At 44.6% G+C, this 72089-nt stretch overlaps 1 protein-coding gene across 1 annotated transcript; it reads right to left on the bottom strand.

Moving 5' to 3' along the window:
- Window positions 1-35662: 35662 nt before the first annotated feature.
- On the bottom strand, window positions 35663-52550 carry RAD21 (RAD21 cohesin complex component). The gene is made up of 14 exons (XM_072151288.1): window positions 52367-52550; window positions 47554-47717; window positions 47338-47467; window positions 46741-46840; window positions 46140-46246; window positions 45612-45815; window positions 45062-45193; window positions 44846-44968; window positions 44240-44463; window positions 43689-43836; window positions 43149-43306; window positions 42900-43037; window positions 41643-41726; window positions 35663-40166 (listed from the first exon to the last, which is right to left on the bottom strand). The coding sequence occupies exons 2-14, from the start codon at window positions 47695-47697 to the stop codon at window positions 39975-39977; spliced, it is 1884 nt and encodes a 627-aa protein (XP_072007389.1). The 5' UTR covers window positions 47698-47717; window positions 52367-52550; the 3' UTR covers window positions 35663-39974.
- Between the last annotated feature and the right edge of the window lie 19539 nt (window positions 52551-72089).

Genomic DNA, 72089 nt, shown 5'->3' with positions numbered 1-72089 from the left:
CGTGCAGAAAGAACTAGACTTTGAAGGAAATCAAAATCCATCATGATAAACCAGGGACACTTACTCATAGATCCAGGCACCGGGACTGTGGTAATCTTTTTACATGTGTTATCCATGGGCTCCTTCCTTCTAAAATCAACTTTTAGAATTATTCTAATGAGTCACAAGGGCTGCGAGGGTGTTACCAGAGCCCCTCCATGCTGTAGCATCACAGGCCGTTACATTGTGTAGGAGATTACAGCAGCAGAGGAAAGATGGAAGATCCGAGAGAGCAGGGAGAGGTTGAGACTCAATCTACCCCTGCTAGTTACAATAATAAAGATCTTTTGTAAATGATTTACAAATCATAAGGGAAATATACACATAAAATACTACATTACAGAGTAATAACGATTGACTGTGGGTCTCTGATGTGATCCATTTACTCCACCCACCCTGATGCTAAAGGGACTGCTCACTGAGCCAATAAGATTTGGAGGCGGGTAACCATGGCAGTCACTGATTGGCTGAAAGAGCATTTCCAGCCATTTCCTGTCTTGCCAGGAACGGTGCAGGAAGAGAAGGGTTGAGGAGACATCTAAGCAGGGATAGATTTAACATTTTGGGGACCCGAAAGCAAAGTTAGGTCTTTGGGCCCCTCTCGGTGTTACTCCTCCCCCTCTCAGAGTAATTTCTTCCCCTTTGCCTAACCAAAAATGAAGTTACCCTGATTTGGCTCCTTCTTCCAACATTGTGACAGCTGTCTGTGACCAACTCTCCCAAGTTTTGGGAGTTGAAGGACCTGCTGCAGTCTGTATTCGGCCTTAGTGTGACCCGGTGATGTAGAACCTGTTGGGTTTTCCAGGCTTCTTGGATAACCCCTTTAAGAGTTTGTCAGATGATTTACAGTATGTCCACTAAACAGAGGTTAAGCTATTGGCCCCAATGCAAAATCATTGGTGTTTGGTGGAGACTCAGGTCATGGCCATATACTCATTAGATAGTCATCTATAAATCTTTATGGTGATCACAGACCTTAGACATGGACATTTACCAGGTTGTGTCCATTATCTAGAAGAAGGTGATGCTAAATACTTAGTTTCTTGACTACAAACATGTCTACCTTGTATAACTAAGAGCCGTGGACATGATCTACGACTCACACACACGAAGAGGTCATTAAGTCAATGGTAAAATCATTGACCTGGATCAATATAAGGTCAGGCAGCAGAAGATCTAGACCAGCACCATTGTTCATCCTATTGGTTTTAGGTTTGGACCTGTAAATCGCCACGTTACGAGCCGGCCTAATAACTCAGGATTTATAGCACATTTGTCAAATTTTACAGTTCCCTACCATTAATATGAAGAGCGGTGATCCTAGGAGGAAATGCCTGAAGGAACATAAATACTGTCCTACATGTGATGTCACATTGACCAACCAAGTCTTGTTGGCCAACTCTAAAAGGACCCGTCATGAGGACTCACCATCATTTACAAACTACGATGTAGGGATCAACATCTAAACTAATAAATAATTCTTTGTTGCATCTGGTGAAGCTCTTTAGATGGCTGGACATTCACTGTATTTTAGCCCCAGGCTGCCATGATCTGTAGGCCCCAGCACAACGTCATTGTGTCATGTTAGAGTCACGTCCCACAGTGATGTTGCATCAAGGCCTACAGATCATTGTGCAACGTTACCCCACCAGGGCCTGACCACAGTGTGGGGGCAGCTGACTTGTGGTGTGGCCGAGCACCAAAAATATGTCTTGGTGGCTTGGTCCACAAGAACAGACCTCATCCACATCCATCAGGTCCAACAGGGAGATGGAAGAACAGGGATAGGATGTACTATATATAAGAGATCCCCCTTGGGCACTCCCGGTATGTGTGAAGATGGTGAAGGGAAGGCCTGTGATGTTAGCAGCAGCCAGGGATAACAATGGACAACGAGAAGCTCGCAGTTTCTATAATGGCAGACAAAGTCCATAACTTCAGCAGGTAACAGGCTGTAAATGGTCATTCCTGCAGGCACACATAAGGCAGTGGATTGGTTGGTGATGATTACATTGTAGAAAAGGAATGTGGTAGTACCTCAGACCTTAGTCCAGTGGTCAGGGAACTGGCGAGTAGGAGCCAGGTTGGCTCTGCTGCTTCTGCAGCAAGCTAGTTGGAGGAATGCATCTCTCTGGAGGAATCTCAAGAGTGAGACTAACCCAGAGCCTTCATTTATAGACTTATGGAACATTGTGAGCCTTCCAACCAATCACAAACCTGAGATTCTGCAGATGCAGCCACATGCTGAGTTTAGTGATGACCCGTCTAGCGAGACATTACAATTGCAGCCTGGGGCTAAAGTAAATTACAGTAGCCACATCCTGAGAGCTTCATTGGGAGGTCACAACTGTAAGTTGTCAAAAGTGTCTATAATTATAATAATACACCTGTTCCAAATTACATTCCTGTCCAACTTATAAGGGATATTTGGAGTTTGAATAAGATGGCGGCTTTATTCCACACCTATCCCATGTTTTTCAACCTCAGGACATCCCCTTCAAGTGACCTGGGACTTCTTGTAGTTATCTATTAATAATAATAAAAAATACCTTTATTTATATAGCGCACACAGATTACGCAGCGCTGCACAGAGTTTGCCAAATCAGTCCATGTCCCCAGTGGGGATCACACTCTAATCAACCTACCAGTATGTTTTAGAGTGTTGGAGGAAACCAGAGGACCCGGAGGAAACCCATGCAAACACGGAGAGAACATACAAACTCTTTGCAGATATTGACCCTGGAACTTGAACCCAGGTCCCCAGCGCTGCAAGGCTGTAATGCTAACCATTAAGCCACCGTGCTGCCCGAAATAAATATTTCTGAATCACCGGCATGGGAGTCTCCTGCCTGTCATGGCATCTCATTAGTGCCCCCAGATGATGCTTCAATGACATTGGTGCCAAAATGGCGGCACCCATGTGCCTGTTCTGTTTAGGCTCTAACGTGGAACCAACCAGTTTTAGGTGATCTTTTCTGGGTGTGATCAGTGGGTGTCTGCTGTATAATAAGGTGTTTAAGAGATAATTTTTAAGGTGATTTCATGATTATTTTTTATTATTTTGTACAGATTATGTACAATTTTTGTGCCATTTTTCTTTCCTTTTAGAGATTTTTTTTTCATGCTTACCTCTATTACTCCGTAACTTCATAAAATCATCTGAATAGATGAAAATCGGCAATAAAATTTAGTTTAAAAAATTAAGAAATTTGTGTGAAATTCTGACATTGTCAAAAGAATGTCAAAAATTGTGAAGGGTTCACAAACTTTTAGGCGTTACTGTATGGTTTCTGAGGCCGTCATGTCATGTGCTCTACGAAATTTGTTTTTTAAGGGATTGAGAAAAGTTTTTGAGACGTGTTGAGTAGTTCAGTCTTCTCAGTTTTTCTATTATATATTGAGTTAATAAAATCTGTTGTGTTGGACGCGGAGTCGTCCTCCCAGACCTGCGGCTGGGGCAATAACCTGAGTGTGACAATAATACGCCGGGTGTGGACCGGCCTCCCTGCGAGACCATGAGCGCTGTTACTTTCCTCCCACTGAGTTCATATTCTCTGCTTTACAATAAATGACATGAAACGCTAATCTCTCTCTACATCGGATTCATCCAACGGAAAATCGCTAACGCCACTTCACGCCTCTCAGACGCGCAGAAGAAATCTTGAGATATTTGGACTGAGGCTAGTCCTGTCAGGAGGCCGGTGATGGAGATAGATGATATTTCAAAGGCAACATATATGGGTTACTGTATATCAGAACCTAAGAGCTTAAAGGGGTTGGCCACCTTACCTCATGTTTTTTGTAAGTGAGTGAGCCGCTGACGAGGTGTGGCGGGGGGCCCCATTACATTGCGAGCAGCGGGCCCCTGTTACTGCTGTGCTGTTCCTATCTCCAGGCACCTCTCTCAGCAGGGAGGGACGGAGAACGGCATTAGTAAATTTAGGTTCCGTTGACCATCCCAGACCTCTCTTCAACGTGGTCTCAGTAGCATCCGCTATGGCTATTGTTACGCCCCTGCCAGTATGTAAAAAAGTGCAGCAACACAATGGATAGGGTCCTGCTCCAAAAGGTACTAGTGAAACACCCCTGCCAGTGCAATGGGTTAATATGTGTTGCGAATTTGTTCCTTTCCATGTGTTTAGGGGGAGGAACTTGGTAAATGCAGCTGTAAGTCGCTGCCTGGGAGGCAAAGTGTTAATCTTATTGTCCAATTAGGTGCTTTGTAATTGCTCTAAGGAAGGAGTAAGCTGGTTGGACAAAGTGCTTGCTACCACACAAGGGAAGGTTATAAAACCCCTTCTGGGTGGGAGCACAAGTCTTTGACCAGGAGGTCCATTTTCTCAAGTGGAAAGTTCCAGAGCAGCCCAGGAAGGAGCAGTGTCTGAGGCAAAATGCCCTGACACCGACCCAGAACAGAGGTCTACCACCAGGACTCTGCTCCTACAATCCCAGCCCAAAATGAAGCTACTTACCAGGCTGAGCGCACACCTTCCTGAGGACCTGAGCTCCAACCAGCTACCTCCCTCCAGCTGAGGTTTGCTGCTGTTAAGGCTGTTGCCTGTTCCAATAAAGAACTGTAAGTTATTCTTCACCATCGTGCCTCTGAGTGATCCCTATTTATCCATTGGGGTTCCCCATGGAGAAACCTACTCTGTCAGCCTCTCTCTCCACTTACTTGCACACATCACCTGCTGGAGACCTGCCAGGCTGTGGACGAGGCCTCCGCTCCTGATACTAATCCCCTTAATCATTGCCGTGCGCAATGCCACACTAGCCAGCCACTCCGATAATCCGGACCCTGGCTTCCTCCGGCCACCAAAAACAGTTCAGGCCCCAGTGGGGGATGTTGCACTAGGTCTCTGTTACTGATCGACAGAAAAGGGGAGGGAGCAGGTAACTCTGTTGCTGCAGCTCCTCCTATTCCTCAGAGCTTAGAAATGTAAACAAAATATTACGGAGAGTCTGCAGACAGCACTAAAGTAGCAGGACTGCTGAAATCACTTGATGAACATTCAGGGATTATTATTAATAGGGCCAATTCTAGCTTTTTGCTGCCTGAGGCGAAAATTGTAAAATGTGTCTCCACAGTAGTATACAGAGCCTCCCCCAGTAATAGTGTCCACAGCCTCCCCCAGTAATAGTGTACACAGCCACCCCAGTAATAGTATACACAGCCTCCCCCACTAATAGTATAAACAGCTTCCCCCAGTAATAGTATACACAGCCTCCTCCAGTAATAGTATACACAGCCTCCTCTAGTAATAGTATACACAACCTCCCCTAGTAATAGTATACACAGCCTCCCCCACTAATAGTACACACAGCCTCCCCCAGTAATAGTATACACAGCCTCCCTCAGTAATAGTATACACAGCCACCCCCAGTAATAGTGTACACAGCCACTCCCAGTAATAGTATACACAGCCTCCCCCAGTAATAGTATACACAGCCTCCCCCTGTAATAGTATACACAGCCTCCCCCAGTAATAGTATACAAAGCCACCCTCAGTAATAGTATACACAGCCTCCCCCAGTAATAGTGTACACAGCCTCCCTCAGTAATAGTATACACAGCCTCCCCCACTAATAGTATACACAGCCTCCCTCAGTAATAGTATACACAGCCTCCCTTAGTAATAGTATACACAGCCTCCTCCACTAATAGTATACACAGCCTCCCCCAGTAATAGTATAAAGAGCCTCCCTCAGTAATAGTATACACAGCCTCCTCCAGTAATAGTGTACACAGCCACCCCCAGTAAATGTATACACAGCCTCCCCCACTAATAGTATAAACAGCTTCCCCCAGTAATAGTATACACAGCCTCCTCCAGTACTAGTATACACAGCCTCCTCTAGTAATAGTATACAAAGCCTCTCCTAGTAATAGTATACACAGCCTCCCCCACTAATAGTATACACAGCCTCTCCCAGTAATAGTATACACAGCCTCCCCCAGTAACAGTATATGCAGCCTCCCCCAGTAATAATATACACAGCCTCCTCTAGTAATAGTATACACAGCCTTCCCCAGTAATATTATAAACAGCCTCCCCTACTAATAGTATACACAGCCTCCCCCCGTAATAGTATACACAGCCTCTCCTAGTAATAGTATACACAGCCTCTCCTAGTAATAGTATACAGAGCCTCCTCTAGTAATAGTATACACAGCCTCCCCAGTAATAGTATACACAGCCTCCCCTAGTAATATTATACACAGCCTCCCCTACTAATAGTATACACAGCCTCCCCCAGTAATAGTATACAGAGCCTCCACTACTAATAGTATACACAGCCTCTCCCAGTAATAGAATACACAGCCTCCTCTAGTAATAGTATACACAACCTCCCCCAGTAATAGTATACACAACCTCCCCCAGTAATAATATACAGAGCCTCCTCTAGTAATAGTATACAGAGCCTCCTCTAGTAATAGTATACAGAGCCTCCTCTAGAAATAGTATACACAGCCTCCCCTACTAATAGTATACACAGCCTCTCCCAGTAATAGTATACACAGCCTCCTCTAGTAATAGTATACACAGCCTCCCCCAGTAATAGTATACGCAGCCTCCCCCAGTAATAGTATACACAGCCTCTACCAGTAATAATATACAGAGCCTCCTCTAGTAATAGTATACACAGCCTCCCCTACAAATAATATACACAGCCTCCCCCAGTAATAGTATACAGAGCCTCCCCTACTAATAGTATACACAGCCTCTCCCAGTAATAGTATACACAGCCTCCTCCAGTAATAGTATACATAACCTCCCCCAGTAATAGTATACACAACCTCCCTCAGTAATAGTATACAGAGCCTCCTCTAGTAATAGTATACAGAGCATCCTCTAGTAACAGTATACACAGCTTACTCTAGTAATAATATACAGAGCCTCCTCTACTAATAGTATATAGAGCCTCCTCTAGTAATAGTATACACAGCCTCCCCTACTAATAGTATACACAGCCTCCTCTAGTAATAGTATACACAACTTCTCCCAGTAACAGTATACAGAGCCTCCTCTAGTAATAGTATACACAGCCTTTCCTAGTAATAGTATACAGAGCCTCCTGTAGTAATAGTATACACAACCTTCCCCAGTAATAGTATACGCAGCCTCCCCCAGTAATAGTATACACAGCCTCCCCCAGTAATAGTATACACAGCCTCCCCCAGTAATAGTATACACAGCCTCTACCAGTAATAGTATACACAGCCTCTCCTAGTAATAATATACAGAGCCTCCTCTAGTAATAGTATACACAGCCTCCCCCAGTAATAGTATACACAGCCTCCCCCAGTAATAATATACAGAGCCTCCTCTAGTAATAGTATACACAGCCTCCCCTAGTAATAGTATACACAGCCTCCCCTACTAATAGTATACACAGCCTCCCCCAGTAATAGTATACACAGCCTCTCCTAGTAATAGTATACACAGCCTCTCCTAGTAATAGTATACACAATCTCCCCCAGTAATAGTTTATACAGCCTCCCCCAGTAATAATATACAGAGCCTCCTCTAGTAATAGTATACACAACCTCTCCCAATAATAGTATACACAATCTCCCCCAGTAATAGTATTCACAGCCTCTCCTAGAAATAGTATACACAGCCTCTCCTAGTAATAGTATACACAACCTCTCCCAGTAATAGTATACACAATCTCCCCCAGTAATAGTTTATACAGCCTCCCCCAGTAATAATATACAGAGCCTCCTCTAGTAATAGTATACACGGCCTCCCCTAGTAATAGTATACAGAGCCTCCTCTACTAATAGTATACACAGCCTACCCTAGTAATAGTACACAGAGCCTCCCCTACTAATAGTACACACAGCCTCCCCCAGTAATAGTATACAGAGCCTCCTCTAGTAATAGTATACACAGCCTCCCCCAGTAATAGTATACACAGCCTCCTCTAGTAATAGTATACACAGCCTCCCCTAGTAATAGTTTACACAGCCTCCCCCAGTAATAGTATACACAGCCTCCCCCAGTAATAGTATACACAGCCTACCCTAGTAATAGTATACACAGCCTACCCTAGTAATAGTATACACAGCCTCCCCCAGTAATAGTATACACAGCCTCCCCCAGTAATAGTATACGCAGCCTCCCCTAGTAATAGTATACACAGCCTCCCCTAGTAATAGTATACACAGCCTCCCCCAGTAATAGTATACACAGCCTCCCCAGTAATAGTATACACAGCCTCCCCCAGTAATAGTATACACAGCCTCCCCTAGTAATAATATACAAAGCCTCCCCCAGTAATAGTATACACAGTCTCCCCCAGTAATGGTATACACAGCCTACCCTAGTAATATTATACACAACCTCCCCCAGTAATGGTATACATAGCCTCCCCTAGTAATATAATACACAACCTCCCCCAGTAATAGTATACACAGCCTCCCCTAGTAATAGTATACACAACCTCCCCCAGTAATAGTATACACAGCCTCCCCTAGTAATAGTATACACAACCTCCCCCAGTAATAGTATACACAGCCTCTCCTAGTAGTAAACAACCATGCACCACATTTACCATGAAAAGTTAGACAGAATTGTTAAAGGTGCACCAAAAAGAAAATAGTGCACTTTGTTGGGGCAGTGCAGGGGGCGCCAGATTCAAAAGGAAATCCTGAATCTGGTGCCCCCTGCACATTGCACAGGACACCGCACTTAGTACACACTGCACTGTTCTCAGTAATTCTCTTCTGCAGCTGCATTACCATCACGGTTTTCCCATTAACATTAATCGGGGACCATCACCAACCGGTGATGCCACAGGGGGATCCTTACATCATGCTCTCCTCGCCATTGCGGGATCCGTGCCCACCTTGACACTCAGGACAGGACTGTTGTTATCCCCATACTGTATTGGGCCCTGGTGGGCTGGTTGCAACTGAACCAAGGGTATAACTCCCATATCAAGAATACTATGGGGCAGATTTACTTGCCCGGTCCATTCGCGATCCAGCGGTGCGTTCTCTGCGCTGGATTCAGGTCCGGCCGGGATTCATTAAGGTAGTTCCTCCGCCGTCCACCAGGTGGCGTTGCTGCGCTGAAAAGCATCGGAACGCGCCGGAGTTCACCGAGCCGGGCTGAGTGAAGGTAAGTGCAAGCTCCACGACAGATGTTTTTTTAAAAATTGCGGCGGTTTTTCCGAATCCGTCGGGTTTTCGTTTGGCCACGGCCCCCCGATTTCCGTCGCGTGCATGCCAGCGCCGATGCGCCACAATCCGATCGCGTGCGCCAAAATCCTGGGACAATTCAGGGAAAATCGGCGCAAATCGGAAATATTTGGGTAACACGTCGGGAAAACGCGAATCGGTCCCTTGGTAAATGACCCCCTATGTGCTGGTGCCGATGCAGTGATGACATCACAGAATATATATTGTTATACTAATCAATGGGTAAGTTGATAGCGACATAGATTATGTATGTTACTTCTGTGCAAAAGGTTGATTGATTGTCTCAGTGCTGATGGTGCCGAAGCGCGGGTCACATTAGGGCAGTTTTCTCCTTTATCTCTATGTTGTGTTACTACTTTATATTTGTACATGTTTTTATCCCTTTGGCTGCACATGGATGTCTGATGTATGTATTGAAAGTAGACACTATATAATTCCCGGGTCTCCCCCTCCTCCGCAGCTCCTCTGCACCTCCAGTATCTTCCATTTTGGATTGGATTTTAATTTTACATTTTATTTGCAGAGAAAAACAGATAAGGTTATGAAGCAAATGAGTTTATTGAACATAAAGCACCTCGCAGACATTACCCCGTGTACAATTATATCAGAGATATGGACATTACACAGCCCGGCGCTGCCTCATTACAGGGGACATTACACACCCGACCATTGATGAGGCCGTAAAGCTCAGACCTGGACCAGAGCGAAACGTCCACGACTTATCAGACAGAGGTTACGGGGGTCGTGTTAGTCTTGCACGAAGCTGAAATGATAACGGGGTGAATAGCAGCAGCACGAGGGGTCAGTCCTCAGGAAGCCCCTAGGGGTCACTGCTTCATGTAGCCGAATCCTGGGGATTTCTAGTTATCAATAGTCAACTGGTTTATTCTCTGTGTAGACGTCTCGCTGATTAGATTGGAAGATATTTACCAAGCGGAGCAGAAACATTGGGGGATATTTAGCAGGACCTCGGCGCCACATCAGTAATAATCACAAATGCTAGCTTATCGCTTATTGCCGTCACTTACGAGTATTTTACCCAATCCGCCACTCTCACACCAGTGGGGCGTGGAGGGGGGCTCGGCCGGCCAGGAGTGGGCCCAGGGTAGGGTGTTACTGCCCCATGCCGGCGCACTCTCTGCAACCGGCGAGCAGCAGCACGAACGCCGGCGTATGATAAATATCCCCTATAGTGTCCTATCTGCAGGCAGCATGTTATAGAGGAGAAGGAGCTGAGCAGATTGTACATAGTTATAGAGCAGGAGGAGCTGAGCAGATTGTACATAGTGTCCTATCTGCAGGCAGCATGTTATAGAGCAGGAGGAGCTGAGCAGATTGTACATAGTGTCCTATCTGCAGGCAGCATGTTATAGAGCAGGAGGAGCTGAGCAGATTGTACATAGTGTCCTATCTGCAGGTAGTATGTTATAGAGGAGAAGGAGCTGAGCAGATTGTACATAGTGTCCTATCTGCAGGCAGCATGTTATAGAGGAGAAGGAGCTGAGCAGATTGTACATAGTTATAGAGCAGGGGGAGCTGAGCAGATTGTACATAGTGTCCTATCTGTAGGTAGTATGTTATAGAGGAGAAGGAGCTGAGCAGATTGTACATAGTGTCCTATCTGCAGGCAGCATGTTATAGAGGAGAAGGAGCTGAGCAGATTGTACATAGTTATAGAGCAGGAGGAGCTGAGCAGATTGTACATAGTGTCCTATCTGCAGGCAGGGCCGGATTATAGGCGGGGCTCCCGGGGCTCGAGCCCCGGGGCCCCCACCATCTTGCCCCCCCTAGGGGCCCCCACCAGATCGCACCTCCCGTGCCCCCCCTCATGAGCCGAACTGATCCTGCTGCATGGGGAGCCGAACTGATCCTGCTGCATGGGGAGCCGCCCCCCGCCACTCCGCCCCCCGCCATTTCCGGCACAGGTGACAAGCAACCCCGCTCGCTCCCCACTCCGCTCAATCCCGGCTTAACACCACCCCCGGCTCCCCGCCCCCTGCTCCGCTCCGCTCAATCCCGGCTTAACACCACCCCCGGCTCCCCGCCCCCTGCTCCGCTCCGCTCAATCCCGGCTTAACATCGCCTCCGGCTCCCCGCCCCGCTCGCACACCGCTCAACACCGCCTTCCCTTACCCCCGCTCCCCGCTCCGCTCACCACCCCCCGCTCTCCGCTCCGCTCGCTCACCTCCCCCTCCCCGCTCCTCTCTCCTCTCGCTCACAATCCCCCCCCCCCCCGCTACCCGCTCCTCTCTCCTCTCGCTCACCCCCCGGCTCCCTGCTCCACTCGCTCACAACCCCCCCCATCCCCCGCACGAAACATGCACCCGCCAAACCCCCCCCCCTTCCCGGTCGAATAAGCGACCGACCGACCGACTCCAAGCACTGGCAAGACCCCCCACCAGCCCGAACAAACAGGCACCCGGTCAACCCTAACAGGTAAGTATATACATATGTGTTTTTCTGTGTGTATATACAGTGTGTACATGTGTATATACAGTGTGTACATGTGTATATACAGTGTATATATGTGTATATACAGTGTGTATATGTGTATATACAGTGTGTACATGTGTATATACAGTGTGTACATTCGTATATACAGTGTGTACATTCATCTACTGTGTATGTATATACTGTGTATTTATGCATCTACTGTGTATGTATATACTGTGTATTTATGCATCTACTGTGTATATATGTATATATGTATATACTGTGTATTTATGCATCTACTGTGTATATACTGTGTATAGATGCATATACTGTGTTTATACACGCATATATTTATATAAGCATATATGTGTGTACATTTATATATATATGTGAATAATGTGGTTTTTGTATATACTGTGTATATGGAATGTATGTATATATATATATATATGTGTGTTTCGTGCTGTCGCCGCTGTATGTAGCTGTGTTACTGGGGGTGATGCGGCTGTATGTAGCCGTGTTACTGGGGATGAGGCGGCTGTGTGTAGCTGTTACTGGGGGTGAGGCGGCTGTATGTAGCTGTGTTACTGGGGGCCAGGCGGCTGTATGTAGCTGTGTTACTGGGGGCGAGGTGGCTGTATGTAGCTGTGTTACTGGGGGTGAGGCGGCTGTATGTAGCTGTGTTACTGGGGGCGAGGTGGCTGTATGTAGCGGTGTTACTGGGGGCGAGGTGGCTGTATGTAGCTGTGTTACTGGGGGTGAGGCGGCTGTATGTAACTGTGTTACTGGGGATGAGGCGGCTGTATGTAGCTGTGTTACTGGGGGCCAGGCGGCTGTATGTAGCTGTGTTACTGGGGGTGATGCGGCTGTATGTAGCTGTGTTACTGGGGAAGAGGCGGCTGTGTGTAGCTGTTACTGGGGGTGAGGCGGCTGTATGTAGCTGTGTTACTGGGGTGAGGCGGCTGTATGTAGCTGTGTTACTGGGGTGAGGCGGCTGTATGTAGCTGTGTTACTGGGGATGAGGCTGTATGTAGCTGTGTTACTGGGGATGAGGCTGTATGTAGCTGTGTTACTGGGGGCGAGGTGGCTGTATGTAGCTGTGTTACTGGGGGCGAGGCGGCTGTATGTAGCAGTGTTACTGGGGTGAGGCGGCTGTATGTAGCTGTGTTACTGGGGGCGAGGTGGCTGTATGTAGCGGTGTTACTGGGGTGAGGCGGCTGTATGTAGCTGTGTTACTGGGGATGAGGCGGCTGTATGTAGCCGTGTTACTGGGGGGTGAGGCGGCTGTATGTAGCCGTGTTACTGGGGGGTGAGGCGGCTGTATGTAGCTGTGTTACTGCTGGGATAGTGGAAAGGAAGCAGGAGGACGTGTGTGTACGCTACACTTAGTGGGGGCCTCCACCAGATTTTGGGCCCGAGGGCCCCCACCAACCTTAATCCGGCCCTGTCTGCAGGTAGTATGTTATAGAGGAGAAGGAGCTGAGCAGATTGTACATAGTGTCCTGTCTGCAGGCAGCATGTTATAGAGGAGAAGGAGCTGAGCAGATTGTACATAGTGTCCTATCTGCAGGCAGCATGTTATAGAGGAGAAGGAGCTGAGCAGATTGTACATAGTTATAGAGCAGGAGGAGCTGAGCAGATTGTACATAGTGTCCTATCTGCAGGTAATATGTTATAGAGGAGAAGGAGCTGAGCAGATTGTACATAGTGTCCTGTCTGCAGGCAGCATGTTATAGAGGAGAAGGAGCTGAGCAGATTGTACATAGTGTCCTATATGCAGGCAGCATGTTATAGAGCAGGAGGAGCTGAGCAGACTATACATAGTGTCCTGTCTGCAGACAGCATGTTATAGAGCTGGAGGAGCTGAGCAAATTGTACATAGTGTCCTATCTGCAGGCAGCATGTTATAGAGCAGGAGGAGCCGAGCAGATTGTACATAGTGTCCTATCTGCAGACAGCATGTTATAGAGCTGGAGGAGCTGAGCAGACTATACATAGTGTCCTGTCTGCAGGCAGCATGTTATTTGGGATTTACAGAAAAAAAGATATGTTATATTGTAACTTTCATTGGCATCTGCTGTGTGACTAGTCAGTTTTCCCCAGGGAGGGGCTGGAAATGAGCAGTCCCCCCCCCCCTTGGGAAACTACTCCTCCATGTGTCCTTTTCAAATATATGAAAACACCCATCACTGGGCTTAGCGATGCCCCCTGCTCCTCTACAGCCAATCTCGAGTGAGGGGAGTTATTCATATATTTGAAAAGGACACATGGAGTAGCTGTTTCCCAAGGGTGGGGGGAGGAACTGCTCCTTTCCAGCCCCTCCCAGGTGACAGGTGCCTAGTCACACAGCAAATGCTAATGAAAGGTACAATATAACAGATCTGATATGATATATAATTATTGAGGACGAGACATCTGGCACTTTCACCAGTCAGTTGCATAATAGAACAGCGCCATTCTTATAGTTGTGGTCCTGCCTGGTACTGCAGCTTAGTCATATAAAGCTCTTAACCATATTAAAAGTCTATAGAAACACATAATACATAACCTCATGTTATAGGGAATAATCTTGTATTCCATCAGCTCCGGAGGCTCCAGGAGATGTCTGGGATGGACCGGATGTATGTGCCCCCCCAGCACTGTATATAAATGATGTATAATGACGCGTGCAGTGTCATATACTGTATATATGTAATCGCTCAGCGGTGGCTAATGACAGGGCGCAGCACAGACGCGCTATTTATATCCCCGCTCTGTGCTGGTGTCACCTGCGATACTTCCAGCGCTCAGTCTGGACTGCGCCATTTATCAGTCCCTGTTACCGTATCTGACAGTCTGAGATATTGTAACTCTCCCGCGCTCTCCTGATTTTACTATAATTCAGACATCCTCAGCGCTCGGTGCCGGGCTCCGTCAGAGCCCGTGTCAATCTCAATCTCCGGGAGTTGGCTCTGATTTATCTCCCAGTCGCTCCGCGCTCCGACTCTTTGTGTTCTATGGATTCGCGAGTCATAAGGTTCCTGTCACGATTTGCATCACTGCTAAAGTCACTTTATCTCCTGCTCGTATAAGATACTCGCAAGATACTCGACGATCGATTGAAGATGAGAGACGCCATTACCTAAGAAAGAAAAAAAAAAAGATCATTTGTAATAATATGATGGAAATTACAGCGTAAAAATGTAACATTATAAAGTTTTTTCCCTATATGTAATAGCTGAAAAGTAATAACTTTTTCTAGATCTCTGCTTGCTGTCATTCTATAGAAAGCTTCTACGTTTACTACGAATGGACAGAAATCTGACCATGGCAACACAGGTGCACGGCTCGTTATGTATGACAGCTGTGATTGCTCTCTGATACTAACGAGCCGTGCACCTGTGTGACCATGGTCAGATTTCTGTCCATTCGTAGTAAACGTAGAAGCTTTCTATAGCAGGACAGCAAGCAGAAATCTAGAAAACTGTAAGGAATTGATGCAGAAAGTATATTGGAAAATTATAATTTTTTTTATCATAAAAACAATAACAATAATTTGCTGTAATGGGTTATATAGTTTTTGTAAAAAAAAAAATACAGTACCCGTATGGAGTTTAATACATAAGTACCATACTACTTATGTATCCTGTCACTGCAGGATATATGTATCCAGCACACTGCCTCCTGTATATACGTATCCAGCACACTGCCTCCTGTATATATGTATCCAGCACACTGCCTCCTGTATATATGTATCCAGAACACTGCCTCCTGTATATATGTATCCAGCACACTGCCTCCTGTATATATGTATCCAGCACACTGCCTCCTGTATATATGTATCCAGCACACTGCCTCCTTTATATACGTATCCAGCACACTGCCTCCTGTATATATGTATCCAGCACGCTGCCTCCTGTATATATGTATCCAGCACACTGCCTCCTGTATATATGTATCCAGCACACTGCCTCCTGTATATACGTATCCAGCACACTGCCTCCTGTATATATGTATCCAGCACACTGCCTCCTGTATATATGTATCCAGAACACTGCCTCCTGTATATATGTATCCAGCACACTGCCTCCTGTATATATGTATCCAGCACACTGCCTCCTGTATATATGTATCCAGCACACTGCCTCCTTTATATACGTATCCAGCACACTGCCTCCTGTATATATGTATCCAGCACGCTGCCTCCTGTATATATGTATCCAGCACACTGCCTCCTGTATATATGTATCCAGCACACTGCCTCCTGTATATATGTATCCAGCACACTGCCTCCTGTATATATGTATCCAGAACACTGCCTCCTGTATATATGTATCCAGCACACTGCCTCCTGTATATATGTATCCAGCACACTGCCCCCAGTGTATAGGTATCCAGCACACTGCCTCCTGTATATATGTATCCAGAACACTGCCTCCTGTATATATGTATCCAGCACACTGCCTCCTGTATATATGTATCCAGCACACTGCCTTCTGTATATATGTATCCAGCACACTGCCTCCTGTATATATGTATCCAGCACACTGCCTCCTGTATATATGTATCCAGCACACTGCCTCCTGTATATACGTATCCAGTACACTGCCTCCTGTATATATGTATCCAGCACACTGCCTCCTGTATATATGTATCCAGCACACTGCCTCCTGTATATACGTATCCAGCACACTGCCTCCTGTATATATGTATCCAGCACACTGCCTCCTGTATATATGTATCCAGCACACTGCCTCCTGTATATATGTATCCAGAACACTGCCTCCTGTATATATTTATCCAGCACACTGCCTCCTGTATATATGTATCCAGCACACTGCCCCCAGTGTATAGGTATCCAGCACACTGCCTCCTGTATATATGTATCCAGAACACTGCCTCCTGTATATATGTATCCGGCACACTGCCTCCTGTATATATGTATCCAGCACACTGCACTCTGTATATATCTATCCAGCACACTGCCTCCTGTATATATGTATCCAGCACACTGCCCCCAGTGTATAGGTATCCAGCACACTGCCTCCAGTATATATGTATCTAGAACACTGCCTCCTGTATATATGTATCCAGCACACTGCCTCCTGTATATATGTATCCAGCACACTGCCTCCTGTATATATGTATCCAGCACACTGCCTCCTGTATATATGTATCCAGCACACTGCCTCCTGTATATATGTATCCAGAACACTGCCTCCTGTATATATGTATCCAGAACACTGCCTCCTGTATATATGTATCCAGCACACTGCCTCCTGTATATATGTATCCAGCACACTGCTTCCTGTATATATGTATCCAGCACACTGCCTCCTGTATATATGTATCCAGCACACTGCCTCCTATATATATGTATCCAGCACACTGCCTCCTGTATATATGTATCCAGCACACTGCCTCCTGTATATATGTATCCAGCACACTGCCTGCTGTATATATGTATCCAGCACACTGCCTCCTGTATATATGTATCCAGCACACTGCCTCCTGTATATATGTATCCAGCACACTGCTTCCTGTATATATGTATCCAGCACACTGCCTCCTGTATATATGTATCCAGCACACTGCCTCCTGTATATATGTATCCAGCACACTGCCTCCTGTATATATGTATCCAGCACACTGCCTCCTATATATATGTATCCAGCACACTGCCTCCTGTATATATGTATCCAGCACACTGCCTCCTGTATATATGTATCCAGCACACTGCCTCCTGTATATATGTATCCAGCACACTGCCTCCTGTATATATGTATCCAGCACACTGCCTCCTGTATATATGTATCCAGCACACTGCTTCCTGTATATATGTATCCAGCACACTGCCTCCTGTATATATGTATCCAGCACACTGCCTCCTGTATATATGTATCCAGCACACTGCCTCCTGTATATATGTATCCAGCACACTGCCTCCTGTATATATGTATCCAGCACACTGCCTCCTGTATATATGTATCCAGCACACTGCCTCCTTTATATACGTATCCAGCACACTGCCTCCTGTATATATGTATCCAGCACGCTGCCTCCTGTATATATGTATCCAGCACACTGCCTCCTGTATATATGTATACAGCACACTGCCTCCTGTATATATGTATCCAGCACACTGCCTCCTGTATATATGTATCCAGAACACTGCCTCCTGTATATATGTATCCAGCACACTGCCTCCTGTATATATGTATCCAGCACACTGCTCCCAGTGTATAGGTATCCAGCACACTGCCTCCTGTATATATGTATCCAGAACACTGCCTCCTGTATATATGTATCCAGCACACTGCCTCCTGTATATATGTATCCAGCACACTGCCTCCTGTATATATGTATCCAGCACACTGCCTCCTGTATATATGTATCCAGAACACTGCCTCCTGTATATATGTATCCAGCACACTGCCTCCTGTATATATGTATCCAGCACACTGCCTCCTGTATATATGTATCCAGCACACTGCCTCCTGTATATATGTATCCAGCACACTGCCTCCTGTATATATGTATCCAGCACACTGCCTCCTGTATATACGTATCCAGTACACTGCCTCCTGTATATATGTATCCAGCACACTGCCTCCTGTATATATGTATCCAGCACACTGCCTCCTGTATATACGTATCCAGCACACTGCCTCCTGTATATATGTATCCAGCACACTGCCTCCTGTATATATGTATCCAGCACACTGCCTCCTGTATATATGTATCCAGAACACTGCCTCCTGTATATATTTATCCAGCACACTGCCTCCTGTATATATGTATCCAGCACACTGCCCCCAGTGTATAGGTATCCAGCACACTGCCTCCTGTATATATGTATCCAGAAAACTGCCTCCTGTATATATGTATCCAGCACACTGCCTCCTGTATATATGTATCCAGCACACTGCACTCTGTATATATCTATCCAGCACACTGCCTCCTGTATATATGTATCCAGCACACTGCCCCCAGTGTATAGGTATCCAGCACACTGCCTCCAGTATATATGTATCCAGAACACTGCCTCCTGTATATATGTATCCAGCACACTGCCTCCTGTATATATGTATCCAGCACACTGCCTCCTGTATATATGTATCCAGCACACTGCCTCCTGTATATATGTATCCAGCACACTGCCTCCTGTATATATGTATCCAGAACACTGCCTCCTGTATATATGTATCCAGAACACTGCCTCCTGTATATATGTATCCAGCACACTGCCTCCTGTATATATGTATCCAGCACACTGCCTCCTGTATATATGTATCCAGCACACTGCCTCCTGAATATATGTATCCAGCACACTGCCTCCTGTATATATGTATCCAGGACACTGCCTCCTGTATATATGTATCCAGCACACTGCCTCCTGTATATATGTATCCAGCACACTGCCTCCTGTATACATGTATCCAGCACACTGCCTCCTGTATATATGTATCTAGCACACTGCCTCCTGTATATATGTATCTAGCACACTGCCTCCTGTATATATGTATCCAGAACACTGCCTCCTGTATATATGTATCCAGCACACTGCCTCCTGTATATATGTATCCAGAACACTGCACTCAGTATATATGTATCCAGAACACTGCCTCCTGTATATATGTATCCAGCACACTGCCTCCTGTATATATGTATCCAGAACACTGCCTCCTGTATATATGTATCCAGCACACTGCCTCCTGTATATATGTATCTAGCACACTGCACTCATTATATATGTATCCAGCACACTGCACTCAGTATATATGTATCCAGCACACTGCCTCCTGTATATATGTATCCAGCACACTGCCTCCTGTATATATGTAGCCAGAACACTGCCTCCTGTATATATGTATCCAGCACACTGCCTCCTGTACATATGTATCCAGAACACTGCCTCCTGTATATATGTATCCAGCACACTGCCTCCTGTATATATGTATCCAGAACACTGCCTCCTGTATATATGTATCCAGCACACTGCCTCCTGTATATATGTATCCAGCACACTGCCTCCTGTATATATGTATCCAGCACACTGCCTCCTGTATATATGTATCCAGCACACTGCCTCCTGTATATATGTATCCAGCACACTGCCTCCTGTATATATGTATCCAGCACACTGCCTCCTGTATATATGTATCCAGCACACTGCCTCCTGTATATATGTATCAAGCACACTGCCTCCTGTATATATGTATCCAGCACACTGCACTCAGTATATATGTTTCCAGCACATTGCCTCGAGTATATATGTATCCAGCACACTGCCTCCTGTATATATGTATCCAGCACACTGCCTCCTGTATATATGTATCCAGCACACTGCCTCCTGTATATATGTATCCAGCACACTGCCTCCTGTATATATGTATCCAGCACATTGCCTCCTGTATATATGTATCCAGCACACTGCCTCCTGTATATATGTATCCAGCACACTGCCTCCTGTATATATGTATCCAGCACACTGCCTCCTGTATATATGTATCCAGCACACTGCCTCCTGAATATATGTATCCAGCACACTGCCTCCTGTATATATGTACCCAGCACATTGCCTCCTGTATATATGTATCCAGCACATTGCCTCCTGTATATATGCATCCAGCACACTGCTCTCATTATATATGTATCCAGCACACTGTCCCCAGTATATAGGACATTGCCTTCCCGTACATAGGTAGCCAGCACACCGCAGTGTCCCCCCAGTATATACTTCAGACCTGCTGATGAAGAAGGAGAAGATAAACCGTGTGGAGTTCTGGAAGCTGAGTACTGAGTTGTCTTTTTAACTGGGGCAGTGTGCAGATGCTGGCGCCCACACTTCCTGCCTCCTCCACCGGATGGCGCCCTGGACAGTCACCTGCCCTGCTTGGTGGCAGAAACGGGCCTGGATATAGTTAATACTTATAGTAATTATGGCGCTGTTCTGTGGCACATCTGCAGCTGCCGGGGTTATGACTCCTAAACACAAGAAGGTTTTGTATGTGAAAAATGCAGGATTGCAGAAAAACCATTAGAGTCGATGTGATTGCAGCGTCTTTAATGAAAGCTCTTAATAACGTTAATGATAACTTAACAAACCGTAGAAACCCGAATGTTCTGTTCTTTTCTGCTCTTTATACATAGAAATAGGATCGACTTAAATAGCTGCATTATTTATGCAAACAGAGCACCAAACCTCAGCCTCTTGTAACGACACCTCAGCTGTGATACATCTGATGCTTCTGAGGCCATAGGCTATTCCTCTATTGCAAGAATTTCAATAACTGCGACCTCCAGGGACAAGGTTCATCCACACATAATAATAATAAATCTTTATTTATATAGCGCACACAGATGACGCAGCGCTGCACAGCCTTTTTGCCAAATCAGTCCCCAATGGGGCTCACAACCTACCAGTATGTTTTGAAATGTAGGAGGAAATCGGAAGACCCGGAGGAAACCCACGCAAACACTGAGAGAACATACAAACTCTTTGCAGATGTTTGACCTGGATGGGACTTGAACCCAGGACCCCAGCGCTGCAAAGCTGTAACGCTAACCACTGAGCCACCCTACATGTATCATGCAGTTGTATATCTCTAGCAGTGTCCTCGTTGCTATGCGCTAAGCATCAGAACATCTAGGTAAATCGGTTCAGCAGTTCCCAAGAGTGAAGCCCAGATTCCTAAATGGAAGGTAAAGGGCCAAGGGGGCCCCTGCTGAATTTAGCTCCTCTCCACTCTCGCTGCATTACAGTTACAAACATTTTGATGATAAATATCAGGACATTTAAAGCATCTCACTGACAATAGTCTTATTTTTATGGCCAGCTGTGTCTTTGCTATCCTCCTTAGTTTAGCCCATTGAAGGAGTAGTCTGACAGATGTCATTTCCTTTCTCTGTGCTGTTCATTCCTGTGAGACCAAAGATTGTGTATGAAAGAATGTCTAAGAATGTCTATGGATTGTAATTCTTGGAGGGAGCGGGAGGTCATGTGATGCTCTCTGTTTAGCTAGCAGGAGTATCTTGTTTCTGTGCAGATATGTGCAGAAGTCTCCTGGAAAGAATAAAGGTTGCAGAAGGTCTCTGGTGTGAGTCCCTCCTTTTCAGTCTGGGGTCCTGCAAAATATTATAGGGGGATTCATTAAGAATGGTGGTTTAGGTGCCAGTCTTAAAATCCCCCCTTCCGGTGCTCCGCCACCCATATCTACTAAAAGGCTCCGGCCTCTTTGTACATTGGGTGCAATCACAGCCAGGTCAGACCTAAGACCAGGGCTCATCTGGAAGAGATTTCTGCTATAGTCTCTGCCGGTTTTACAGGAGGGGGGCACTATAGTAAATGCGGCGCTTGCCTGCCCCGATCCCATTCCCGACACAACCAAAGTGGTGTTCGAGTTAGAAAAGCAGGGACACAGGCAGAGATGGGGAGATTTATGTGCCATTTCTGCCAAAAGTAGGCAGAGAAGGCCTAATGAATCTCTCCTGTCTCATAGACTCTTCACTCCTCTGTAGCCTCGCCCCCTGCTCTCTATAACACAGGTCCTGGAGAAGAGGCCAGGAAGCAGTGAATCCCTATTGCTCACACAGAACAGACTAAACACAACATGTAAATATTTTACTACTCTTTTTTCTGACTTATTCCAAGTTCCACACTGCTCTATAGAATGAACATTGCCTGGCTACTCACTATATAGATCCTGTATATACAAACTAGGCGGAGCTCAGGATATACTTGTCGAAATCTCATTGAATTTTCTGCTAAGTACCTTCATATGTGATCACAAGACATCAGGGGCAGTGAGAGTAGTAGGACATAGATTCAATTCGAGAGCAAATACAGGAAGAGGTCTAACACTTCCTTGCTGCTCAGGAAGATTTCTGACAAGTAGCTTCAGTACAGAAGAAATTCCATAACTCTGGAAGAAAAAGGGTAAGAATCACAATATGGGCATCGTTCTGCACGTTTGGAAAGGGGAAATCATATATGGCAATTTTGGCAAATCATTAAGAATCCGGAGGTATGCTTTAAATCCTACCCGGGGACCACTTAACCAATTTTCAGGTATGGTTATTGAAAGTTTGGGGCAACTATAGATTCAGCACAGAGATTTATACACTTCCCATGAGTTACATACACAGTGGGGCAGATTTACTTACCCGGTCCATTCGCGATCCAGCGGTGCGTTCTCTGCGGTGGATTCGGGTCTTCCGGCGATTCACTAAGGCAGTTCCTCTGACGTCCACCAGGTGTCGCTGCTGCGCTGAAGTCTGCCGAGGTCCGCTGGAGTTCACGATCCATTGCTGGGTGAAGGTAAGCGCGTGTCCAGCGACACTTTTTTTTTTTTTTTTTTTTTTAATGCGGCGGTTTTTCAGAATCCGACTGGTTTTCGTTCGACCATGCCCCCCCCCCCCCCCGATTTCCGCTGCGTGCATGCCGGCGCCGATGCGCCAAAATCCGATCACGCGCGCCAAAAAAACGGGGCAATTCAGGGAAAATCGGCGCAAAACGGAAAATTTTGGGTAACCCGCCGTAAAAACGTGATTCGGGGCCCTTAGTAAATGAACCCCAGTGAGTAAATCTATATGCAGTGAGTGCCCCCTAGTGGTAGCAGAGCAATAGACTGGAGTTTGCCTTTAAGTTTCCCTGTATCCCATAATGCTTTTATCTCAAACACATTTAGAAACAATCCACATGAGCAAATAGTCGGCTGATGAGAGGAAAAGACTTCCACATCTCATTTCAGAGGAGTTAATTTGGTTCCGTGAAGTTTGTTACTTTCTTCTCGGGGCGGACTAATCAGATCTCTCTGAATGGCGAGCGGAGAGAAATCGATAATGGACTTGAACTCTCGAGAGGAAAGGAACGGATTTTTCTCGCACATTTAAATAACAACAAAAGGATTGAGGAGCGCAGAACAAGCCGGACTCATTAGCAGACAATGCATTTTGATGTCCCTCTAATCCGTGCCGACATCAGGACGCCATACATATGCATGTGCGCGGGGGGAGGGGAGCGGCGGATAGTGGACGGTGATGGCTAATACCTACAACAAGGAAGAAGAATCACATGTATGTGACAAAAAGTTGTATACAGACGGATAACTAATTACAGGCAGTCCCCGGATTACATACAGGATAGGTTCTGTAGGTTTGTTCTTAAGTTGAATTTGTATGTAAGTCAGAACTGTATATTTTATAATTGTAACCACAGCCAAAAAATTTTTTGGTCTCTGTGACAATTTGATTTAAAAAATGTTGGATTGTCAACCAGGATTAACAAGAAAGCTTCATTACAGACACCTGTGATAACTGTTACAGCTGATTATTGTAGCCTAAGGATAAAGTACAGGAAATTACCAACATCCAGAGGTCCGTATGTAACTAGGGGTTGTCTGTAAGTCGGGTGTTCTTAAGTAGCCTTTTTGTATTTGTGTTTTTCACTCCCCACCTTCCGAAATCCATAACTTTTTTATTTACAGAGATGTATAAGGGCTTGTTTTATGCCTGATTGTCCTTTTTAGTGGCGTCATTTCAGATTCCATGCAATGTACTGGGAAGCTGGAAAGAAAATTCCAAATTTGATGTATCTGAATCAAATAAAAATGCATTGCGCCATTTTATTCTTTGTTATTATGGCTTTCACTGTGATGACCAGATGACACCTCCCTTTTATTCGTTGGTTCCTTTTGATCATATTTATGAAGTTTTGTTATGTTTTTTAACCTTTGAAAAAAAAATGTAAAAACTCTTAGGAAAAAAAGAAATTCCCTGTTTTGCCATAACTTTTTCAAACTTCGATGAAGAGATGTGGAAGGTTTGGTTTTTGCCGGATGAGCTGATGTTTCTAATGATATAATTTTGGGACTTGGTTGAATAATTTTTATTCAAATAGGTAAGAAAATGGCAAAAAAAAGTTGTGATTCTGACATCTGGACATTCACAGCATAGGAAAATTGCTTTTACACTGTGATAGATCGGACATTTTGGGAAGTGGGGATACCTACTATGTTTATGACTTTATTTGTTCATTATTTGTTCCGGGTAAATGGGATAATTAGAATTTTTGCAATTTTTTTTTCAATCATCAACAAACTTTATTGAAGGGATCACAAGAGACAAAGTGTGCTACAGATTGGAGGACCTCACACAAAAAACAAGCACCAACAATCATGGTTTGAATGCAAATGATGTAAACTTCAGAGAATCACATTGTATATGTATCATAGGAGCAAGTGAAGCATCAGGATTCTGAGATGAATCACATAGCAGTAGATTTAGCAAGACAAAAAAAAATGAAACAAACTAAAGCAAAACAAGGATAAACATAAATACAGGCGGTCCCCTACTTAAGAACACTCGACTTACATACGACCCCTAGTTAAACGGACCTCTGGATATTGGTAATTTATTGTACTTTAGTCCTAGGCTACAATAATCAGCTGTAACAGTTATCACTGGTGTCTGTAATGAAGCTTTAGTGTTAATATTGTTTCTTATGACAACCCAACATTTTTAAAATCCAATTGTCACAGAGACCAAAAAAGTTCTGGCTGGGATTACAATGATAAAATATACAGTTCCGACTTACATACAAACTCAACTTAAGAACAAACCTACAGACCCTGTCTTGTATGTAACCCGGGGACTGCCTGTAGTGATAAAAACAGGGGTCACAAGAAAAGCAACAGATCCAATTAGCTACAATGGGGCCTTAAAGGGGTATTCTCGTTTGGGCACTCATATTCAGTTTCACTAATCTTCCATATATAAACATTTCTTCAATTGGATGTTATTAAAAAAAAAATGTTCCTGTGTGAATATAATTTCCTATAAACACAGCCATGTTGTCCCTTAGAAACCAGATAGCTTCCTCGGATACGACCACGTCACACTCTGGCAGCGGTGGCCAGACTTGCGCTATAGAGTCCTGTCTGACCTCCTGGATTCAGCCATCATTACTACAGGACGGCTGTGGGACCGGCAGTAACTCCCAGACATTTCATATACAATAACCTTTTTGTTTATTGATGCAATCTCTCAGGCAGAGGTGGCCGTATCCGAGGAAGCTATCTCGTTTCTAAGGGACCATATGACTACATTTATGAGAAATTATCTTCACACAGGAACATTTTTTTTAATAACATGTAATTGAAGAAATGTTTATATATGGCAGATTTATCAAACTGAATGTGAATGCCCAGACGAGAATACCCCTTTAAGGATAATTATATGAAATAATTAAGTTGAGGGACAACACAATCTTTACAGGGTGATTTTTTTATATATTTTTTTTTACAGTTCTTTTACTATTATTTCAGGCCCCTTAGGGTACTTAAACCCTAAGGGTTCTGATTGTTCATACAATATACTGCACTGTTTGATACTATTATTGTGTACATACTGCTGATCTCTAACAGTCTGCCTCCAGCAGACCATAACAGATCAGGCTTCATGACAGGCCTAGGGGTCACACACACCAGAGCTTCATTTATAGGGGGGCTCAGCCAATCGTTGAGGTCCACAATGTGGGATCATCCCTTTAATAGAGAGGTTCCTCTTAAGCCAATTATTTTCTAAAAACTTGAATATTCCTTACAGTTTCGTTACTTGGAGAAAAGTTTTGTGCAGAAATTCCGGTAATGATGCAAGGATCCGGCTCGGCTACATCCAGGTTAAGAGGTTTCACACGCATGAATAAAAATCTTCATTATCGGCATGAGCGTGTAGCATGAGTCCCTGACCCAGAAGAAATTGCTGAGTTTTCTCCTGTCTGTGCTAATAAAGGAGCCGGTGACTACATGGTTCAGTGACGACCCTTCAAAGATTACGAGGGAATATTTATTCTGCCGCATCCTGGCGGCCTCAGCCCAGACAGGTTTATTTCATACCCGGAGACTCGCTCTGCTGATGCTATATATATTGTCATCTTTATACATTGCCCTGTAGATGTGGGATTTACAATGACAGCTGTGAGACTCCCCAGGGGGGTTTCAGCACTTTCCCGTTGCCCCGGTCAAAATTGTATGGCCGCAACGTAAAATCCAATCCTACAAACACCTTAAAGGAATCTTCCATCACAATCCATCCTGATAAACCAGGGACATTACTCATAGATCCAGGCACCGGGATAGTGGTAATCTCCTTATATGTGTTATCCATGGCCTCCTTCCTTCTTAAATCGACTATTAAAATTATGCTTATTAGCCTGAAGGGCTCTGGAAGGCATTACCAGAGCCCCTTCATGCTCTGTCTGCAGAGGCTGTTACACTGTTTACCGCCTGCTCCTTCAGCACTTCACCCCTGCCTCTGCCCAATGTAATCTCACAGCAGTACAGGAAGTTTCAGCACACAAAAGGGAAGTACTCATGCACATAAGGGGAAGTAGTCGTGCACAGAAGGGGAAGTAGTCGTGCACAGTGTAACAGCCTGTGAATCTTCAGAAAAGAGGCACTCTGATAATGTGCCCCCCGTTATTAATGACTATTTTGATTCCAATTATTGTGCTAACAAACAAGAAGTAGAGATGAGCAGATCAGATGGTCAGGTTTCGCGTTAAGTTTCGGACGCTTGACCCATATATATATTTCTGGATTGGTGGCCAAACAGCAATATGTCCGATTCATACGACCAAACCCAAACACTGGACCCCAATTTGACCATCAGGTCTGCTCATCTCTAACCAGAAGGAGCATTACCAGAGCTGCTCCATGCTGTAACTTCACAGGCTATTACACTGTACAGGAGCACTTCCATCCTCTGACTGTTTAAGATTACAGCAGGCAGAGGGAAGTGCTGATGGAGTGGGTTGGAGGCTTGTGAAGCTACAATACCAAGGGGATCTGTTAACGCCCCCAGAGCCCTTTAGGCTCATTAGCATCATTTTAAAAGTTGATGTTAGAAGGAGGGAGACCATGGATAATAAATGTAAGAAGATACCACAGTCACAGTGCCTGGATCTATCCATGTCCCTGGGTTATCCATGCTTGTCACTGATTCTATTCTGCTATTATATACAGTAATTATTTACCAAACGCAGAGCTTACCTGCTGTATCTAAGCTGCCACTATAGAGCTATCCACTTTTCATAGAGCTGACCTGCCGTATCTAAGCTACCATTACAGAGGTATCTACCATACATAGAGCTGAGCTGTTGTATCTAAGCTGCCTTTATAAGAGGTATCAACTTTTAATAGAGCTGAGCGGCTGTATCTAAGCTACTATTACAGAGGTATATACCATATATAGAGATGAGTTGCTGTATCTAAGCTGCCATTCTAGAGGTATCCACTTTTCATAAAGCTGAGCTGCTGTATCTAAGTTACCATTATAGAGGTATCTACCACACTTAGAGCTGAGCTGCTGTATCTAAGCTGCCAATATAGAGGTATCTACCATACATAGAGCTGAGCTGCTGTATCTAAGCTGCCAATATAGAGGTATATACCATTGATAGAGTTCAGCTGTTGTATCTAAGCTGCCTTTATAGAGGTATCTACCATACATAGAGCTGAGCTGCTGTATCTAAGCTGCCAATATAGAGGTATATACCATACATAGAGCTGAGCTGCTGTATCTAAGCTGCCAATATAGAGGTATATACCATACATAGAGCTGAGCTGCTGTATCTAAGCTGCCAATATAGAGGTATATACCATACATAGAGTTGAGCTGCTGTATCTAAGCTGCCAATATAGAGGTATATACCATACATAGAGCTGAGCTGCTGTATCTAAGCTGCCAATATAGAGGTATATACCATATATAGAGTTGAGCTGCTGTATCTAAGCTGCCATTATAGAGGTATCCACTTTTCATAGAGCTGAGCTGCTGTATCTAAGCTGACATGTAAGTAATGCTGTCTTCTATATATAAGTACAGTATATATATATATACTTTATTTTAATCAGGGAAAACAATATAGTCATTAGGGGAAATTTATCACAAGTCTCTCAGAGCAGACCTATTCTAGTCGCCCATGGCAACCAATCAGAGCTCAGCTTTCATTTTCACACAGCTGTTCATAAAATGAAAGCTGAGCTCCGATTGGTTTCCATGGGCAACTAGAACAGTTTTACCTCAGAAACTCATAATAAATCTCCTCTATTCCCCGGCGCTGAGCTCAGCCTCTGTGGGGATTGTGCGGAGTCTCGGGAACTAATGAATGTCTAGAAGAAAACACGAATTGTACGGTTTTAGTCTCCGCATAATGGGAACGATATGGAAATGTTCTGATCCTGACCGTGCATAAAGATGTCACATTTATTGTAAAAGCCGATATTCCGGGGAGAAGCTTCCAGAACACGAATAACTTCTCATGCGGATTAATAAAATGGCAGCGCCGTCCTGCAGAGATTAGTGCATTCATTATGGTCTGTTAGGTACAATCTACATATCAACTACCTGCTGCCACCACCAGAGGGAGCTCACAGCTCAGGAATATTTCAGGCTCCCCCTAGTGGCGGCTATCTGCAAAAAATAAATTAATTATTTCAAGATTTTATCCAAAAAACCTACTGACGCGTTCATTTTGTTACAGATGCAATGCTATCATACTGCCATTATGCAATTGTAGCAGCCAATCAGTGGGAAGGGTTCATGTGTAGTGGTTGATTGGTTCCGGTCCGTACCAAACATTGTGTTCAGCCACAAGTTCGCCCCACGCCAGTAACATTCAAATGCAAAACAGTATTTACCCTGGAGGATGATGATCCTGTGCAGTCTGCATGATTGCGGGTGGGACCGGTGCTGGTGAACATTCGGGTTTGGATACCAGAACAGGTTCTATTCCTGTGTTGTGCCTACTGAGCCCTCATATGAGGATCAATGAGTAACTGAGCCGTGTTGGGCCAAAGGGTCCCATGTGCAGGAGAGGAGAATGACTTGTAGTCAGAGCTGGTAGGTGGAGACGTAGCTGCTGTGATTCACTTCTCCCCCCTCCCTCTCCATAGACTTCTATGTAATGTGATACTTTTGTGAGCTTCTGTTACTGTTAAGAGGACTTTAGGAGAGACCATCTGAAGAGATAAAGTACGAGGAAAGCCAAGTAACAGGTGATATTTGTTATCCATGGCCTCCTTCCTTCCAAATGATGTTAATACACCAGAAGGGCTCTGGGGGTGTTAGCAGAGCCCCTCCATGCTGTAGCTTCACAGGCTGTTACACTGTCTCCCCTCTCTCTAAGCACTTTGCGAGATTACAGCAGGCAGAGGAAGGGGGGAAGTATGTCTGCACCGTGTAACAGCTTGTGAAGCTACAGAACAGAGGGGCTATGGTAACACTCCTGGCTTATTATCAAACTAAAAGTTGATTTTAGAAGGAAGGAGGCCATGGATAACCACAGTCATGATCCCTGGATCTATGAGTAAGTGTCCCTGGTTTATACTGATGGATTTTTAAATGGGAGAATGTGAACATCTATGATCATAAGTTATTTACAGGGATCACCTTTCTTGTGAGTGGTCAGGTCTCAGTCAGATCTCCACCGGTCTGACACTTGTCTCCTATAGTCTGAGAGAACACTGTGTACAAAGCTCAAAACCCTTTACCTTGACAGTTATACTATAAAAAACCTCACTTTTACAGCCACCACTAGAGGGAGCTCACTGTGTTTTTATGGAGATCAATGTAGAACATGTATCCAGATAGCTCCTGAGCTCCCTCTAGTGGTGGCTGCAGGTAGACAGTTTTACAACGCTGAGGATTTTGAGCTCTGTAGCAGAAATAACTACGATCAAATAACTATAACGTAGTCAAAGTAAAGACAACTGTGTCGACAGGTGGCCATTCTTCCATCTGTAGGTGGTAAGGTAATGGTACAACTGTCACATGATCATATTAAGGGTCTTAGAATATGATTGCTATACATGTCTGTTACCCGTGAGCTGGATGGATGATGCAGAACATTTGATAATCCGGCATTCAGCACAGAATTACAGACTTTCTGCCTGAAGGTCGGAGGTCAGTCACTTGCACAGGACTGGAGGATTTCCTGCGAGGCTGCGGAGCCGCACGTCCACGTATCCCCTTTACTTGGCAGAAAAATCTATATCGCTGTCAGGCTACAGACGCCTCGGGCTCCCGTAGATCTGGCCCAATCTTATCTCACACAGAACTTGTTTCCATCTGAGCGCAATTTGGTATCTGGCACAGAGCGAGATCGGATTAGGAAGAGGACGACAGACTAATCTCCCCAAGAAGGAAGAATCAGATCCAGGATAAGAAGTTACTCTGACAGGCGCCCCCCCCCTCCCCCCCCCCAACGCCAACTTTGTGGTGTTGCTTCTAAGTTTCAACTTTAAGGGAGTTGTGACCAAGTAATACTGCAGCCTGTGTCAGTGCTTTTGAGAGATGTGTAATCATGCCATTATGTACAGTATATTGTTAGTAGCAGCAGGACTGTGAAATATGGAATTATATTTCAGGATTGGAGCTTTTCCACGTGCAGTGGGGGAGCGTCCTGACACTGCTGTGCTCTCTGTAGTCAGGGCTATGCATTGTCCATGGAGAGATGTGTAATCATACCATTGTGTATATTGATAGTAGCAGCAGTACTGTGAAATATGGAATTATATTTTAGGACTGGAGCTTCTCCACGTGCAGTGGGGAAGCGTCCTGACACTGCTGTGCTCTCTGTAGTCAGGGCTATGTATTGTCCATGGAGAGTTGTGTAATCATACCATTGGGTATATTGTTAGTAGCAGCAGGACAGTGAAATATGGAAGTGCCCCCCAAGTGCATTGGGGTGTTTCCTCACACTGCTGTGCTCTCTGCAGTCAGTGTTCTGTATTAATGATGAACTTTATTTATATAGTGTAGCAGTGCTTAACAATTCATACAGGACATATACAAAGAAAATACTACATTCAAAAGTAGAAACAGTCATATAGAACAAGGAGTGAGGTAGGGCCCTGCACTACTGCATGGAGAGATGTGTAATCAGACCTTTGTGTGTGTTAGTAGAAGCAGGACTGTGATATATGAATTTATATTCCAAAATTGTACCTTCAATTGTACTGGAGTCATGTCCTCACACTGCTGTGCTCTGTATTCATCCCTTTGTGTACTGTATACAAGGTTGTAACAGGACTTGGAGCACTGGCGGCATGTCCTCACACTGCTGTGCCTCTAGCTCTCTGCATCTACATTTTCCACTATTCCTCTTAACTCCAATCACATGTTGTACTAAGGCTACATTCACACACATGTCTGATCGCCTCCAGGATGGCCCTCATCCTCTGGGTCTCCCTACTCCCTGGAATAGGAGATCCTTCACCTGTGCCCCCAACCCCAGGCACTTGCGTCAGTTACCATTGATAATGGTCTCTCCTCTCTCCAGGGTCGGCCCACCTGGAGGTTCTCCCCGCTTTTTCCAAGATCTTGTCCAACGGGGACCCAAAAAGGAATTCTCCTTCACAAGGAATATTGCACTAATGACTCTTTGAAGTCCCCTGATCAATTTTACGGTTCTTCCATCCGAATTTGACCACCCCCCTCATGAATACATCGGACAGCTTTACGAGCGGTCCGATGACTACATTGTACCCCGCCGCAGTGTTCGACAGCGTTACCGGACTCTAACTCTGCGGCGTTTGTTTAAGCACTAGGAGCTGCTTACTTAGTAATTTTGGGTGACAGGTCCTCTTTAAATGCGATCTTGAAGCACCCAACTTTATCTTTTCTTCCAGCTGAGTGAGCCACATGAGAAGTGATCTGGAGACACAAGTTGTGGCGATGTTAGGCTTAAAGGTTCCTGCGGAAGCCTCCCAGGAATGTCTTAGAAAACTATCCGTTTTTTGTCCATGGGGTCTTTCAGGACGCCAGAATCTTCTACTGGAAGAGCCCCTGACCGACTTTATTAGATGGTCCCTATCCTCCGCTGGGAACAGAGGGCTGCCCGACTTATCTTCCTCTTCCAAATCTGACGACAATTCCTCTTGGCTCGAGGCCGAGTCATCCACAACTCTGGAGGTGCTTGGGGAGCATTGGGCCCCGAGGGATTTTTTTTCATTCCCTGCATAGAAATTGCTTTATGAAGGTGCGCATGGACTCAAATAAAGCCGACTGATCCTGGGCTATCATACGCTGGATACACTGATTGCAGTTTGGCTTCAGGCAAGATCATCTCCACAAATTCTACAAACACGCTTTTTAGCTTTAGCAGTAGATTTCCCCCTACGCGCCTCTTCCCTCTAAACAAGTGTGGCAATTGAAGCTTGGCACAAAATTATGCGCAAAGGTCTTTTATCTCAATCGTGGCCCCCCTCACACCACTTTTCCACAACCCCACTTTTGCTCCGGGAAAGGACAGGGACTCCTCCTTACTTTGGCTCTATGCAGATGATCCCCGTATGGGTAGCATAGTTGAAAACGGCTCCCTTCCCACATGCGAGGCCTTGCAGCTTAAATGCCCGGATGTTCAGTTGTCCTGGTTCGCGTACACTCAATTGCGATCGTTTGTTGACAGCGAACAGGCTGCATTCGACTCGAGCAAGACGCCTTTTGAGGATCTTCTCAGCTCACAGTCCCCCCCCAGCCCCACGCTCTCTCACAAAACATATTTCTTATTACAGTCGGAGAGATTCACAGGCGACCCGGGATATGTCGGCAGGTGGATACAGAGCTTACTCCCCAAGAGATGGAAAAGATGTACACCTTTACACATAAACTCTCTATTGCTTGCGCCGCACAAGAAAAAAGAACTACAAAATTCTCACCTGATGGTATTGGGTACCTGAGATGCTGCACCGGTACTATCCTAGTGTTCCAGATGTCTGCTGGCGTGCTGGTGGATCCATGCTTCATGTATGGTGGGAGTGTGATAAAATTAAGCCTTTCTGGGATAGCACCTACACTGCGGTCACTTTCACTCCTAAGATAGGCCTGCTGTCCATTCTTCCGGGAACTTTCCGCTCCCAAAAAAAAGGGGCTATTACGCTTTTTTCTAACTGCGGCTCGTTCGGTTATTCCACGTTCTTGGAGGTCTCCCCTTACCCCACCATTCATTGACTGGGTGCGGGAGATGAGCCACATATGCCGCATGGAGGAACTTACCGCAGAAGTTAATCAGACAACAGGGAAGTTCGTGGAATTATGGCAGCCGTGGTTCCTTTTCAAAGATACCCCGGAGTATAATAATTTATCTAACGACTGGGTCATTCCGTAATCTATGTCGCCTAGGTATTTGTCTGTGTCAACCCTCAGCCCTGGATGTGTGCCCCTGTCACCCTCTCCACACTCTCTGTTCTTATTGTATTTTCATAGTCCTTACACATTTGTTGGCTTATCAAAGCCATGTGGGTTAATATCAATAGGGAGCAGCATAATAGCTGGGGCCTTATGATCATTTTGCATATGGCTTCTTCCGCTGCTACCCACAATATAGATAGCAATGTCATTCCCCTACTATGGCTTCAGTCATGACAAGTGTTTCATACTCCGCATGTCTCAATAACTCTTGTTAATCTTTAGGACGGAAGTCATGCTTGACCTCATATTTACAATTCTATTATCCACAAACATCTCAGAACGGACCTTCGGGCCCAAAATAGGATATGTCACCAATGTCTATATACTGTGTGGTCCTGCATGACCCCTGCCTCATGCTGACTACTTTCCTCTGTAGGATTGTATACGTTTCCTATGTTGTTATAATCAAAAAATCTAATAAAAATATTTTGAATATAAACAAGAAAACCACATGAGAGATCATCAGAACCAGTGTAAAGGCTTGGTAAGGCTGCACTCACCATCCAGCGGACTATCCACCAACTTCATTCACAGTAGCGGTGTCCACCGAATCTCTCCGCCTGGTGGAGAGTAAGCCAATTTTCCAAGGGCCTCTGACTGAAGCGCAGCCGCAGACTGGAGCCGAAACCGATCCTGTGGCCGGCTGCAGGTGTAGAATACACAGGACTCCTGTGTGGGAACTCCGGAAGTGGGGCGGACGCCATCTTTGGCAGCCTGCAACCAGGAAAAGGAGCGAACACGCTGCGCTCAGCTGTACCAGGGATGCGCTGGAGTCCATCTTCCACCTGCAGACTCCCGCTGCGACCCACAGCCTACGCTGGATCGCTCAGGGCTACCCGGGACTCCCATTGCCCCTCTCAACGCACTACAGAGCCTCACAGAGACTCCCTGGATCCCAGTCAGGTACAGGAAACCACTGAAGGAAGAAGGCTGGGCCACGCCTTTAAAGTCCTGGGTTTCCTGTCCCTGGAGGCGGCTCTCTCCGGTTGGGTGCTGGTGGGAGGGGGAAATTAAGTTTACCATCCACCAATACCCCCAAGTCTTTTTAAACTCCAGTTTTACCAAGTAATTGACCGTTTAGGACATAATTACTTTGTTTCCATGGCCCAAGTGCATAACTTTACATTTATCTACATTAAACTTCAACCATTTCTCTGCCCACTCCTCAAGCTTTCACAAATCCCTCTAACACTGACCCCTGTGGTGTCCACTGGTAACGTCAACCCAATCTGAGAATGTGCCATTAATGTCAACAAATCACCAAGCTAATTACTTACCCAAATACACAGATTTTCCCCTAGTCCCAGCAGTCTCCTTTTATGTACCAACCCTTCAAATGCTTTGGAAAAGTCCAGATATACAACACCCACAGTGTACCCCAGGTCCAGTCTGGAACTTACCTCCTCGTAGAAGCCAATCAGATTAGTCTGACAGGACCGATTTCCCATAAACCCGATACTGTACAGTGATATACTCCAGGATAGCATCTCTAACAAACCCCTCAAATATTTTCCCCACCACAGATGTTAGACTCACAGGTCTGTAGTTTCCAGGATGTTTTTTTTTTGCTATGCGCCAGTCCTGTGGAACATAACCAGTCCTCAAGAAATCTATTAAAAATAACAGCATCACAGCAGTTTATGCAGAACCCAGGGGTGTCCTAAAAGTTCTCCATAGCACAACCCACTTTAATGATCCCCAACAAGCAGAGGGGTCAGTGTCCCCTTGATACAATACATGACAGCAGCATAAAGATTCTCAAGGCTTTTATTAGAAAAGTTATACATAACACGGCATCAACTCTATTCATGAACAATTATTCTCAAGGAGCAATGAAAACCGACCAAATGGTGTAACAAGTAACAAGATTAATTTCTATAATTAGAACATCCACGTTATCTACAATCTCTTTATACAAAGGGGGAGGGGCTCTGAGGCACGTCCAATAGAAAAGAGCAAAGCGTGCTTAAAGCTTTTATTTTTTTTTTACATTATGGTGGGAGACAATTGCTTAAATTATTATTTTTTTTAAGAATTAAAATACAATTAAAACCAAGTGGATAGTAACTGAGCAAAATTTGGGGAGTCAAAATTTGGTAAAATAAAAGGGATCTCCACCTTAAAAGACCACAGGGTATTATATGTCTGACATTAAGTGCCGCTTGATTACATTTTTTGCCAATATGGAGCTCAAACACCCTGCACGGGCTAACTATAAAAACAAAACTTTTCCAGCCACCACTAGAGGGAGCTCAGGAGCTGTCTGAATACAGGTCATGCATTGATCTCCAGTATGTACATCATGAGCTCCCTCTAGAGGTGGATGCAGGTAAACTATTTTACAATGCTGATGTTTTGGAGCTCTGTATCAGAAAAGAACAAAGATCAAGTCGTTCTAAAAGTATATTTGGCCTCTTAGATAAATATTTGAAAAAAAACACAAAAAAAACAAAACACGATTATCGTCTTTGAAGGCGGGACCAATACCGTTTAACGGGTCACACTAGTTTTCTTAAAATCTAGGACTATCACAGGACTTTATGTAAAGAATCAGACTTCAGTAATGCAAATATACAGGTACATTGATCAGAGGAAACTGAATGGAAATTAAAGGACCAATAATCCATTTCCAACTTTCAGATGCCACAAGAGACTACAACACCCCCCAGCAGCCTGAGGGTTAGGGCATGCTGGGAGTTGTAGTCCTGCAGCATAAATTTGTGCATCATTATAAAACCAGGAGGACAGGAGTGTGCAGTATTAGCGGAGGAAGTGTACAGCAGTGATGGGCTCCCAGTATTACATCATGCAGGAGCCTAAACCACACACCTGCAGGACATCACATACATGATGGGAGGAGGGAGGTCCCATCTCCGCTCCGATCATTGTAGGAGAGAAGTAACAGATCCATAACATATGATACAATTATCCAAGTATATTCCGTTATACAACGATTGATTCTAGTTAGAGACGCCCCCTCCTGACAATTATAGACAGTGTTACCAAACACGCTTTATTTATTCTTCCAGGATATTAAAGGGGTTGTCCATGTTCAACGAATAATGGATTGCTCAAGTTATACAATTTTCCAGTATACTTTCTGTATCAATTCCGCACGGTTTTCTAGATCTCTGCTTGCTGTCCTGCTAAAGGAAGCTTCTATGTTACTTCCAGTGGACAGAAATCTGTCCATGATCTTGTGAAGGAGACCGGTGCTCGAGATCTGTGATAGTGACGGCTTGTGCACCGGCGTGCCCATCACATGTCCAATCGACAGGAAGAAGACAGACACTTTCTATAGCATGAAAGCAAGCAGAGATCTAGAAAACCACTAGGAATTGATATACAAAAAGTATATTGGAAAATTGTATTATGTAAACAATATGAATTATTTGCCAAAAGTGGACAACCCCTTTAATAAACTGACAACTCAGCGTTGCCACTAATCTTGCCCATTAGTGGTACATTTACATCTAGTTGTCAGTCACCACAAAGCCCATGCAGGTAATACAGCAGGGACGAAGCGAGTCTATTCAATAATCTACTCTCTAGATTAGGCGCCACATGTTGTGCGGCTCCCAATTTCCTCATATCCGGTGATATATTTCTGTCCGTGTCTTCCCCCCCCCCCCAGAGGTGATGAAGATGAACCTTTTAGACAAATCTCTTATCATATGTTGACACCAGAGCTGGAGGCCCCTGATTAGGAATAGGACCTGTGGGACATTTCTCATACATAATGCAGATGCTAGTCCCAGTATTAGGCCGGATTATGAAATACAGACCACATGTTCTTACTGATAGAGGCTGCCGGGAGTCTCTACTGTCCCATAACCAATTCTGTAATTACAGTGCAGAGGTGGACGGACTCTTGGTACCATAGACAAATGTTGCAAGTCCCTGTTAAGGTGGGGAAATAGGACCCAAAATTCAGACCAAATATCACCGTATAAAACTGTCCTTGTGCCAATTACTTAGGGACTTGCTTAATTACAAGAGGTCATTGAAAAGAACCCAAAAAGCAGCCAAGATACTGAACCGCGCACACAAAATGTTCATGACCAAAGATTAAAGTTAACCTGTTGCGGCCGACTTCACCCTGTGAATGGTGAAACACACATCATCAGGGATGTAATGAAAAACCTGAAGCAACTCGTTCACAAAAGGCAAAATCTATTTCTTACAAAAAAAAAAAAAAACACCTTTCAATTATTCCAAAAACGGGGGAAAGAAATTACAATTAGACCGAAGGATTTAGGACTTTTGTTTTCCTTTAATGTCTTAAAATACTAATAAAAAAAAGAGTAAAGATTATTATTTACAAGAAATATTTTACAATTTTTCACTACAAAAAGTAGAATAAAAGCCAATAATAAAAACGCTCAAAAATAAGAGAAAAACAAACAAACATGGTTAGGGCCGTGCCAGATACACATCGCCCCGTGTAATAATCCCGGGGTCCCGTCTGGCATAAATAAAGGGCCGCCAGGTCCACACCCAGTACGGAGTCCGTGGCCCGTTGGTTCAGAAACCACAAATCACTTAACAGGATAATAAAAAAAAGGTACAAAAACTTCAGTATACACTGACAGAGCGGAGCCATGACACCCCTAGTCACAATGATTGTTTTATCAGTCAGATTTAGAGATGAGACCTCTGGAGATGAAATAAGGGGGCGCTATTGAGTAAACTACGTTTGAACTTAAGATATGCCAGGTTTTGAGTGGCAAAATCTCTACAGACCTTCCAATTTTAAGATTGATGATGCTTGTGAATCAGACCATCAATGTCCTCTTATCACACATGTGCAGTCATGCCTCACCCCTGGGAAAATTTAAAGGGAGTGTCCAATTGTATCAAATTGTATATTGTTTGATATTGAAAGTTATACAACTTTCCAATATACTTTGCATCAATACCTGACAGTTTTCTCGATCTGCTGCTGTAATTCTATAGGGAGCTTCACTGTTTTACTTCATGTGGTAAACAAAAATTCTGTCCCTGGTCATGTGAGGTCACATCGCTATAACTACGCACCTGTGTGACATCACATGACAAGGAGAAGAATTCATTTTTAATCCACAGAAAGTTGAAGCTTCCTATAGAATGACAGCAAGCAGAGATCTAGAAAACTGATGAAGGGATACAGATGGTATACTGGAAACCTGTATAACTTAATAATACAAAAATATCAAAAATCAATTGGACAATCACTAACTTTAAGCCTGGTCTTGAGGCCTCTCAGGATATCCACAAGAAAAGGACAACACAGCGAGACATACACATCAGCGTGGACATGGAGTTAGAACACCCCAAAGTCCAGCTGACACTCCCAGAGGGGAACTGTGCAAAACTAAAGACCATCAGAAGTGACTGAAGACCACAAGACTTATGGCCATTGAATCTGGTATTGAGAATCCAATCCTAAAACCAACCACATAGGATCAACACAGATCGAAGAGACAGCACAAACATCAAATACTTCTGCAAACCCAAAAAAGGTGATGTCCTAAAACTAGACCAATTCTAATAACAGCACCACCCCACCTACAGGTTATGTATGGTACTACATCTTGGCTCTATTGAGCGGAATAAGTCTTTACCACACAACCCCTGGGCAGGAGCGGGGCTGTCCTCTGAATAAAGAGGCCAGAGCTTTTCCTCTATTTATACAAAATTTTTGCCAAACTGCAAGGTGGCAGAAAGATGGGAGAACAGTAAGGCGGAAGCTTGCGTATATCGAATACTGCACACCCCTGTCTACGGAGAAGAGAACTTGTGGCTAAAAACAAGATATAACATCGCACATTCACCCATCCACATTTAAAACCCATAAAAATAGATGATACATTAAAAGGAGAAAACAAGAAATAAAAATAAAAAAAAGGGACAAAACTTTGTACATATTAAACCAATAAAAGTATAGCCAGAGAGGAGATCACCGATGTGTCCCGGTGCGGAGCGGCATGGCGTTCGGGGGATGCTCTGCCATGCGAGCGCCAGCATACAGGTTCGTACAGGGCGTGAAGTCGCTTGCTCTGGCGGGTGGCTGTGAAGCAGTTCACACTATGTGAAATCGGGGTCCTGGCGTGGCGATGATGTCGCTGTAGGGCTCCTCTTGGGTGAGTTCGATCGCCTGCTGCTTTTTGAGGACGAGGAAGCTGTAGAACTTGGCTGCCGCTTGCTTCCGGTTCGTGTTTCGACACAGGTCGAGGAGACTGATGGACTCTGCGCCTGTCCTGGCGAGGACTCTCTGCGGATAAAAGAAGTACAAAAATGTCAGGGAAGAGAAGAAGACAAGGGAAAAAAACATTTCTCAAGGTTATTATTAGGATACAGGAGGAGATCTTGTGGCTTCATGAGAGAAGAATTTTTTTAATGTTCCCTTTAACTGAGGGTAAAAAAATAAAAAATTGGGAGGCAAGTTAAAGGGAAGATGAGGATGTACAAATGCAGACAAGTTTTCTGACCTACTCTCTTCCTTTCAGACTACTCCAGATTTATCTGCCGAATCAAAATATAATAGCTACATCTATGTAGTGACACTTAAAAATGTCACCAATTTAGCTACATACGTCAACACCTGGCAAGTGACTGAAACTTTTAGCTGCAGCTTCCTAGCAACAGCCACTCAGCAGTAGGTGGAGTCTATACTCGGTCGAAAAGGAAGGACTTCAATGGGGGAAGGACTAGTCAATCGGTTGTCATTAAATCCCATTGCCTGGTTTGCACCAAAATCTGTACCAGGGTTTGTGTTTTGCTTGAAATGTTCCTAGATTGAGAACAGCACTGAGGTGATTGTCAGATTCTCTACCACTATGCACCTTTAGACAAGAGATACATGCAGTGTGCTACAGTACAGGCCTGATTCCTTTCATGCAATATTATACTTGTATACACCAGACCAAGATGTAGATGACACGACACAAGTATGGTCTTAGCAAGCTACATCTTTCCATCATGCTCCCTCCTGTATATGCACAGCGGAGGCAATAGAAGGCTATGGTGGGCGTATGTAGCATATTGCATCCCTCCTCTGGCTTGCTGAGAGGATACAATGCTCAGCAGGAGGGAGAACACATGTGATGTCACTAGGGAAACACCTTGTACATCAGCAGCTGCTGAAGTTGCCCTCCCCATCACATTGTTAGAGTTAGGAGAATAGGGCCCGGGTGACGTATCTCACTGTATAAGCATCAGACATGTCCACAACATATGGCACATAATGTAATGTGAACGCAGCTTTAGATCCTACGGTCAGTGCCGATCACTACTGTTGCAGCAGTTCAGCAATAGTGAATATCGTGCAGTGTATGTAAACATCATGGAGTACCAGCATGTCATGGTGCATAGAGCAACATGCAGTGTAGTTGCACCAACAGGTTAATTTAACAGAAGCAGATGTGCATATTAGTGCAAGCAAAAATCAGCATCAAAAGTGAAATGCCTGGCCTTGCCCTGACTGCCACCGGACTACATACCATCTGAAGACTGTAAAACCCAGCAGCACCATCATCCTGGGATGAAGCCCCAAGTGCAGCGGTTTTAATGGGCTGCAAAAGTCTATTTTACTGCATGCACTAAATATTAATATTTAAATGTATTCTGTTCACCCATTAGCATAATACAACACTAAATAGACATTTAGTCGTCCCTCCATAGATTTTAGCTATGTCAGTGAGCGGAAGAGTTTATCACACACTAAACGAGGTGGACCAGGGCCCAGTACCTGAAGGCCGTGCAGCATCTGCTGGGTCCTCTTGTTCCAGCGCCTCTCCTCCTGGTCCTGCTCGGTCCCGGTGGCATCTTCCTCCTGTAACAACAACAACATTTTTTAGAGAAACATCTGCGAATCCCGATTAATATTCATAGGATAACAAGCGAAGGAGAAAATGAATTCATATTTCTCAATTCCTCCCAAGCACCGAGCTCTGGTTCTGGTACCTGCTTGTCTGATACGCTGCAAACGAGTCTCTAGTCTCTGTGCTGGGAAAATATTTGGCAAACCAATTTTTTTTTTTTCATTGAGATATTAAAAATCGCAGATGTTTTTAGTTGGTCGTATAGAGAGTACAACGTACCATGGGGTCATTTCCAAATTTCAAAACACATACGGGGGCGACTCCCTGTGCCAGTCGCAGAGCAATACTGAATATATAAAACTGCAGTTTACAGCTGGTGACGATACTATTTGTAAAGCGCTACGGAATTTGATGGCGCTATATAAATAAAGATTATTATTATTATTACTACTACTATGTCATAGTGGAGACTGAAGGGGCAATAACCCCACAGCCATGACAATCAGTGCAAGCTGCCAGCAAAGTGTCTTGTCTATGAGCCACACAAATCATTTGGGAGGAATTAATATGCACCAGACCTACAGTATTCAAGTAGATCTTTATACTTTTGGTGCAGACTAATTACAAAATGCCATTCTCCTTACTAACTTATATAGAGACCTCGATGCCTTGGCCTGTTATCAATTGCTGGGTATATCCAAGATACCCGCTGGCCAGATAAGTTACATTATGAAGGAAAAACGCCTGCCCCCATCTTAGCAAATCCAAACAGCGGGCCCTAGTAGTATAATGGAGGGCGATTAGGTTTCCTCCCAAGTAATCAACACTACTTAATGAGGTTTAATAACACGTAGAACAATCTTTCCCCAACAGTTAAACTGGAGGGACCCTCAGCAATCAGGAGGACAAGGGGGACAGCGAGGGCTTCATATGAAGAGTGAAACCAACAATTCACTTCTGACTCAGAATTAAATGAACAGGTCAAGCTGCTCACCAACTCATCTCAAGATAGCTTGAGGTCTCCAAAATCTGATTCCCATCACCTATCCTCCAGAAAGCTGAGTACATTGTGCTCTTAAAACTACAATGTGCTTTGTTTCAGCTAATCGAGTTGTGATGTTATAGCTATATTCCCTGCTCCCCTTTGAGCTGTCCATGTAGAACATATAATGGACGAGTCTTACCTCTTCCTCCTCTTCATCCTCCTTTTCCTTTTCTTTCTCGGGAACCAGGTTGAGTTCGGGAATCAAGTCGTTGAGGTTCGGAGGCTCCTCTGGAGGAAGCTCCACTGGTGGCATTTCAATCTGAGGCTCCGGCTCTTGCTATATAAAAGAAACCACATATAATATAGAGATTCAGGATCTACAAATAAGGCACAGTATAAAAGATTTACAAGAAATACTATTGATGGTAGACTATTGCCTCACACTCACAGGAAGTAATGGCTCTGGCTCCATCTGCTGAGAGTCACGTTTCACCCCTTGCGGCTGTGGCTGAGGTGGTGGTGGCATCACGGTTTCATCCAAGTGAGATCTGCTTCCCTCCATCATGGACTCCTGGAGTCTACTAGCTTCCTCCAGGATGGGCTGATCTACACGGCACAAGTAGGATAAGTAACGATTATTAAGAACAATCTTTTGGCACAACTATTCACCTCACCATAATTTCACCACATTTGTTAAGCTCTGTACACACAGCATTTGGGCCCCAGGTTTGGTTTATACACTGGTAAGACCTCCATCGGGCAGGTGCAGGATTTATTGTATGAGCACTTTCCTGGTCAATGCAATACAAATTATACTTTTACAACTAAAAACTTAATACAAAAGTACGCCATCACATTGCATACGTTGGACTCTTCCATCAGAGGTAAATACCTTCGAAAGGAAGAACAATCATATAGTTTGGGTAGAGCCTTGCTGGCATATAAAAGGAAGACTTAAAAACCAACGAGAGTAAATGTTGAAACGTACCGATAATATCCTGCTGCCTCATCTCCTCTCTTGGAACATCAGGATTCTCAAACTCCTTAAGGAATTCATCCAGGTTGTCAGCTTCACCACCTTTCCTCCTCTTTTTGAGATCCTCGGGTACCAATGGTGTGAGGCATCGGGTGAACAGCTAAATGGACAAAGCAGATATATGCTGAGTGTAAGGTATTCCTTCCATTCATACATAACAGACCAGTTTGAGGGGGTTTCTCATATTTTCAGCCTATTAGAGCATAGGCGAATAAATCGGCATAAGGTACACCCGACACTATATAAACAGATGCAGTGATATACATCAATAGGCTTCCAGTGTAAATACATACAAAACACCATAATCTATGTCTCGCTGCACGAGCTATGGATATAGGAACAAATAAAACAAGCCAGATAGAGGCACCAAATGTATGTTACCTCTATGTTGGATAAACATAGCAAAGTGTTAAAGGCCATGTGGATAGGCCATGAAGGGCATGGCACAACTAACAGACAGGGGCTTCTTGTGGCACTACAGGTCACAGCAAAAAGGTTTTTACCTTGAGAAGTCGGGCGTTCCAGAGCGGCTGTGCAGGCAGAGAGAAGAGCTTCTCCACGCCACCTGTCTCCTTCCACATCATCAGCTTCTTTGTGGGAGGTGCCAGGTCCAGAGTGGTTACGATGTCGGAGTAGTCACTCAGTTGGGCGCGGATGGTCTTGCTGTCCAGCTCCTTAACGCTGTCCACAATCAGCTTCCTTTTTCGCTTGGCTTTAGTTTCCTTAACTAAATTTCACAAAAAAAGACATTTCTACATCTACTATTCCTATACAGTTTTTCTACTACACTTTATTGCAATATTCATTAACATGGGAATTTGTTATTACGCTATTAATGGCCCAATGGTCAGATAGATGTGGTACTTGTGGGGGTAAAATTAGGCTTTTATAAGATGGGGTTTGATTTCTTGATGCATGATCCCCTGGAGCTGGTGCTGCAGCCTTCATCTACATGTACTTGGTACTAGCACCTTGTCATGGTGAATGGGCTTGTTCAAAATCCTAACTAGATGCCATCTATAGATCAGTTACAGGCCATCCTTAAATGTTTTTCCCACGCAACCGACAAAAGCCATGACAAAATACTAGTTAAATATTCAAGCCGTTACCTGTAATATCAATAGGTTCCAGTGCAAAAGCTTCCTCTTCATTAGGAACCAAAGTAGTCTGATCAGTCATGGTTGGCAGGGGCTCCACAGGATCTACTGAATCAGGGCTGTCTGGCCCACCCACTGAAACAAGAAGTTACAAGGGGAAATGAGTATTGATCCAAAACACTTCAGGAGAACAAACCTCTACTGGGTGCATCAAGAGACTACACTCACTTGATACAGCGTCGTCATCATCCATGTCATCGTCGTGGATGGGCTGCTCCGGCAGCGCAACACCTTCCTCAGGGATACCCGCTGGAGGGTCGTCAAAGATGCCACCTCCGTCATTGCTCAGCAGTTTATCATCTGAACAAATAAGATAATAGCTCAATGACCATGTCGTGAACTCGATATATTACAGTATGTTAGGCTGTACGTCTTCTCTAAAGTTAAGACTATTGTAATCCTGTCTTACCCAGGCAACACAAGTAACGCAGGAGCAATATTAATGATTAACAATTATATGAAAAAGTCATCTTACACTAGAAACAACACTAGAAATATATCTGACTGGAGTTTGCAAGTCAGGTGCCTCTATTGTAATAAGCGCTTTGAAGGCAAAGTGCTCAACCATTTAATCTAGATCACAGGCTGCCATGTCTTCCAGGTCCTATGCAATTAAATGATTGATCGTTGGAATTATAATGATTTATATAATAAAAGGATAGGCGAGGGGAGGCCAAATAAGCACTTTTAGTCCCAATATGGGATCACAGATACATACCCAGTAATCCACCATCATTGCCATCTCCAAAATTGTCATCTTTGTACGGCTCATCATACTCCAGGTGGTTGCTCTTCTCATTCAGCTGACTGACGTTCTGTTCAGGCTCCAATAAAAGGTTAGAGGCACTTGTGCTGACCAACATGTCATCCTCAAATGCGCTGCCCTCCCGCATCATCTCCCGGTCATCCATGCCAAAGTCACCTGTAACATTGAGATACCATTACTCTTACGTTAAACTCCAGATCTATAACAGACAACAGGCATCGATATCTGTCATAACTCACGAGATTATAAAAAGACCAGAAGCAAAATATAAAACCAATTAGGAATCATAAGATTGAGAAAGATGCTAATGGCATCTGTACATAATGAGAAGCGGAAATTATACTAATGAAAAACCCAGAGAAAAATACTCTACATTATGTGGCACCTTCCAAAATCACCAGGATATTATTAATATTTGTGCGCTGATTGAAAGCTAAACTATGTAAAACCGACTAGTTATATTACAGGGAAGATACCTACCAAAATCATTATCTTGCAGGATGTTGATATTTCCGACCTCTTCTCTCATGGTGATTTCTTCCACTCGACTCTGGTTCAGGCTGAACTGCTGGGCCACATCGATGTCACTTAGAATAAAGAAAACATTAGGTATTGCTTTCCTGCTGAAGAGCTAGATTGCAAGCTGTTATGAAGTCCGATACACTAGAAAAGAGGTCTTATCACCAAGACGCCAACTCTAGTGTAGCAAACATTCAATTCACTTGTGAAGGAGTGTATGACCCAACATAATGAGGCAGTCACTTATCTCTTACTTTGTTTATTGGGAAAAAAGTGTATTGTTTTACTTCAATACAGATTAACCATTTTAAAGATCAGACAACTCCTCTACTAGACTAATAGCTCCATCCTGTTCACCTGAACAGATACAAAATCTATAGAGCTGTCCAATAGCAATATTTAGGTTTTGATGAAAAATCACTGAGCATCACCATCGGAGAAGGCTTATGTGCATGTGGAAATGCAACTGATGCAGGGGCTAGGTTTTGGGTCAAGCCTTAAATTTGCTACATGCTTTGTGTACCCATCTTTGAAGTCCATTCATATTATTAAGGTCACTTACTCAAGATCTGGCAAGGGTTGGTCGAAATCATGGAACTCCTCAGGCAAGGTGATGGCATTGTACGCAGCTTCACGATTTTCCTCAGGTAAATCGACCACACCTGTGTTAAATTTAAGGGTTTCAGTTATAGTAAACTAATGTTTTTAGCCAAGCTATAAAAGCACACATGCAAAAACTGCCTGCCATCATCACAATACTGTTGATTTGAGCATTAGCAAAGAAAATAGTTGAGAAGTCAGACTGCTAAAGCTGGGCATCAGGAGGCTGTGAACTACTGTCCCAGGCACTCGTCCAGTCCCCGACTAGAACCACCGATAACAAGAATCTTTAAATGATAATATCTGCAGATGCAAATCGCTACATATTGAAATGCCTGGCGGGATCAGTTAGTTGCTGGATCTAATCGCCAGTGTCCTGCTCTGCAGTGATAACAAAATGTCATTTCACAGGGCCAGGGTTTACGGGAGATAAATAGGAGTGGTCATATATTTGTGGACAGAAGTAAAACGCATTGTTTAATGAAGAACGTTCACTGCTTGATGGAAAGTTGCCTGAAGATAAAGAGATCAGAAGATGTTGTGTAGTGACTTTACTCACCGGGCCGGAAAGCCATCTTTATTTTGATAAAAGCTTCATTACAGTCGGCGAGGAGGTACTTGGCCTTCCTGTGATAGATTCTTACGACACCCAAGAGCAGGTGACCAGAAGTACGCAGAGCCATCTTCACCTAGGACAAGGAGAGGGAGCGGTTACAGGAGGAATGTAGGCCTCTCTTACACCCAGACAAGTCATCGGAATGGAGTCCTCCGTTACCTTGGGCGAGATGATGCTCTCCACGCTGCTTTCCAAGTTGCATTCGAAAACGTGCGCCTTAGTCAGCTTCTTGTCCCAGTGGGCCGCCAGCCAGATTTTGGCTAGCGGCCCCCTCTTGCTCAGAACGAAATGTGCGTAAAACATTTTTCCAGCGCTTTAGATACCTAAAAAAAAGATCATTTGAAATAAAACTTTATTGTGGAACCATTAGGACAATCATTCTATGCACAGTCTAAAATCTTGTTCCTACAGAGGACCGTGTCTGCTCCAAGTTCCTCACAAGTCTCCTAATGGTAGCATTCACAAGAGTTAACAATTCTGGTCCCTCTCAGACAACATTCAACCTGGACTGTCCTTTTTAAACAGCTATTTTTGTCAGAAATAATTGAAAATGCAGGTGCAAATTTAACAGAGGAGTTTTCTAGGAATTACCTCTGATGGCCCATTGTGAGGTTAGGCCATCAATGTTTGATCACACTGATGAGCTGCACACATCCAGGAGCCGCCACGTTATGCTCCTCTGGAGCCTGTGCACTCAAGTTTTACCTGTGTCCGATTACTATCCAATCAAAGGACACCAATCGTTTTTTTTTTAATTTAAATTAAACAAACCACAACCTGTCCCCAACTAGTGACTAAATCTCATTTCCATTTGATGTAAACTGGCAAAAATAGACATTTAATGAAAAATATTTGTCACGGTTAGATGCACTGTTAGGAAAAATTTAGACCAAGCGTAAAATACATGAGATTTACCTTAGTAGCTAATAATATCTGCCCATAGACACTGCAGCACAAATGTAATGCCGATATCTATGACCCTGCAGCTCCTTAAGTGTTTGGACTCCTCTGAAATGATGAAATGACACCCGAGCTCACCCCCTTTACACAGATGTGCAACCAAGATGGCTCAAAACTTGTGCAACTTATTTTTGTGGTTTGTTTCATCGCAACTCCACAAACTCATCAGTTTATGAGCAACTACAGAACATCTGCCCTGATTCTCAAAACTTTTCATAGTCAAATTCATTGGATCAGTTCAGCCTGGCTCCTCTCTTGCTATGAAAATTTTTGATAAACCCAGAGATAAAACTGTCCAGTACTAAAGATCTGTACACGAGTCTACAGCCTGAAAGTAACATATACAAAAGGATATTAATTGATGCTTTAGGCAAATTCCATGTAGTAACAACTCCGGAGAGCCAAGACAAGGCGCAGGATCGCTGGAAAATGTTAAATTCTTGGCTTTAGGATTTTTTTTTATCATCAGAAAGTTGATTTTTAAAATATTATGAATCTGCCACCATATACTGGGATTTGAAGCTGGAGAGTAACAAAATTTACTCTCCAGGAGACCAAATTTAATACAAATCTCAAGAGACATGGCGGCTAAAAGCAACCACATCCCTCTATAACTACAACTCCCAACAGAGCATTGTCTGTATAGCAGTCTATGATGATAGGAGTCACTGTCTGGCCACACAATAGCAGAACAGGACAGTAGTCCCGGAAGTGGAGACTCCTGACATGACAGAGGACAAGGATACTGTAAATCCTGCACAGAGCACAACATTCAGAGCTAGAAATAAGGTGCCACATGATCTGTGATAAACAAAATGCTGCTGTGCGATACAAGACTAACAGATTCCACTAGTGTTATCTATAAGGGGTCAATCATTTCCTAACAACTATCACACCACCTATAAGAAAGCAGTGTCTGCCCTCACTATTCCCTGTGCACCTTAGAGTGCCCATACCGACTGACCTCACCAACTACAGATGCTCTATAATGTCCCTTATGCTGCCCAGTAGAGGTGTGGTAAATGTCAAAGCAATGTCAGTGACCTGACACCATTCAGAGAACCTGGGGCTGCCAGACACCCAGAAGCTGGATGAGAAGACAATCCTCATTACAGAGACCTGTTGTATAATCAGACTAGTCACCAGATGTGAAAAGTTTACTCACAAGTTTGCAGAAAAGCAAGACACTTGTGAAATGAGCAAGTCACTAAACTGTGCATCTAGAGACCATGAGGACATGACAAAATAGTACAAAACCCCCAAAGCTAGAAAAAACCCCCATATCTGAAGTGGACCCCCAGGAGTCTCTGAATACACCCTTTCCACTTGTGTAATACGTTTGCACCCTCAAAACAACATGGTGTCTGGTAATGTTAGCATAGGACCCCAGGAGCTGGAGCTCTGACAGGGCATTGTATAAACCGGACTGGTCCCCCTCTGACATATCAGAAAAAGAAACTTGTTTAAGAGGTTATAATTTTTAGGGGGATTACCTGAGGAAAAGCAAAATGCCAATTGACAATTTGATATTAGGAATCCCCTTTGTCAGAGGGACCGACCGCACAGCGCTAAGGATGTAGGTAGTGCAACATAAGGTTATACATGACACATGTTATATTTACAGTTCAGCGATGCTCATTTCAAGGGGAATCCTTGCATCATATATAACAATACTCCGTTACATCATCAGCACGGTGGTTGATCCGTGAAATCTTTCCAGCATGTGACCTGATAACATTCATGTCCCTCTAGCCTGAGGGGGGTCGCTGACAGTAACTGATGCGTGTGTGAATGCACCCTAAGTGGTATCATCTATTATTTAGTAATATTTATTGTAGGCAATACAGAGAAACAGCACAAAAGGGCTGTAAAGATTATGCTCCACAATTATATGGAAAACAACTACTGACATTTAAGGATGGAAACGGCCCTTATTTTATAAGCGGTTCACATTTTGTAGTAACATACTGGAAGCAAGGGCCCCAGCACGTAACCAATACAAAGCACTGCACAATTTTGGTCTAATCGTATTTATAACCAAGTCCTACAATCAATCTCGACGCACCTCCTAAACTTTAATGGGATATTTGTAAGTATTAGCACGACACGCTCATGGTCTTCAGACCATCGCCAATAGCCTGGGAAGCTACAGCATGGAGGAGCTCTGGTAACATCCCCATAGCCCTTCTAGCTCATTTGGAAAAGTACAACAAAATTCAACTTCCAAACAAAATCGCCAAGTAATACAATAGGCGAAAGATTGCAATCTCACAAGTTACATTTTAGTCACTGCTAAAAGATTCTTAATCTTAAATAGTAATATACGGAGAGCCCTCTTGTGCATATGATTGGAAGCCGACCATGATGACCCAAACAGTTAAAATACAGGCTGTACAGAACCATAGCCTGCCAGGTTCATAGATTCTCAATAACACATTTGAAACAGTGGGTCACCACAAAACAGCTGCAACCCGACTGGAACCCGTCCCTGGGATGACTCCATCCTATTCTTTCTCTTAGGGGCATGGAATCTCAAGTTGGTGGTATATGAAAGGTCACTCAGTCAAGCAAAACCCTGACACGACACGTTTTATCCAGATCTAGGCTCATCGGGGGCGTTAGTGTGTGACCATTAAAGGGGCTTTCCCACCAAGCAAATTGGGCTCCATCCATAATCCGTCAGCTCCATAGAGATGAATGGAGCTTAACAGACATGTGCAGCCGTCTATTACATTCATCTTGCTTAACTAGGAGGGGTCTGGTACCTGGGACCCGATCAGCACCCTCGTTCTCGTGATCTGTGGCGGTCTAATCACTTTCTTGGTGGGAGAACCCCTTTAAGTGGTACATACATGGTCCAACATAAGGGTAAGAATAGAGAGCGTCGGTCCAATAACGCTAGAGCCAGAGTAGAATAGACTGACTGTAACTTACTGGGACTAAGGTGAAAGAGTTAAATGCTCTCCCCACCCCTATTTTTTTTATATTATGCTTGACCAAGTGATCTTTTAAATACTTGTCTCTGGGGAACACATTTAGCCGAAACAACAGACTCCCAGGCCTGTGCCAGAAACCAATGATAAGTAGATGAATCATTCCACACCCTAAAAATATAGGATGGGCCCCAAGCATCAGGTGCCCCATGTGCAGTGGTACATACAGACACAACTCGTGTGACTTCTATAGGACCAAGCGTGAATAATAGTGACCGCACAACCCCCTCCGCCTTCCACCGGCATCCCAAATTCCCACGAACACTATAACCAGGGCCCTGTCCTAAGCAGAAAGAACTTTAAATAAAAGTTGGTTAAAACTAAATATCCGGTGATTCCCCCTCATCCGCCTCCCGCTGCTGACATCTGGTCACACAAACCCAGCAGAGCGGCCATCACCGGACACCGGCAAGAAAAACCCAAACCCGTCCAGTCTCAACTTTGCAAAACTCTGGTGCCATATTGGATCACTGATCTGTGGAGGCGCAAAAAAGGGCGAACACCCGGTAATCACAATAACATCTAGTAGTAAATCCCATCTCTCAGCTCGAAATACAATCAATTATTTAACAAAACCCAAGTTAAATTTCCGAAATTTTTTAACTTTTCTTTCAAATCGGATCTGAAAGTCCCCGTTGGATTAAAGGGGAAGATGAAGGTAAAAGGCGCGTGTGGGGGAAGCTATTGCTCGCTGGTATCAGCCCAAGGGTCGGGGGTGATGGACAGATAGAACTTGTTGCATTACGCGATGAGCGGGGGATATTGGGGGTGCGGGCCCTTTAAATATGAAGAGCCACAGGTGGCCCGGGTCATATACACCCGATTCCGGGTGAGGATAGGTTGCGCGGGTGTCAGGCGGTGTCTGTGAGGTAAATGCCGGGAGAAGAGGCCGAGGCTCGGAGTGCGGCCTCCTCCTCCTGCCCGCCATATTAGAATTCCGCCCCGGGGAGGACACCACAGCGGATGCCGCCCCTCCCGTCTCCCGCCGCCGCGCGGTACAACCCCCTCCGGACACTCACCGCCGTGTGCTGGCCTCCGGTCTCCGCTGAGGCGGCCGCCGCTCAGTTTTATCCTCCCTTTTCGCCTCTTAGCCGCTGCCAGGTCCACACTCAAACAAACAAGATGGCGGCCGCGCCCCTTCCTGCCGCCCAAACAGCGCGTTCAAATCCGCAGGATGTTTACTGATGAAATACCACAGGCAGACGACGTCACCAGAGAGACTAGGCAGAAAAGCGGGACAGAGCGGCGGCGTGCGTGTGACGTCACGGAAGGAGGCGGGGTCTCGTCAGGCTGACGCCGCCATCTTGGTGCAGGGAACGATTCCTTTGCCACCGTATCTCACGCGACACTACAGAGACGAGCGCGAGGCGACGGCGGTGCTGCGATTATGGCGCGTGAATATTAGCGGCATTATAATGATTATTATACGCAGATAACGGCTGACGTTCGCTTTAGTGGAGGGATGAGGAGAAGTAGGCGTAGACAAAACTAAGTGGGCGGGGTTTTATCTAGGTAACTGAACCCTGGTAGATAATATCACCGTACCGTACCAGTAATACCGCCATATAGTGCATAGATAATATCACCGTACAGTACCAGTAATACTGCCATATAGTGCACTAATAATACCGCCATATAGTGCACAGATAATACCGCCATATAGTGCACAGATAACACCAACATACAGTACCAGAAATACCGCCATATAGTGCATAGATAATATCACCGTACAGTACCAGTAATACTGCCATATAGTGCACAGATAATACCGCCATATAGTGCACAGATAATACCGCCATATAGTGCACAGATAATACCAACATACAGTACCAGAAATACCGCCATGTAGTGCATAGATAATACCAGTGTACAATACCAGAAATACCGCCATATAGTGCACAGATAATACCGCCATATAGTGCATAGATAATATCACCGTACAGTACCAGTAATGCCGCCATATAGTGCATAGATAGTACCAGTAATACCGCCATATAGTGCCACCAATAATACCAGTGTTCAGTACCAGTAATACCGCCATATAGTGCCACCAATAATACCAGTGTACAGTACCAGTAATACCGCCATATAGTGCCACCAATAATACCAGTGTACAGTACCAGTAATGCCGCCATATAGTGCATAGATAGTACCAGTAATACTGCCATATAGTGCATAGATAATACCACCATACAGTACCAGTAATACCGCCATGTAGTGCATAGATAATACCAGTGTACAGCACTAGTAATACCGCCATATAGTGCATAGATAATACCAGTGTACAGTACCAGTAATACTGCCATACAGTGCATAGATAATACCACCGTACAATACCAGTAATACTGCCATACAGTGCATAGATAATACCACCGTACAATACCAGTAATACCGCCATGTAGTGCTTAGATAATACCACTGTACAATACCAGTAACACCACCATATAGTGCATAGATAATACCACCGTTCCAAACCAGTAATACCGTCATATAGTGCACAAATAATACCAGTACAGTACCAATAATACCGCCATATAGTGCACAGATAATACCAGTACAGTACCAGTAATACCGCCATTTAGTGCACAGATAATACAGTACAGTACCAGTAATACCGCTATTTAGTGAACAGATAATACCAGTACAGTGCCAGTAATACCGCCATACGGTGCATAGCTAATACCACCGTACCGTACCAGTATTACTGCCATACAGTGCATAGATAATACCACCTAATAGTACCATTACTAGTACTATAAGGTGGTGTTATCTATGCACTGTATGGTGGTATTACTAGTAATATATGGTGGTATTATCTATGCACTGTATGGCGGTATTACTGGTACTGTATGGTGATATTAGCTATGCACTGTATGGCGGTATTACTGGTACTGTATGGTGATATTAGCTATGCACTGTATGGCGGTATTACTGGTACTGTATGGTGATATTAGCTATGCACTCTATGGCGGTAGTCTTTTTCAGACGGATGCTGACATTGCAGAACATGAGATAACAGGTTCCAGCACCTAGAATAGAGAGTAAGGGCCGTCTATTATTAGTAAATCTGATGGTAGATGTCCTATAAAAAAAAAGAATGTACTTATGCAAAAATGCAGTGTATTCTAAACCAAACTGCTCAGTGCTGCTGTATTATGTACTCCATGCTGCTGCTATTCCTCAGTCTATGAGAGATAATGGGGCTTATTTACTAAGGGTCCCCTGCAGCCGCATATCCGTCGGGTTTTCCGACTTTCCAGGCATCGCGCCACCGGGACAGGGATTTAAAAGGGCATTGTGTCGCACGTAATTGGATTTTGGCGCATTTGCGACAGCTTTCATGCATCAGGAAGAAGAAGGTGAACTCCGGCAGACCTGAGCGGGGAGCAACACATGCAGGATATCGGGCGCAGGATCTACGTGGATCGCGGCACAGTGCATCATTGTCGGATAGTCCAGATTGGGGATTGCGTCTCGGACGGGTAAGTAAATGTGCCCCAATGTGCTTCTCTATGTGCAGTGTATAGGAGACATCTTAGCAACTGGTCTCCATCCAATATTTCAGTGGAAGGTGATGGCGCCATTACATGACCTGTATTCCACATGTATCTGGTACAACATGTCATTCTCAATTCTCCCTTAGCTAGTGGATGGAGAATAGCTGCTATAATGGGGGTCATTTACTTACCCGGTCCAGTTGCGATCCATCAGCGCGTTCTCCGACGAGTGCGGCCGTGGAGCCCTTAGTAAATGAGCCTCAATGTCTCCATCCTCGCAGTCATATCCTCTACTCATGTCTTTCACACATCACCTGCTCACTGTCCCTCCCCTCTCCCTAGACTACTATGTAAATATCTGCAGCAGCCTCTGCCGTATATTTCCTCTATGACTTATCACCTGCTCACTCCTTAGACTTCTGTGTAATTATCTTCATTAGCCTCTGTCGTGTTCTATCATTGACAACCTGCTCACTCCCTCTCCCTAGACTTCTCTGTAAATATCTCCAGTATCCTTTCTCATCTCTACCTTCTAACACTCATTTGCTGCTCACTGTCCCTCCCTTCTCCCTAGACCACTGTGTACTTATCTCCAGTAGCCTCTGCCATTTCTTTCTTCTATCATTGATAACCTGCTCACTCCCTCTCCCTAGACTTCTCTGTAAATATCTCCAGCAGCTTCAGCTGTTTTTTTGCATCTTTCTTTGCCTCCTCACTACCCCTCCCATCTCTATAAACTTCAGTCTAATTATCTCCAGCAACCTCTGTTGTGTCTTTCTTCTGTCATTCATAACCTCCTCACTCCCCCTCTTCTCTCTGTAGACTTCTCTGAAATTATCTCCAGGAGCCTCTGTTGTGTCTTCCTTCTATCATTTATCACATGCTTTGTATATTTTTTATCACTCATTGCCTGCTTACTCCCCCTCCCCTCTACCAAACTGTTTCCAGCAGTCTCTGGTGTCTCTGTCACTCATCAACTGCTCATTCCCCTCTCCCTAGACTACTGTGTAATTCTCTACATCATCCTATGTGTTGCCTTTTCTTCCATCACTCATCACCTGCTCACTCCCCTCTCTGTAGACTTCTGTGTAATTCTCTACATCATCCTCTGCAGTGCATTTTTCTTCTATCACTTATCACCTGCTCACTCCTCTATCCCTAGACTACTGTGTAATTCTCTACATCATCCTCTGTGATGCCTTTTCTTCTATCACTCATCACCTGCTCACTCCCCTCTCCCTAGACTACTGTGTAATTCTCTACATCATCCTCTGTGATGCCTTTTCTTCTATCACTTATCACCTGCTCACTCCCCTCTCCCTAGACTACTGTGTAATTCTCTACACCATCCTCTGCGTTGCCTTTTCTTCTATCACTCATCACCAGCTCACTCCCCTCTCTGTAGACTACTCTGTAATTCTCTACACCATCCTCTGCGTTGCCTTTTCTTCTGTCACTCATCACCAGCTCACTCCCCTCTCTGTAGACTACTCTGTAATTCTCTACACCATCCTCTGCGTTGCCTTTTCTTCTATCACTCATCACCAGCTCACTCCCCTCTCTGTAGACTACTGTGTAGTTCTCTACACCATCCTCTGCGTTGCCTTTTCTTCTATCACTCATCACCAGCTCACTCCCCTCTCTGTAGACTACTGTGTAATTATCTCCTACAACCTCAGTTCTTGTCTTTCTTCTCTCACTTATTGCCTGCTCACTCCCCCTCCCCTCTTCCTAGACCCATTTTCATTTGATTACATTGTGACATTTTCTGGAGGCTGTTGTGTTTGCTTTTGATATTGATTGCTCTTTGAAACAATGGGGTCACTTTAATAAGAATCTTCCAAATACTAAATAGTTTGGGGGGGGGAAACTCGTGTTTGTTTTCCACCACTTAGTGGGTGCACAGAATATTACAAGGCCTCACAGCGAATTTTTGCGTTTCGGTTCATTGGCTCCTAATAAGAAAATATCTTGGGTGTCGCACGTGACCCTGTGAATTTGAGTGAAGAAAGAAATGTGACCGTAATATTTGATCATTTATCGCTCCTCCGGTCCCCCCCCCCCCCCGTTCTCTTTTTGTAGAGAAGGATCAAAATGTAAATTGAGTTCATTTTTCAGGTTGTGTGTTTTATTATTTCGGATTGTTAGCGAACATAAAGCTTTAACAAAAAGAATGAGGGGAAAAAAAACGAATCTGCTCTGCCCGTACCGCCATAAAGTAAGACAAATCGCGTGTTCCCTTCTCCTCGCCCAATCAAATACATCACAAGAGGCAAATAATCTCGTCCTCTCCCGGAGCTGGAATCTTTAATATATGTTTTGTATGCGGAGTCACAAGAGTTTTTTTTCCATCACAGGTGACACATTGGGGGTCATTTACTAAGGGCCCGAATCGCGTTTTTCCGACGGGTTGTCCAACTATTTCCAATTTGCGATGATTTTCCCTGTATTGCCCTGGGATTTTGGCGCACGCGATCGGATTGTGGCACATCGGCGCCGGCATACACACAATGGAAATTTGGGGTCGTGGCTGTAAGAAAACCCGACGGATTCTGAAAAACCGCTGCATTTTTTTAAAAAAAAGTGTCGCTTGACACGCGCTTACCTGCACCCAGCGTAGGACGGTGAACTTCAGTGCACTCCGATGAACTTCAGTGCAGCAGCGACACCTGGTGGATGTCGGAGGAACTACCTTAGTGAATCGCCGGAAGACCCGAATCCACCGCAGAGAACACGCCGCCGGATCGCGATAGGACTGGGTAAGTAAATCTGCCCCAATGGGGCTTATTCACTAAGGCCGGCAGCACATGTGGCGTTTTGAACCCGTTTTTGGGCCGTTTTTAAGCAGTCCGTTAAAAAACGCATGTGTTTTTTGAAAATGCATCCGTTTATGACAGTTTATGAAAACGGGCAAAAATGGTCAAAAACACATGCGTTTTTTAATGGACTGCTTAAAAACAGCCAAAAAACGGCCTAAATACTGCCTTAAAACGGCACCTGTGCCGCTGGCCTAAGGGGCCCGTGGAACGCACTTTCGTTGGCCTTTAGAAATTTTCTGGATTTGCGCTGCTGTGATAGCTATTTAGAAGGGGATTGTGTCGCACGCGAGTGGCGAGGACTTTCATGCGACAGAAATTGGGTGGCGTCCAGTCAGACGATCCGACGGATTTGAATGAAGTTGCCACATTTTTTCAACAAATTTTTCTCTAGATAATCTGTCTGGTTTGCCAGTGCTATAACTTTAAGACAATTTGAAACATTGGGGGTCATTTACTAAGGGCCCGATTCGCATTTTCCCGACGTGTTACCCAAATATTTCCGATTTGCGCCGATTGTACCTGAACTGCCCCGGGATTTTGGCGCACGCGATCGGATTGTGGCGCATCGGCGCTGGCATGCACGCGACGGAAATCGGGGGGCGTGGCCGAGCGAAAACCCGACGGATTCGGAAAAACCGCCGCATTTAAGACAAAAAATGTGTAGTGAAAATTACACTTACCTTCACCAGGTATAGGCCGGTGAATTTCAGGGCATTCCAGCGCGCCTCCGGGGAACTTCAGCGCAGCAGCGCCACCTGGTGGACGTCGGAGAAACTACCTTAGTGAATCCCGGCCGGACCCGAATCCAGCGCAGAGAACGCGCCGCTGGATAGCGAACGGACCGGGTAAGTAAATCTGCCCCATTGTCTAATCTGTTTTTATACACAGAGTATCTATTGCTTAGAAGAACTGAGAGCTGGGGCTATACGTTTCTTCATAGCCAAAGGGACAAAATAATAGTCACATCACCGCTAAAAATGGCTGCTAGAACATAATTTTTTCCTGGACCATTCGCATAAATTAAAAATAGGTACAGAATAAGCAGAAAATCAAGTTTTGATGGAATAAGAAGAGTTTTCAGCGCGCTATTACTTTACCACAATGTCAGTTTTTAGGCTTTTTCTACTATGTAGTAATTGAATCTTCAAAAGTTTGATAAGTTAGAGCACCGGTGGCCTGTCTGGCTTTTACTGATGATTCATCTGCGTGTGGAGCTCAGTATAATTTACAATATGACATGAATGTACCTCGGTAGCGCAATCAAATACTTATGGGCAGCTCTAGAGAAGATTCAATACATAAATTGCTTCTCCATTGTTCAAGCCGCAACATAAGAAAGTATGAAACTTATTCCACCTTTTACGCAAAAACCTTGATGTGCCCGTCTATTTCTGACACTTTTAGCTTAATAAAATCTATTTCACAGCCATTTTCTTTCGGTTGGAAAGGGGTAATACAATCCATTGTGCGCTATCAATTGCCGAGATCACTCCAGGAACACCTTCCACCGCTAATATTGTTACCGTCTATTTAGAGGAAGCCATTGAAATCCTTTGTGTCGGACGACTCGATGCTCTGAGGAAACATTCACAAATGGTGAAAGGGTTTTTTTTTTTTTTGCAGAGGTTTGATGGCAGTTTAAGAAGATTTGTACATTTTTGTTACAAAAAAAAAAAAAATGAAGTAGAAAAATTTGAGATGGGAAAGTGAACTGTCACCAGGAAATAAAAAGCCGGCATTATATGATTCTCCAAAAATCCCGGAGATTTACAAGCAGTCGGCTTCGAGAATAAAAAATCTGCGCTGCTACAAATTTTAGAAATGCTGGATACGTAATTGAGCAGGTTCTGCAGAGTATCTCACATTTGCCTTAAATGTATCCTATGCAACTGTCTGCAGCCCCTAAGACTGGGGGACCAGATACAGTCGATAGCAGCCGATTTGGGGGATCAGGGAATAATGAGATGAAGGTCTGCTTTGTCCCCCCACCGAGGCCGGACCATTTGGCTTGGTGCAGCTGAATTTCCCTGGTACCTGATTGGCTGGCTTGAGCACGGCCTAGCACTCAACTGGGTCACAGTCGTTTGGAACAGGCCTTGTCCAAGCCGGACCGGTGTCTGATAGGTGGTTTGCAACAAAAGGATGGAGATGTCGCAAATGGATGCAAACAGTTCTCCGTGGAGCACTCCCTATGTATATGTATGTGAGGATCCCCTGGTAGATGGTAGAGCGGAGGCCCGTGATTTTCGGAGGCTTCCAGGGTTCGCGCTTATACAAGGGATGTGAAACATCAACTCACGGTTCCTTTATTCCACAACATCAACTTGACAGAGGCAACAGGCTAAGGTAACAGTCTAACTGGTCCGGGTCCCAGGTCAGTGGTTGGATTGTGTTCGGTGGAGGGTGCTCACAGCCCGGTTTAGGTATCTTCAGGCTGGAGAGATGAGGAGCTGCTATAGCAGTGCTCCAAGGCAGGCTCTGGTATGGCTCAGAGTCCTGCAGATCTGGAATCTCTGCAGGTCGTGTGTCTGGACACACTTTGCAGCCACCTGGAGCTGATATAAACTTCTCCTGAGGCGGAGAGTTTTGAGATTATCCAACCAAGACCTTTGTTCAATATGGAACTAACAGTTAATAAACATGACATCCTATTGGTCGCAATGTAAACCTTTCCTTCCCAGGCAAATGTGATGCAGCTGCAATACCAAATATAGACAGTAGATGGCGCCACAGAGGTGATCAGGCGCTATGGGACACAGCAATCTAATAGGAGCAGTATTTCGTGATGGCTCCATTGGACAGGGCATTACAGATCACGAAAACGAGGGGTCCGATGGGGTCCCACGTACCCCTTGATGAATGGAGAAGACGGCCGCACATGACCGTTCTGCTCCATACATCTCTATGGAAGTGATGATATAACCAAGCGTGACCCCACACCGATCAGCAAGTTAGGCCCGATTCTGGATAGGGCTTAACTTTGCTTCGTGGGAAAACCCCTTTAATCATGGACTCCATAGATACAACAAACCTCAACCTTAATTGGAGGCTTGTAGGATCTAGGGGGATGATGAAGGGGGGACCCTTGGAGCTATGCCTATACTTATATGACTACATTTTTGCTATACAGTACACGGCCCCTCCATACTAAACACTCCAGTCTTTTTCTGACATGCCCATAATGCTTTACATTCCAGCAACAGAGAGGTAAAATGTATAAAAGATCATCTACATAGCTTTACTATTTAATTAGCCATGTCAATGAGGGGAGCCACGGAGCAGGAGCTGTAGAATATAATGTATTTATTGCATTCTGAATTATGTTCTGGTCCCGTCCTGGGACATCATGTGGAAAGCCGTAAACAAAAATCAATTTACTTGTGAGTTACTTTGCGCTAAAGTGCTTATTCGCTGCATCGCTGCATACAATAGAGATTATGAGAAGACCCATCACAGCTTTCAATTCCAGGTATTGGCAACCTGTGGGACTCCATCTGCTGTCAAAGTCCATCTCCCGGCCCAGCGTGTAGTGGATAGACACCGGCTGCTGACATTTCTTTTATGTTCAGAAATGTCAGAAAGTAAAAAAAAAAAAAAATCATATATAATAAAAAAAAAAAACATTCCTCAAAACTCAAAATAAAAATGCTACAATAAAACCTAAAAAAGACTTTGCATAATACTTAAAATTATAAGAAATGTTTTCAACTCATGTGCTTCCTTTTCCAATTACATCCTTATCATTCTCCCTCCTTCCCTTGTTCTTTTTAATCTGAAATCTCTGCTGAATTTCATCTTTCCAGGAAGATGGACAGAGTTGTTAGATTATAAAGTCTATCCAAAGGGGAGGGGGGAGGAGTAATTGACAAAGGTGTGGTCTCCGCCCAACAGCTATGTCTTCTCTTTCACTCAGCTCTGGCTTGCCCCTCCCTCTCCCTTTTTCATAGACTACTAGGTAACTACTAGTTTCTGGGTCTGTGGACCCACTCGACCACCGCCAAAGATGGTACTAGCCGACACCTGGGACCGGAGTCTAAGTGGTCTTCACCAGAGACTGCCACAAAGCGGGATGGTCTTGCTGCGGCGTGGTGCCACCAGGTCATTCCACAGGTGCAATTAGCATACGGTGGCTGCCAAGGTAGAAATGCAGGACACAGTCCGAGCCCGGAATGACAGCGGGGGAACAGCACTGGAAGGAATACTGGGGCTCACGGCAGGAACACAGGAGCTGGCACAAAGAGCAGGAATGGATGACAGGAACACAGGAGGGCTTTCACTTCACAGGATATGGCTGAAGGTCCGGTGGGGCATGATGGGAGCCGCTGGATTATATAGCAGAGCCGGATTGACCAGAGCCAATCACCAGGACGCTGGCCCTTTAAATCCTGAAGAGCCGGCACACGCGCGCCAAAGCGAGCGGGAATGCGCAAGCAGCCTAGACGGATCTGGGGGAGTAGTGGAGGCGCCACGGAGAGTTGCACGGGTGTGCCCGCGATCCATGACATGGATCGCAGGGGGCACCCATGACAGTAACTTCTTTATGAATCTATGCTTCTTAATAAATCTAATTCAAGAGAGATTTGGTCATTTTTTTATTGCTGGCAAACTAGGGGAGATTCATTATGTCTTTTCTGCCAAGTTTTCTGGCTGAGAAAGAACATAAACCTCTCACTCCACACCAGTTTTCAGGCTCCACACACAACTTTGGGCATGTCAGGGTGAAGAGTGGGCAGGGAGCAGGTAAAAAAAAGCTTATTTTTGTTACTGTTTTAAACCGCGGTATCGCGGTTTAAAACACTTTTTAAACTTTATTGCAGGCACAGGGAGGTACGCGCTCGGCGCTTACCGTGCGTGCGGCTACATAGGAAGTGAAGGAGAGCCGCGCGCATTGTAAGCGCCGAGCGCGTACCTGCCTGCGCCGGCTATAACGTTTAAAAAGTGTTTTAAACCGCGATACCGCGGTTTAAAACACTAACAAAAATAAGCTCCGGCACCAGCTCACCCTGATCTCACCCTGAGCTGGTGCCCGGTATTTCCATCAGAAACCTGCCACTTCAAGTGGTAGGTTTCCTTTAAAGGAAATTTACCACTTTACCAAAGTAACAAACCCCTACACATACTCACCTGTCCTCCCTAATTTTGACCGGTATCACTAAGAAAAGAGACTTATAAAAAGCAGCCCGAAGACGAGAGGAAGAGATATCCGGTCCTCCGGGCATGTTGGGAGAGGGAGGTGAAGTGCTGCGAGAGGCATGAGTTCATGCCTCCTGTGTGATAAATGCCTCCCTCTCCCATGTTGGAGAAGCATGTGATGTCACACAGGAAACATGCATAATTAGCAAACCAGAGTGCCGGACATGTCGTCCCCGTGCTTCGGTCTGCTTTTTAGAAATCTCTTTTCTAGGTGATCCTTGTGTGTTAAGATTAACGAAAACAACCGCAGGGATCAAAATGAAGAGGAAGACAGGTGAGTATGTGTAGGTTTTCATTACTTTGACAAAGTTTTAGATTTCTTTTAAGACTGGCATTCAAAAACCCAGCATTAAAGGGGTTTTCCCACGAATCAAGTTAGGCCATATCCACATGATAGGGCCTTACTTGCTGATTGGTGGGAGTCACAGTGATGAGACCCCCACCGATCACGAAAACAAGGGGTCTGATGGGATCCCAGGTACCTCAGTCGCTCCATGAGAGTAATGGAGAGGACGGCCATGCATGACCGTTCTGCTCCATACAACTCACTGGAGCTGACGGAAAGTGCTGAGCGCCACTGCAATTTATATATGTATTCTAGCGAAAGAGGGAGGATTTGATTTTTTATTTTGAATTTTTTTTTTTTAAAGTGTGCTACTTTTTTTTAGGATCTCTATGGTGTTTGACGCCTAGGGAGTCTGATCGCTCATACAGTGTACGGTAATACTGTTGTATTGCAGTATATGTGAAACTATGACCTCCAGAAGGCAGCCAGAGGCTCCTGGCCAGGGGAGTAACTTGAGGGGGTGCAGAGGTTGCGGTCGCACCAGGCACCAAGAGGTTTAGGGGGCCCTTATGATGTCATTTTCCCATATGAGAAGACTATTACTATAAACCATACATTATAGTTGGGGCCTATCAGCTTCTAGGTACCCCACTGCTCCTGGCTGTTATCACAACCAATCGGTGGCACCCGTAGGTGGCAATCAGCAGCAATATGGTGGAACCCATGTGGCCACAATTGGCACTGATGGAGTCGTTAGCGGCTGTATAATACAGCAGACATCTGATGGTTATTTTATATAAAGCCCCATCAACCCCTATTGATTCATTAGATACAGCCCCCTGATCCCCATGGATTCCTTATGTACACCCTTATGGGCCCCCCCAGCAGCTCTGGGGCCCGGCACATACCCAGGTACACCCAGTGGTGGTGCCGGTCCTGCATGTATGGTATGGGGTCAGCAGGTGACTGCTCTCCTTAACCTCTTGATGATGAATCATGTGCAGGGTGAATACCCACAGTATTATTGAGATAACGCCCTTGGGTGCAGCCGTTCAGTCTAAGGCACAGCGGCACATTGGGTCCACATCGCACAGTCCATGGCACATTCTCGCTGCGGCAGAGACCGGGCACATCTGAAAAAATGCCCCCGTCCCTTCAGCACTTGTGAATTAGCTGAACTAATGTAAAGTAGACTCTTGATGACTCTGCAGTGACGACCCTATTGATCTCATATATTGGGCACATTGATTAAAAAGGGGACAATGTCACCGGTTATTACAAAGTGCAAGATGAGGTGAACTGTATAATAAAGTGGTGGAATCTGTACAAAATCTCCGGCGCTGCTCAATAATTCTTAATTGCAAGAGTTAGACGCATTTAGCAAAAAAAAAGTCTAAAGTGCTTTGCTCCATATATCAGAGCACTAAGTGCTTCTGAATAATAACTAATATATGAATACATTATTGGGCTCTTCGCAGTTATGAAGTGCGCTCATTTATATGCATCCCTTGTACATTGCTGTATAATGGGAATTATCACACTTCTACCAGCAGGAAGCCTGAGACAATGATCATTTCCAACAATACACAACCGATAAACTTGTATCCCTGGTAAGTGAAATGGTTCTCCGGCTTTTCATTTCTGGAAACAGCAACAATTATTGGCAGCGTCTGGTACAGCAGCTGAGCCCCACTTACATATATGAGGCAGAACTGTAGTATTAAAATTAAAGGGCATCTACCACCAGGATGAAGGATTGTAAACCAAGCACACTGACATACTGGTGTGTGCCCCCTCTGGCAGGATCCGCTGTTCTTTAAACTTTCTATACCCTCTTTGTTAAAAAAAAAAGGCTTTAAAATTATGCAAAACAGCCTGAGGGGCTCTAGGCTCCAGGCTCATTTGCATAATTTAAAAGCCTTTTTTTTTGTAAAGACCAGAGCATAAGAAGCTTAGAGAAGAGCAGATCCTGCCAGAGGGGGCACAGACTAGTATGTCAGTGTGCTTGGTTTACAATTGGTGGTAGATGTTCTGTAAAGGATGAGGAATCTACTGTCAAAAGTAGATGTGATGGTGGATTCCTCCTGCCTCTAATTTGTAATTTAATAATCCTGGAACCTAACTTTTTAAAAACCTTATGTTAGTTATAAGTAAATTAATTGCAGAGGCTACTGGGGCGTGGAGTAGCCTTGGCTCCCAGAGTGTGGCCGGGCTACACCACGCCCCAGTAGCCTCTGCAGTTAATTTACATATTACTAAAATTAATTTTTTTTTAACAAATTAGGTTCCAGGATTATTAAATAACAGATTATGGCAGAGGCAGCTGGAGGAATCTACCATCACATCTACTTCTGATAGTAGATTCCTCATGGTAGGTTTCCTTTAATGTTTACGATTTAATGCTGTCAGTGTGGTGAACCTGCACACATACATGGTTGCTCAGTTCCACTAAAATTGGCAAATTCATCTAAAAATTCATCTAAAAATGCATGGCCAGCTATACGTTGTACGACCTGGCACGTCCATGTATGATGCAGATCACTTTAATGTTGTATAAGGTATAACGTGATGCAAAATTTCCCCCAGATTGGATGTGGGGCTGCAACTTTCACAATGATGCTGTGGGGAAGGGACGTTACCAGTGCTGTATCTTCACAGGCTGTTACAATGAGAAGAATATATCTCACCTAACCCCCTGCTGTCTCCCTCCTCCCAGTGTAACAACCTGCAACGCAAAGTGTGTGTGGTGTTATTTTGTAATCCTTATGTAAGATGTGGGTAGGAAACAGAGAGGTCACCATCCAATGTCAGCCTTCCAGGGCCTATTCCTGTGGACTTCCTAAATTCTAGAGAGTTCTTCTCATCCGACCCTACGGTTTTGGTCTTGATTTGCGTCTTGTGATTCCCGTCGCTAGAACTTCCCATTCTTTCTGGTTCTGTCACATATGATTACACATCTCATCTCTTCGCTGGTGTCGATCCAGTTTTGTGCTGTTTGTGCTCCTTTGTGCTTTTTCTATCCTGGGCCTCCATTTAACATGTTCTCTTCTTTTCCCTGTGGTTTTCGTGCCAGGCACAGCAAGACGCCTCCGCGTGAGGGAAACTCAGCTAAGTTTAACTCCACAATTAGCAGGAAAAGTTGACTTGTTCACCGCCAAGAGAGACAGATGTAAACTGTTTTCTACAAAGATAAACCCAAGTTCTGTGCTGTGAAATGACGTCTTTCTACTGTTTCACAGCTCAAAACAAAAGGCAAAATAATTCAGTGATAAAAGTGGAGCGCAACACGTTTTCCGGAACAAATTATGTGCATTTACCTCTATTTTTGGCTTGTAGAATTTGAGGGCCTTATGAAGCCACTTGTGCGATCCATTTATGGTGGTGTCGTAGGTCAAGATGGCCCCATCGTCCATGGACATCATATGTTATATAGAACTTACCTATTATAAGATATCCCAAAAGATTGGAAAACTCATTGGGAGAAATTCATCATTATCATTTCTGTCTATGTTTGGCGTTTGTTTTGGCGCAGTTGTGGTCCAAATCTTGTTTTGCGACTTTCAATTGCGCCAAATGAACATAGGACAGCGCAAAGCATCTAACTCCAATGGTCTTCACTTTGTAACTTTCAGGTCCCATAATAACAGTCTACAGATTACAGATCAAAAATTATTCACAAGCCATCTGCACAGAAGAGACCAGTCATTGGGGCTCATTTACTAAGGGTCCATCGGACACATTTTCATGGGGTTTCCATACGATTTCTGTTTTGCGCCAAATTGCCCCGGGATTTTGGTGCACGCGATCGGATTTTGGTGCATCGCCGCCGGCTTGCACGCGACAGAAATGGGGGGCGTCAGAGATTGGTTTACCCAAACAGTTGTCCAAACCTGAAGACCCTTGTAAAATATGGCTGCTCTTATCCAAAACCAGCGCCACACAAGTCCTTGGGTTGTGTCTAGTGATGAGTGGACCCGTTCAGATCTGGGTACCAAACTGCATTAGAAGTTCGGAACTGGGTCCAGGTTTTACTTGACCTCTTGAACAGTTTAAATGCTGCTGGAAAAGTCGCCAAATTACTGCGACCGTGCTACACCGCCATTTTGGGGGACGGTCGTCAACCCCCATAACATCATCGAGGAGTGACGATCACCCCAAAAATGGAGGCACCCTGCCCCACCGACAGGTTAGTGCGGCCACTGTGATTGAAATACTACTGGTCCTGGGATCCGAACCTCAAACTTTGGTACGAAACCCGCTACAGGTCCTCTCAACAATAGTTATGTCTGGTATCGCAGCTTCGCTCAATTGGGGTTTTATAGCTCTGCTATGCAATACCACACACAACCTGAAACCAGGGGTGGCGCTGTTTTGGGAACGAACATGATTTTCTAATTCTAGCTCATGAAACTCCTTAGGTATTTTGCAACCTGCTTGCGATAGTTCCGAAATCTATCCAGTGGCCCCGGCTTGGTAATCCTTACTGTTCAACTATACTTGGCTGAATAATGAATATAATTAGGTGCAGGTTCTGCCTTTGTAGATCCTCCTATAAATTTATGTTATAATGAACTGTGCGGGAGACGTCTACAGACAAGTAGCAAATGGAGTTCATTAGCCGCAGTCTGTACAGTCTGTGATCTACGCAGGAAGGACCTAAAAAAAGCAATAACGTGCGCACAGGTGTTGGATGTAGCCGTCCATGGCGCCGCGATGTATCAATAAAAGGTGAGATTCATTATAACACACCATTTGCTGGGTGACAATAGGCTATTAAATGGGCCATTTGCTGCAGGCCAGTCGGCTCCTTTACATTTTCATTTTGGAAATGGCAATTTTGGTCCATGTGTCTTCCTGCCCGCGTCTCCCCCCCTCCGCAGAATACTCCGCCGCCAGCGGAGACGAAACTCTTACATTCATGTTCCATATTCCAGACTGAAACAAATAGAAAACACCAACATTGTTTAGATTCATTTACCGACCACAAACTACCGGTTTTATCGAATCAAAACCTTACCGTATATATTCTAGTATAAGGCGATCCAATTTATATGCCGAGGTACCTAATACAGTATATATAGCTATCCAGCCTCCTGCCCCCCAGTATATAGCCAGCCAGTGCCCCCAAGTATCTAGACAGCTAGCCCCTAGAATATAGCCAGTCAGCCTCCTGCTCCCCAGTATATAGCCAGCCAGTGCCCCCCAGTATATAGGCAGCTTGTCCCCCCTAGTATATAGCTAGTAAGAGCACCCTAGTATATAGTCAGACCATTCCCTCAACCAACAAGCCCCTAGTATATAGCCAGCCCCTTCCCCCAGTATATAACCAGACAGCCCCCTGTCCTCAGTATATAGCCTGCAGCCCCAGCCCCCTAGTATATAGCCAGCCCCCTGCCCCCCAGTATATAGCCTGCTAGCCCCTGTCCCTAGTATATAGCCAGAAGCCCCTGCCCCCTAGTATATAGCCAGCCCCCTGCCCCCCAGTATATAGCCTACAGCCTCTGCCCCCTAGTATATAGCCTGCCAGCCCCTGTCCCTAGTATATAGCCAAAAGCCCCTGTCCCTAGTATATAGCCAGAAGCCCCTGCGGCACCGGAAAGGTGAGATTTTACTTTTCTTGACTCAAGTATAAGCCGAGTTTGAGGTTTTCAGCACATTTTTCTGTGCTAAAAAACTTGGCTTGTATTTGAGTATAAACGGTACTTCTTTTATAAATATAGATTTATAGGGGTTTCCAAGATTAGATATTGATGGTGACTGAGGGATCAGTGAGCAGGGAGTGACCTAAAAATCTGTAGAACAGTAACAGTGTTGGAATATATACCTTCAGGGCTGATTATAGCCTTTTGCAGTCTGAGGCGAATATTGAAAATGCTGCCCCCACAATGATGCTACTTCACACACTAGTATCTGACAATGGCACGGACTTAAGTGCCATCTAGTACCTTACAGCTGATGATCTGCTCCATCAGAAAGGAGGACTTCTTTACGATTTCTGCCGGCCATGGTTCTGCTGAATTCACAGTAAAATGTCTTCAGTTCTTTGCAGCAACTCCCCACTGCGCCCCTAAAAAAACCACAGTCATGTACAATATAATGGATCATTGTGTTCCCCTATATATATAATATTCACAACACGACTGAACACACAATTCCCCACAAAAACATTCTTTATACAGTGCCCTGAATAAATTATAGTATCTACCACACCCACAATTTATTATATATACCACACCACCTGAGCTACAGCATCCTGCTAATTTACATACACATTTTTATATACATTTTATTTATATACACTTCCCCTAATTTATTTGTAACAGCCCCCATATACATGAAACTATATAAAGTGCTCCATATAAGGCCCCACAGTTTAATTAAGATCCAGTCCCTATATATAGATCGCCCATAGACAGTATATAGAGCTATGCCACCCCCAGTAGCACACAGCCGCCCCCAGTAATATACAGCCTCCACTAGTAGTACACAGCCTCCTCCAGTAATAAACAGCCTCCCCCATTAATACACAGCCTCCACTAGTAGTACACAGCCTCATCCAGTAATACACAGCCTCCCCCATTAATACACAGCCTCCACTAGTAGTACACAGCCTCCTCCAATAATACACAGCCTTCACTAGTAGTACACAGCCTCCCCCTCTAGTACACAACCTCTCCTAGTAGTACACAACCTCCCCAGTATACACAGCCTCCCCCAGTAACACAAAGCCCCCCCCCCTTCCAGTAATACACAGCCTCCCCTAGTAGTACACAACATCCCCGGTATACACAGTCTCCCACATTAATGCATAGTATATACAGACTTGATGCCTAAAAAAAATAATAAACCTTGTACTTACCTCTGGGCTCAACCTGTGTTGAGTGTCCTGCAGAGTGGTGCACACAGGCGTGCTGTATTCCACTGCTCTTCCTATCCATATGTCAAATGTTTGTTCATTATCATATTTTTATATGCATGTTTATTATTTATTTTATGTGGTCATCTGGTAGCAAGCAAGCTTATTTCATTGGCTGTCTGCCCAGAGCCTTCCAGAAAGAAAGCCCTAAGTAAAGGGGGTTTGCCCGGATTCTGGGTGGTTGTTGGTTGTAAGTTTCTGGAGGAAAAGTGTATTAAGAGTAGTTGAAAGGGGTGTAGCAGAGCCCAGTGTGTTATTTAAAGGAGTCAGCGACACAGGGGCAGATTTACTTACCTGGTCCTGTCGAGATCCTGCGGTGCGTTGTCCGACGAGGATTTGGAACTGCCGCGATTCACTAAGATCGTGCGCCCGATATCCTGCATGTGTCGCTTCCACACTGAGATCCGCCGGAGTTCACCTTCTTCTTCCTGGTGCATGTGAGTGCTTGATCCTGAGACACAATTTCATTTTTTAAATTCCGCGGTTTGTCCGAATCCGTCGGGCTGGCCGACGGCACGCCCCCCAATTTCTGTCGTGTGCCAGCCGCCGCCGATGTGCCACAATCCAATCGCGTGCGCCAAAATCCCGGGGCAACTCAACTCAAAAAGGAAATATTCGGTAAACCCGACGGAATCGTGGTCCGCGGACCCTTAGTGAATGAGCCCCACAGACTGGAAATTTAGTCCAATGTCCACAGACTGAGGAATCTATCAAGGCCAGAGTCATACCGGGTCTCAAGCCAGTTCTACCTCAGCCTAGCCTGCTACCAGTGACGGAACCTTTACTACTATTAAATCACTGTTTAAATTCCATTTTTGGAAGTAAAAGAAGTGTAAGTTGGATTTAACTGTCCCTGGGTTGGCCGTTTACCATCACATGCCAGAACCATTGCCAGCCAGGAGTGCCCCTGGGGGATCCTTACAACTGTACGGCCTCCTTCTTAGAGTCCCAACAGGTGTGGGAGAATGTCATCTGCCAGGAGACAGCCATCACCACCCAGCTAGGTCCCAGCACTTATACCACTCACCTATGTAAGTGCCCATTCCCTGTTAGTATCTGGTGAGCGTTTGCAGGGGACACTGCTGAGAGGTAAGTATGTTGTTTGTTTTCTATATTTTTTTAGCAATACTTACCCCCTTTAAGTTGCAATTGTCTTCAAGGTTTGACCCGCGCTTTTGTTTATTTAAAACTGACCTTTGATTACAATTAGAGAAGAGCGGACCCAATGTTTCCCTTTGGGTTCAGGGTTTGACCGTGTGACCTGGACATATTGCCGGATTGGCGGCTGGGACACCTCTGTCCGATCATTGTCACGGTTAATTCCTAGGGGTGTCAATTTGCTGAATTGGTTGTTCCAGGAATATGTCCAGGTCGTGCGGCCAAACCCGAACACAACATATTACAATATATAACATAAAAATTGGTCAAAATGACTGATAATTAAATCTATTCTTAAAGCAAATGTTAAAATGGAGCCTCATTATATAAGTGCTTCTCCCTTGTCCTCACACGCCCAGGCCCAATAATCGAATGCATCGGCTCACGGATCGCGTCAAGAGCCGTCATGTTATTGTAAGCCGAGGACTGGAGAGGTCTTTGCCTCATACTTGGCTATGATAATAGGAGGCTCAGTAAACACTTGAATTCTGTTTTGTTTTTTCGAGCCGTTCCAACATCAAAGGGAACGGCCGATCTTATGTGCAATGTGACATTACAAGAACCCTTCATATGAAGGATGTGAGTCCCGTCTAGGGCTCTCAGCTCCGTAATATACTGATTATGGATTAGTGAAAAGCCTAAAGCAGAAACGGAGAAGGAGAACAAATTTAACTCCGCAACCTAATTGTGTTGTGCTAATACAATAAGACAACATTTTCTAGTTAATAAGTTAAATATATATATTTTAAATTTTTTTTAAAGGAATTATTTATATTTCTTGGATAAAATCCTCCATTCTTTAGTTTATCAGGTTGGATGATGGGGCCCCCTGACTCTGTGGGCCCCATAGCAGCTGCTATGGCTGCTACGACT

The sequence above is a fragment of the Engystomops pustulosus genome, chromosome 5, assembly GCF_040894005.1.
Source record: "Engystomops pustulosus chromosome 5, aEngPut4.maternal, whole genome shotgun sequence".
NCBI classification, from domain to species: Eukaryota; Metazoa; Chordata; class Amphibia; order Anura; family Leptodactylidae; genus Engystomops; species Engystomops pustulosus.
The sequence above is the reverse complement of the archived record's forward strand: the minus strand, read 5'-3'. Positions and strand labels throughout refer to the sequence as shown.

Bases quoted from the DNA above. Each gene is read 5' to 3' on its own strand.
- RAD21 (XM_072151288.1), bottom strand. From the start codon at position 47,697: ATGTTTTACGCACATTTCGTTCTGAGCAAGAGGGGGCCGCTAGCCAAA. The intron at 46,247-46,740 runs GTAAGTGACCTT...CTTTATTCTAAG, and splicing joins CAACCCTTGCCAGATCTTGA to TGACATCGATGTGGCCCAGC. The intron at 44,969-45,061 runs GTGAGTGTAGTC...TTCTTGTTTCAG, and splicing joins TGATGACGACGCTGTATCAA to TGGGTGGGCCAGACAGCCCT.